Raw genomic sequence first — 72089 nt, 5'->3', positions numbered from 1 at the left:
CCACCCAGTTCTGAGTTGTAGGGTAATATAGATGCTGGCTGCCTTCGAGTCAACAATATCAGTCAACTGTGCTAGCTTTAACATCAGAAGCAAGAATACCATTAATGAAATACTGAAGCCATTACTGAAATAAAATTCAGCACAGTGTTACTGTAAAACATTCATGAGACTAAACTGGAATTTTGTGGTCTAAATAAAAAGTGTTACACCTGGCACAATCCCAATAGGGTCCATCACTCAGTCAGCAGCAGCCCTACTGCCAAGCATGGTGGAGCAGCTTCAGGTTATAGTTCTGCTTCTCCTCAGCAGGAACTGGGAGACTTCACTTGGAATGACAATGCCCAAGATCAAAGTGTAACTAACTATTGTGGAGCGAATATTTGGCTTAACCCGCTTGGCTGAGAGCCGACCTCCTGGCCATGGGACGAGGAGGCCAGGATCCCCAAGCAAGGTATCCAAGGAGTAGCTGCAGAGGTGGAGTTGGGATGGAGGTGGGATGCAAAAGTCGCACACTAGGAAGAGAGATATCGCATTTGGTATTTATAGCATTTGGTGGAGGAAGGATGAAGGGAGTGATTGCTAATTTCCAACGGCTGGGAATGATTGAGTGTGGTTGTTGTCATCCCTCCCAAACTTTCGTTAAATAAACTCCATTTGTCAAGAGTGAGGGGGCAATTAATGGAGCAAAGTAGCAAATGTCAGAGTAAAACCTGCTTTACTCTTCTAAAGTTCTCATTTCTGAGATGAAAATTCAACTTTGAACAGGACAATGACCCAAATCATAAGGCTAAATCAGTAGTGGAGTGACTCAAGAATAAGAAAGAAAATGTCACTGAGTGACCAAGACAGAGCACTAGAAATAAAATTGCTGTTGATCAGAGCTTGAGTATATTTGTAAAGAAGAACATATAAAGAAATTGCACCATCATGATGTGCACAGTTGGCAAAAACGTATCCAAAAAGAGTCAAAGATGTACAGAAATTCTTTTCATGTTGCTTCCACCAGATTTAGACTTTGTGGGAGAATACTTATGCACTGGGTGTATTTTAGTTTTTATTTTGTTTATTCTTGAAATTAAATTTATGTTTGTATTAACATTATTCACTTTAATAAAGTCAAATATAATAGTAATCTTTTAATAATACACATGAAGCTCATTGTGTCTCTTTGCAACTTAGGTCCTCTACAGGCTGTGTCCTGTGTCTTTGCCTTCACCCTCAGCACCTGCAGGAGGTCCCAGCTGCAGCAGTGCAGTTGCTGTGCAGTCCTGCTGAGGGAGGTTTTTGTACGGGTGTGTAACACTGTGTGTACAGGCCACTAGTAGAATGAGCCAGACAGTAATAATCTGCTGCATCTTCAGCCTGGACTCCGGTGATGGTCAGAGTGAAGTCAGTCCCAGATCCACTGCCACTGAAACGGTCTGGGATCCCAGTCTGACGGATAGTTGCTGCATAGATCAGGAATTTATGAGTTTCTCCAGCTTTCTTTTGGTACCAGGCTAGGAATCTGTTATTGTATAGTGCTGCACTGGCCTTACAGTTCACAGTGACTGTCTGTCCAGGGAGAACAGATTTCACTGCTGGAGTCTGAGTCACAGTTACCTGTCCACTGGATTCTGCAAATGACAAAGAGAACATAATTAAATTCTAATTATGATATTTATGAAATTATGATTAATAGTAAATATCATATTGTTTTTCATTGAGTTCCTGTTTTATACAAAACATTTCATTTTTACCTATAGTTGTAAACTACGTTCATCAAATATTTCAGACACATTCCTACCTTGAGCGGAGATGAGGATTGTCCAGATGAAGATGGTAATGAAAGTCATTGTTGCTGTGGGTTCTGTTTCCCTGAAGTGCAGCTCTCGGTCATGAAGTGTTAAACTCACAGGGCTATAAACACTCCCATAGCATGTACTGCCAATGCAAAGTGTCTTTTCTATGCAAATTATCTTCCTGGGTTCAGCAGCCCTTGCACCCAGTCACTGCTGGAATCATAGGCTTAGTATTGTGTGTTGTGACACATTACTGGTGGAGGTGATACCATGTTTAACAGAGACTGAAGCATGCAAATAGACAGTTTATATTTCATATTCTACAGCTATTGGAATATTCATAATCAGCTATTACTTAAAATCACATTTTACTTAATCTAAACACTTAAATACAGGCTTCTAGTTTAATTAGGGCTGCACAGTTTATGACTTAGACAGAGATTCGATCTGTCTTCCCTTGGCTGGCTAAGGGCTGAATTATCCAAAAGGTGAGATTGCACCATTGATTTTTAGTTCTTCCAACCCAGAAGTTGTCAACAATACTCATTTCCAAACTGACTCTGTTTTTCATGGTCATGAAAAAAGCATGTTTATAAAGAGATTCATCAGTCTTACTCTGCTGACCACACTCAGCTGAGAGAACCTCATCAGCCCCTGTCAACCCTTCACTTGCGACCCAAGTGGTTTAGTTCTGTAACTACAGCCTCTCCACCGTTTCCTACTGCCAGCTAGGGACTCTGTCACAAACCATCGTTCCACTTATACTATAGTTAACGAGCTATTGAACTTAATTGACGAGTTTTGAAAGTAGTGGGTACCACCATTAGCATTGTCAGCTCTAAGCTCTAAGATCATACACATGTTGATCTTTGGGTTTAGATTAGAAACATTTAGACACACGCTGCTCTCTGGGTTTACATTATGTACACTTAGGCACAGTCTGAGCTATATCACCCTGTAACTTCTGGGAGAGAAGAAGGTTACTGCTGGAAAGGTGTTAATTGGACCAGTAGGGGGAGCTAACTCTGTTTTCTGTGTGGGTCCTAATGCCCAAATATAGTGACAGTCAACATATACTGTACATATACAAAGGTGCCGTTCTTCGGATGAGACCTTAACAAGGTGCTGACTCTATATGGTCATTAAAAATCCCGGTGTGTTTAGTGAAAAGAGTAGGGGTGTTACCCCTGGCATCCTAGCTAAATTTCCCCTGTCCTTTACCCATCATGGCCTCCTCCTGGGACACTTTGGCTGCTGTTGCATCATCCAGGTGGGGCTACACTCCGTAGGAGTCCCCATTCCCTGTAAAGCGCTTTGAGTGTCCAGAGAAGAGCCATATAAATTAAATATTAATAATAAATGGAGGTGGACCTTGTCAGGCAGCTCCAATCCCCCTAGGGAAATCTGCAGCACAACATTGTGTCCTGATATTGTCCTGCCCTCTACAGCTGGAGGGCGCTCCTACTCTGTCCTATCCCTAGTTTCCTGTACTTTGTTTGTCCTTCCGGTGTGTTTTTGTCTGGGGCTATATATTTCTGGGTCACGCTTTCCTTCTCACACATATGGAATAATAGCTTATTTTAAAGGGAACTAGAGAAACTAGGAACTAGGCAGCAGAACTGAGCTCCGCGCCTCCTCCCTCTCTCTGTGCCGCGCCGGGTCTAAATATCTAAACATGTGTATCTACAGTATATAGCAAGTAGTGTCACTGTATTCCACTTTCTTTGTAAACGCAGAAAAACAGATTCACAACGCGACGCTGTGTCACTGTGTAAAAAAAAACGGTATGAACACCCTATATTATAATGAGCTGCTGAGCTACTGTAAGAATAGTTCCTTACAGTAGTTACAGTAGTAGTTCCTGCTGTCAGAGGGGCTGGAAAGTGCCCGGGGTCATTTAATTAGTATTACAATTCGCGCTGAATTGAATCCATTCAGAGCCTACATTACATTTTAGCATTTCATTCAGAGCAGAAACCCTCAAACCTGAAGAAGGTTTGAGTTTTCTCTCTTCTCTTTTAAAACGTGTGTACAATGCTGTAATACAATTTAAAATAAAAGTTTAAACAGTATCAACTAAACTCCATTAATATAAGTATCGAGTGGTATTAAATAAATACAGCTTTTTAGTATATATTACACTTTTCGAAAATGTATTTAAAAAATAAAACGATTACAATCTAATCTTTCCACGTTTGATCCCAAAATCCCAAGAAAAATAAATCTAAACGGGGAGAAAGCTATGTTGAAAGTTTATTAAGATACTTAGAAGACAAAGATAACAATTTATGTTGCATTTGTCTGTTAATCAAAAAATACATATAATTAAACACGCGTTTGCGATTTAAATCAAAACGTGATTTAAATAAATATACATGTTTACATTGTAACGCATACTGTACAGCCTCTATACAGCCTGTACAGCCTCATTTCTCTATAAAAATGTAAAAGATCATTTGCGCAGCCTAAGAGGGGGGGTCTACTCTCAGTGACAGATGACAATCCTCCATGCACTCAAGTGAAAAATTAATAACGCCAATGTAAATGTCGTATTTACAATTTGTTGATAATAGAAGTGTTAAGTTCTCTAAAGCTTTGTGATAGTTTACCCAGGCAGCAAAAGATCACCTACACTGGGAAGATGTGACACCGAAGATATGATTAATAACCTTTTAAATCTGAAGGGAGATCTAAAGGGATCCACACACACACACACACACACACACACACACACACACACACACACACACACACACACACACAGACAGACACACACACACACAACACAACACAACACACACACACACACACGATAGAAGCAGGGACAGTTGTCAGAAGGAAAGAAGGTGACTATTCATTGTTATTAAAAATAACTTAAATTCAATCATGTTGTGATATTTAGAAATATAAAAAGTTAATTAATTGTCCATAATATTGCTATTCTATTTTTTCAAAGAAATGTTTGTTGAAAGAGAAACCAAGGCACCAGCAGGATTTGAATACACAGCCTGTGAATTACTAGTCCAGCACATAGACCAGCAGACTACTGGGGAAGACACATGAGCAGGTGTGAAACAGCCCTACACAGCCCTGTCACAGTACCCAAATATAATTATATCGTTATTAAATTCTTTAGATATGCGATTCCATATTATATTAGCAGAAAAGCTTAAAACTACCACTTTTTTACACGCTTTTTCACATGTTAGTTATAGACTTTGAGGCTTAAAATGTTTAGGGAGAAATGGAATACTGGTGTGTATTTTTTCTTCAAAGTACCGATTCCTGGAATCTGACTGGCTGACACCCTACTGAAGTGGTTCCATAATATCTGGTATACGGAAAAGAAAGCATAGATAAAAAAGCTTGGATTCTCATGTATCTGATACAAGTATATTTTAATACAGTCTTTGCTGTGCTCTTGAGGATCCTTGTGATATTTTGAGCTCTGGTTGAATGATACAGATGGAGCTATTCAAAATGGGTGAGGTATTTCGCGGCATACCCCGGTGGGCGTGTCGCGGTATCACGCGGTATCACGCAGTTCACGTGTGTCACATGACTAACTATCCGGCGTCGCCTTGTAAAAACGCCAGGGGGAGCTTAACCTCTCATGTACAGCATTTGAGCCTTTAATTTTGAACTGTGTATTACAGCATGTTAATCATCAGTCATTAAAATGTTGGTATATTTTATGAAAGCAAGATTGCTCAGTTGGACAAAAGTACACAACCTACCTTTATCAGAAATATTTATGCATCAAAGCCTGAAGATATTACTAATAGTATTAATAATGGATGACTTTGGACAAGCTGTATACTCAAAGTATAATTTCTTTAGCACATTTGTACAAGCACTTGGAATCTGTCCAAGCCATACTTTGTCAGGCATTTTGTTTTACTTCAACGGGCATAAAAACTTCTTTGCTTTTAACAGGGCGTTTCATAATTTCTAACTACGAAAATTATTTAAAATGCGACACCTATCATTCAACTAGAGCTTAAAATATCACAAGGAAAAATACACACCGGTATTCCATTTCTCCCTAAACATTGTAAGCTTCGAAGTCTTTAACGTGATACCGGAGTCAACAAGCATACTTTTAGAATTTGATTAAAAGGGAATATAATATGGAATCGCGTATCTCAAGAATTTAATAACGGTATGATTATATCCGTGTACTGCGGCAGGGCTGTGTAGGGCTGTTTCGCCTGCCTGTTCATGTGAGCTGTCTTGTAGCCTACTGGTCTAGGTGCGTGACTACCAACTGGCAGGTTGTGTGTTCAAATCCAGCTGGTGCTGGACTTTTCATTTTTATTTATTTATTTTTTAATCGCGTAACATAAACATATTACCGTATGCAAACTGTACTGTATACAGTATGTATATGTATATTTAATGTCTTAACTGTGCCCGTTTAATTGAATTTTAAAAAAATATTTAAAACACGAACATTAAGCTGTTTACATCTTCCGCCTGAGAACAGTCACCCGTTGCTACCCAACGCAGAATGGTGATTGGCTGACACCATCTGACACCCCTCTGATTGGAGAAAAAAGACGTGCTGGTTTGCTATACATACTGTACCAGGAAGAGGATTTCTTTCTATTCAAAACGTGTATTTTAAAAGTTTAAGAAGTAAAAACCTTACAGCGTACACAGATTGCTAAACTGATCAGGATCGTTATCTTTGTCTTATGCATAATAATGTTCACCGCTCTGTCCAGCAAATTAATAATAAACTTTATTTTATATAGCGTTTTAAACGAATAAATAATTAGATTGCTCATAAACCTAATCACTTGCTTTTTCTTTTTATTTAGGCTCAGATTTCAACTATAGATCGTATTATTAATAACCATAATAACAACCAACCAACAAAAACAACCATATAAACATAATACCAACCAAAAACATAGATAACAACCACAATACAAAATCGAATAATCAAACCATTTTACTCTCGCAAAGTCCTCCAATTATCATAATACCGCCCCTTATGCAAAACCAAACCTTCCTCCCATCCCAGTTTATCCTGTTTATCATAAACAAAATCCACCTCAATTTTCAACATAAAGCATTACACAAAATCAATACCTCAACACTCCATACTCAACAACGATAATTCACAGCCAGAACATGTAACTACACATTCCCAAACAGACCTCATCATAGCCCCTCCCCTGCAAAACCAACACCCCTCCCCTGTTCTCTCTCTCCCCTGGCGTTTGTAATCGTTTTTATTTTCAAATAAATTTTAGCAAAGTCATGTATTTTAAAAATCTTAAGATTTTTATATTTATGTCTTTATTTAGTGGTTTCATTAGTGACAAAGGCTAAACTTTCTTGGAAAACTGTCTTTTATGTAAACCATGTTTGCTATTCATTCAGGGCTAAAATATGTTCATTGTCTTCAAATGAAAGAAGGGTTCCTTTCTCTGTGGTCGGGAGCCTAGCCTTTAACTAGTAAGTACTGTACTTACTGGATTTTTGAGGGGGGGGAGGTGTCTTTCGCTGGAAATCTCGCCTCCTACTTTGAAAATACCCGTGAAACCGGTTCAATTCGTCACCGCCAGCACTCCTGCAGAGAGGGGGGTTGTACTTGCAGTGTATACAGTACACGCGTTATGCTCTTAGTTAATGTCTGTGAAGTTTTATTTAATCTCTGAGCCATACTGATTCTTCTGGAAGCCAGTTTCCGCCAGGGAGTAAAAAAAAAACACACTATGGTATTCTCTCCAATGCAGTGCAGTTAAAAACATACCTCTGATGCTGCTCCTAAATGAATATCGTTTATGACCATCAGAAGCTTTATGCTCCTTTTCTTTTTTCCAGTGGATTGAACAGGGAGAGGCATTTCATGATGTACTTTTCACTGATGAAACAACAGTGGCTCTGGAACAGTTTTCAACCAAGTCGTTTTATAAAAAGGGGAGATATGTACACGTTACTGAAGCTAAAAGTTTAGCCTTTGTCACTAATGTAACCACTAAATAAAGACATATAGAAATCCCTACGTTACAGACTGTATATGGCTGGTATTGGTAGTTTAAAGAAAAAATACACACCAGTATTCCACTTTCTCCCTAAACATTTTAAGCATCAGAGTCTTACATGTGGTTATTTCGGAAACGTTTGTACGTGCTCCTTCTGACCATGTTACTGTTTACTGTTACTGACCATATTAAGTTTAAGTGCCTGTGGGCACTTTTCCTGTCCATGGGGGGTGGACCGTCTTTCATTAGAAGGTTAGTCTGTTCTACTCTGAGAATGTAGAGGGGGTGGAAAGTGCCCGCGGTCATTTAATTAGTATTAAATTTCACACTGATTCCCTTGCGAAGATACGGACATAGGAATATTCATGCGTGGTCAAAAAATGGCATAAAAACGACAAAGTGAAGGCTGTGAAAACATTCACAATGTACTTTATACACAAAGCAAATATACCCCCCCCCCTCTCAATTCAATTCAAGCTGCTTTATTAGCATGACAGATGGGTACAATCAGTGTTGGGTATTTACTTTGCTTTGAGATGCCACTTTTAAAGATGATATATAAAATCAAGGCTTTAACTTGCTTTAACTCCGCAAGACTGAGTTCTTGTGTCTGTCCTATCCGAACCAATATGTATCTTTATAGCAGGTGGTGTACAGCTTTTTAGTATAGATTACACTTTTCTAAAATGTATTTAAAAAATAAAAACGATTACAATCTAATCTTTCCACGTTTGATCCCAAAATAAATCTAAACGGGGAGAAAGCTATGCTGAAAGTTTATTAAGATACTTAGAAGACAAAGATATCAATTTATGTTGCATTTGTCTGATTGTGAATCAAAAAACACATATATTTAAACCCGCATTTGCGATTTAAATCAAAACATTATTTAAATCAATATAAATGTTTATATTGTAACGCCTAGGTGACTATTCATTGTTATTAAAATGACTTAAATTCGATCATGTTGTGATATTTAGAAATATAAATTTGTTTGGTGCGAGTGAGGTTTTATTTAATCTCTGACTCAGTGATGGCCTGGCATGGTGAGGTGCACTGGCAGCTATGTGGTGTTACGCAGTGGTGGCCTGACACGGTGAGGTGCCCTGGCAGCTGTATGATGCAGTGGTGGCCTGGCACGGTGAGGTGCGCTTGCAGCTATGTGACGCAGTGGTGGCCTGGCACGGTGAAGTGCGCTGACAGCTGTGTGGTGTGGCGCAGTTGTGCCCTGGCACGGTGAAGTGCACTGGCAGCTGTATGATGCAGTGGTGGCCTGGCACGGTGAGGTGCGCTGGCAGCTGTGTGATGCAGTGGTGGTCGGGTATGTAGAGGTGCACTGGCAGCTGTGTGTTGTGACGCAGTGGTGGCCTGGCACGGTGAGGTGCGCTGGCATATAATGAATATATTCATGTGCATCCAACACACAGTTCAACGCTAGCAACTACACAAAATCTAAAATATGAGCTCTACTTGCCACTTACAATACCAACAGTACCAGCTAACTTTAGTAGTGACATTTTCATGGATCTTTTTAACAATAAAATTTACAACATCAGACTTCAGACACAATTAAACAGACCTCAAAAAAGTCTGGTACAAACATTTTCAGCATGGTGAAACATGGTGAACATTTCCACCACTGCGTCACACCACACAGCTGCCAGGGCACCTCACCGTGCCAGGCCACCACTGCATCACCCAGCTGCCAGCGCACCTCACCGTGCCAGGCCACCACTGCATCACACAGCTGCCAGCGCACCTCACCGTGCCAGGCCACCACAGCGTCACACCACACAGCTGCCAGTGCACCTCTACATACCCGACCACCACTGCATCACACAGCTGCCAGCGCACCTCACCGTGCCAGGCCACCACTGCATCACACAGATGCCAGCGCACCTCACCGTGCCATGCCACCAGCTGCGTCAAACCACACAGCTGCCAGCGCAACTCACCGTGCCCGGCCACCACAGCGTCACACCACACAGCTGCCAGCGCACCTCACCGTACCAGACCACCACTGCGTCACACCACACAGCTGCCAGCGCACTTCACCGTGCCAGGCCACCACTGCGTCACACCACACAGCTGTCAGCGCACCTCACCGTGCCAGGCCACCACTGCATCACACAGCTGCCAGCGCACCTCACCGTGCCAGGCCACCACTACGTCACATAGCTGCAAGCGCACCTCACCGTGCCAGGCCACCACTGCATCATACAGCTGCCAGGGCACCTCACCGTGTCAGGCCACCACTGCGTCACACATATTTCAGCGCCATATATTTCATGGATATTATGGAATATAATGGATGGATATCTTAGTTATCTTTCTAGTTCACAGGTTTGCATGCATAATTTAATTTTGAAAGCCACTGAGACATCAGGTACTACTGTTGTATTTATGAAAAAGAAACAAAACAAAAAACATACTAACAACTTTGCCATCCTACTCCTTAGTTAATACATTTTATTATTCATAAACAGTTAACATTGTTAGCAAAATATTTTAAATTATATTTAACCCTATTTTTTCTTTAGTTTTATATTTAACTTATTATATGATAGTCAGACTTAATGTATATTTGAACAATGAAAATATATTTTTACAAGATTTTAGATTAAGCACTTAAAATTAATATGGTTAATAATAGTAAACTGTAACATGCTGTAACAAGATCGGTTAAACTGCGAAGAAAATGCTTTCAGAGAAAATGTTTCAGGTGTGAAGAACATAGATCTCCAATGCAATTTCAACCAAACCTGTTCCCACACACCCTGCCCCCACTACCATTAGAATATACCCAAACATTTTAGCGTTTCATTCTGAGCAGAAGACCCTCACACCTGAAGAGTGCTGGCTGTGACGAATTAAACCGGTTTTACAGGTTTCAATCGCAGACCATGTGACATGGGAGTCAGGAAACTACAGGTAACTACAGTACACACAGCGCCACCGGATTTGAGAACGCTATAAAAACGCTATAAAATAATGTGACTTGGCACAGAACACGTTTACAGCACAGTACAAAAATAAATGCTGACCATGACTTTAGAAGCATAAATTGCCTTACACTCAATTTAAACACAAGCTGTCTTTAGCCCTCTAAGCTGGTTCATACAGAAATGAAGAGATCCAGGCTCAGAACACACAGCTTCATTAGCGAATACATATGCAGGACAACTAGAGAAGACGTTTTACAGAGGATGGATTTTTAGAAACATCCCATCAGACATCCCATCATATTCACAACGTGAAATCTAGAAAATAATATTACGTAACCAAAATCCGCAATATGGAAACAGAACCTGTGTAATTGTTGATAGATGATGTACTTGTAACATTTTTTCAAGACGAACTACAACATTTAAAAAATGACTTCTATGTACTTGATATCTCTAATCAATCCACGGGTCCCAGCACAAAACGAAACTAAAACGCATACCGTTTCACGCTTCTTATTAGTTGCTCAAAAGTAATTCTAAAGGTATGCTTGTGGACTCCGGTATCACGTTAGTTAAAGACTTCGAAGCTTACAATGTTTAGGGAGAAATGGAATACTGGTGTGTATTTTTTTCTTTAAAGTACCGAGACCAGCCATATACTGTATGTTTATGTTCCAAAATTAATATCGTTTATGGCCTTCACACGCGTTACAGTATGCTCCTATTTTTTTTATGCTCAGCTACTAAGATTTCCCTTCAGTGGTAAAATTAGATATGAATATTCAATACTTAAACGGGCACAGTTAAGACATTAAATATACATATACATACTGTATACAGTACAGTTTGCATACGGTAATATGTTTATGTTACGCGATTAAAAAATAAATAAATAAAACCGAAAGGTCCAGCACCAATTGGATTTGAACACACAACTTACCAGTTGGTAGTCACGCACCTAGACCAGTAGGCTACAAGACAGCTCACATGAACAGGTAGGCGAAACAGCCCTACACAGCCCTGCCGCAGTACACAGATATAATCATACCGTTATTAAATTCTTGAGATACGCAATTCCATATTATATTCCCTTTTAATCAAATTCTAAAAGTATGCTTGTTGACTCCGGTATCACGTTAATTAAAGACTTCGAAGCTTACAATGTTTAGGGAGAAATGGAATACTGGTGTGTATTTTTTTCTTTAAAGTGACGATCCCTGGAACACCCCTCTGAAGTGGTTCCATAAAATCTGGTATACGGAAAAGAAAGCGTTGATAAATACAAGTGTCTTTTAATACACTCTTTGCTGTGCTCTTGAGGATCCTTGTGATATTTTAAGCTCTAGTTGAATGATAGGTGTCGCATTTTAAATCATTTTCGTAGTTAGAAATTATGAAACGCCCTGTTAAAAGCAAGGAAGTTTTTATGCCCGTTGAAGTAAAACAAAATGCCTGACAAAGTATGGCTTGGACAGATTCCAAGTGCTTGTACAAATGTGCTAAAGAAATTATACTTTGAGTATACAGCTTGTCCAAAGTCATCCATTATTAATACTATTAGTAATATCTTCAGGCTTTGATGCATAAATATTTCTGATAAAGGTAGGTTGTGTACTTTTGTCCAACTGAGCAATCTTGCTTTCATAAAATATACCAACATTTTAATGACTGATGATTAACATGCTGTAATACACAGTTCAAAATTAAAGGCTCAAATGCTGTACATGAGAGGTTAAGCTCCCCCTGGCGGTTTTACAAGGCGACGCCGGATAGTTAGTCATGTGACACACGTGAACTGCGTGATACCCCGGTGGGCGTGTCGCGGTATGCCGCGAAATACCTCACCCATTTTGAATGGCTGCATCTGTAGGTGCTGTGATTGACACAGTCAAAGCCTTGTACAGAGATACCATTGTAGCTGTTTGACTGTATTTTAGATGCCCTTAGTTAAAAGCATGGGAGGAAGTACTGCCAAGGGGAAGGGGGGAGCAAGGATTTTTTCTTTGAGTTTGTGAGGTTATTTTTTGATATATTGTGTTTCAGAAAGCAAGAAAATAACATTAACTGTATGATAAAAAGAGAAAGAGCTGGAGTAGATCCTCAGATCAGTTTGCTACCAGCAATCAAACAAAAAAAAATGGAAAGAATTGTCTCCTCCTGATTGGAACCTTTCTTACTGTCTTATAATTTATCAGGCTACCTTTTCATTTCCACTGAGAGAAGGAAGTCACTTGTCATGCAGCTATTTTATTCTTCATTGCACAATATGCTCTAAGTTAGCAAATGAAACATGAACACTTATTGAAATAAATCAAGAATACGATTAACATGAATGTATAAACATCCAAACTATGCTTTATCACATTTAATTATTGGGTTAGCTTTTTATTGAGCCAAAATGTTATAAATGTGTGAACGTCTGTAAAATGGAAATATTTATATTTTTCTCTTTTCTGTTACCTGCCTGGCAGCATTTTGTATCCCATTCTGTATATTACTGGAAAATATTAGACCCAACCTAAAGAATTCATGGGGGTAGTGGAACACAGTACTGCAAAGAGTCTCCTAAAGGGACAGAGCTATTAGTACTTATGTGTTTGAGTCTGGAGAATATAGTAAACTCTAAACATTAAGGGAATGCATGGAATCGGAAAATATAAATTGCATAGTACACAAGACTTAACTGGTTTTATTCTAGGAAAGCAGACAAGACTGAGTCATGGGACTCAGAGGATCCAAGGCTAGACTGAGTATAATAGGCTTCGGGCTTCTATTGTGACATCTACTGTAAATTACAGAAATGTTAAAAGTAAACAAAATAAAGTAACTAAAATGTGGTCTGAAATCACCCCTTTAGACACCCCTTTTACTTCACTGGTGTCAGATATGAAAGGCAATAGTCTCCCGTTCTGTCTGCTGTGTGTTGCAGCAGAGGGACTCCCTGCAGCTGAAAGGGGCAGAGTAACTTGCATGCCCTCTAGTACAGTTTACACATGCACGACTTTAAAAGCTAGCAAGACAGGTTTCGATTCACATTAGCTGGCGAGCCTTGTTAAAAATACGAATGATAATGTAACATGCCACTGTTCATGAACAAAGTTATACTGAGATTTCCTAAGATACGCGATTAAAAAATAAATAAATACAAATATGAATCTCCTGCGGAACACATTCCATAAGAATCAGCGGTTTTACAGTATATGTCGCCTTTAAAGGTGGCTTCTCAAAACGCTTTACGGGATAAAAACAACCAGAACAGCAGCAACAACAATATTGTATTTCGTTGCACTTTGAAAACCAAGTAATAACAATACAGTACGTGCAAACGTTTCGTATGTTGCTGTCGTGAATGCCTGCGTACCCATAAGTATCTTATTTGCCTTGAGTCTGTCTACAGTATCTCTGTCCCACTACCCCCCTCTCTCCCTCAATTCAATTCAATTCAAGGTGTTTTATTTGCATGACAGATGGGTACAATTCTTGTTGGGAATGTATACTTTGATATTTACACCCGGCGCGGCACCGAGGGAGCGTCTGCATTTATAACTTGGTTTTTAAAATTAGTCAAGCAATATGAAGCATCTCCTTTTACTTTTAAGTCCCTTAAATACATTGAGCACAGCTTTCTTACCATCCTTACACAAAGCAGAAACTGTCCGATGACTCACAGTACAAGTGGAAAGATTACAGATTTTAATCGTCTTTAATTTTGTCTTTAATTTTGCCTGTGGAATGTATCTTATTAAGCTCTAAATTGCATTTTGAGCGCGGTTTTTGACTTTTTTTTAATTGCATTTTGGGCGCGGACAGCACATACAAGGGTTAATGAACTGCGCCAAGAAATTTAAAATAGTATTCTTTAGGTGTGAGGGTAGGAGTGGACCGCAGCAGGCATAATCAGCAAACCAGGAAAACAAAGAACAGGACAGGTGAGATGTGTATCCAGAAAGCGAGTGATCAGAAAAAGGAAATGGAAAACGTAGAAAAAGGAAACGCTTTACAGGATAAAAACAATAACAACAGTAGTGGCTGGGCAAACAATTTTTTTTATCGAAATACAAATTGAGATACTGTACTGTATAATGATGTGCATGAACAAAGGTATACTGCAATTTTCCTTAGATACGCGATTAATGCTTCGTAGGAGGAGGCGGTCTTTTCCTCTTGTCTAACAGTCTGTCCACAAACAAAACATTCCTGTTAGACAAGAGGAATTGAAAAAAAAAACAATTTTGTCAATGAAAACCGATGTGTGTGTCTCTCCCTGCTGGATGTCCCTCTCACAAACTGCTGAATGAATAAAATAATTTTATTGAATACGCGTTTGCGATTGTGTGGTATTTAATTTGGTCCCTTTTAACTGTTTTTCGATCTACTGTATTGCTTTGAGATGCCACTTTTAAAGGCGATATGTAAAATAAAGTTTTTTATTATTGTTATAGAGAAACATGATCAGATTTTCCCTGGTTCAGAAAAAAGATCTAAAGTGCTACACATAACTTTCTTAATTCGATGTATTTAAAGCAGTGAACTACTGTAGGTGTCACATAACATTCAGAAATACAATCACGTATTTGACAAATAAAAACGATTATAATCTAATCCTTCCATGTTTGATCCCAAAATCCCAAGAAATATAAATCTTGACGGGTCGAAAGCTATGCTAAAAGTTTATTAAGATACTTAGAAGACAAAGATACTGTATCAATTTATGTTGCATTAGCCTGATTATGATTAAAAAACACATAATTAAACACGCGTTTGCGATTTAAATCAGAACACGATTTAAATCAATATAAATGTTTATATTGTAACGCATACTGTCCAGCCTCCATTTCTCTATAAAAATTTACTCTGTTGCACACACACACACACAATAGAAGCAGGAACCGCTGTCAGAAGGGAAGATATGTTCAAAATATCGCAAATATCGATCATGTTGCGATATTTTGAAATATAAAAGTCAATTGATTGTCCATAATATTGCTATTCTATTTTTTCAAAGAAATGTTTGTTAAAAGAGAAGTCCAGCACCAGCTGGATTCGAACACACAACCTGCCAGTTGGCAGTCACGCACCTAGACCAGTAGGCTACAAGACAGCTCGCATGAACAGGCAGCTGAAACAGCCCTACACAGCCCTATCGCAGCACACGAATACCGTTATTAAATTCTTTAGATACGCAATTCCATATTATATTAGCAGAAAAGCTTAAAACTACCACTTTTTCACACGCTATTTCACATGCTAGTTAAATACTTCAATGCTTAAAATCGTTAGGGAGAAATGGAATACCGGTGTGTATTTTTCCTTTAAAGTGCCGATTCCTGGAATCTGACTGGCTGACACCCCTCTGAAGTGATTCCATAAAATCTGGTATACGGAAAAGAAAGCATTGATAAATACAAGTGTCTTTTAATACACTCTTTGCTGTGCTCTTGAGGATCCTTGTGATATTTTAAGCTCTAGTTGAATGATAGGTGTCGCATTTTAAATCATTTTCGTAGTTAGAAATTATGAAACGCCCTGTTAAAAGCAAGGAAGTTTTTATGCCCGTTGAAGTAAAACAAAATGCCTGACAAAGTATGGCTTGGACAGATTCCAAGTGCTTGTACATATGTGCTAAAGAAATTATACTTTGAGTATACAGCTTGTCCAAAGTCATCCATTATTAATACTATTAGTAATATCTTCAGTAAAGGCTTTGATGCATAAATATTTCTGATAAAGGTAGGTTGTGTACTTTTGTCCAACTGAGCAATCTTGCTTTCATAAAATATACCAACATTTTAATGACTGATGATTAACATGCTGTAATACACAGTTCAAAATTAAAGGCTCAAATGCTGTACATGAGAGGTTAAGCTCCCCCTGGCGGTTTTACAAGGCGACGCCGGATAGTTAACCACATGACACCACGTTAACTGCGTGATACCGCGTGATACTGCGACACGCCCACCGGGGTATGCCGCGAAATACCTCACCCATTTTGAATGGCTGCATCTGTAGTATCTTTAAAGGTGCCTTCTCAAAGCGCTTTAAAGAAAAAAAACAGGAACAACAACAAATAAAAATAAACAATAAAAAAGCACCATTTCAGTGAGAGGGGTGAGCCTGTTTAGTCGAGCAAAGCAGATGAGAAGCCATTTTTAGAACCTTGATACAATTCACAACAGAGTCTAACAGATTTTAAAGCATCAGGTATTTTCTTGACAGCAAAGGTCTCGCGGTGGATGTTGCAATGCGTCCATTCAATTGTGGCGCAACCTCTCTAATTCGTGCAGCTACACTGCTGTTTTGGCTTGTCATTTCTCTAGCACTGTCTGTACAAACTCCAATGCATTTTATCCAGTCGATGCCATTCTCTTCGATAAATTCATTCAGAAGCTGAAATATGTACTCTCCCGTAGTTCTTGTTGGTAGCGGCTTACAGAACAGAAAGTCCTCATGGGACATGCCCTCAAACTCGTATCTAACGTAAACGAGCAAATTGGCCAAATTGACTACAGACTCATCTAATTGCATTGAAAAACATCTACTCATCTTAATGCGCTCTATCAGCGTACTTTTTATATCATCCACCATTTCAATAATTCTATGAGTGACTGTGTCTTTCAGAGGGGGCAGCAGGTCGAGCTGTTTAGCAGCTTTTTCTCCACACATAATATGTGTCAGCTCTTTTGCCAACGGTTAATAAAGTTCTTCAAAAATAGTGTGGGGCTTACCTGCTTAAGCAATCCGCAAGCTTGCATTTTTCCCCATTTCTGTTTCAGGAGTCTGTCTCAGAAGTTAAAATAAGTTTTTATTTCATGCGCATGGGAGCGAAACAGAGACGCTCTGTGTATTTTTCTCAAATTAACCTAGAACAGTTCTTAAATATTTTTTCTGTTACCTATCACGCTTTCCTGTGTTCACAAGATTACCAGCGTTTGTAGCACACATTTCTATGCTTTCCTGTGTTTACAACATTGGCATTGTTCTAAAATCATGCAAATTCTCCTACCTCCCTATTTGCTGGAGATAGCTTTTTTTAAATACAATTGGTCACTTACGTCCGTAGCATGCATTCTTATAGAATGGTATAGAATTACATTGTAGCTCTGTGTCCACTCAAGTATTAGCGCACGCTGTATCGTAGTGCAGTACGTGGGCTGCATATTCGACACGTATTAAAATAGAAAATATGAAAACCCGTCCCAATTTTTCAGCACAAAGAACAAAGTTCCAGGGTCATATGGCGTACCAGCTGGTGGCACTCCATGTACCACTCCTGGTACAGTGCCTTGCGAAAGTATTCGGCCCCCTTGAACTTTTCAACCTTTTGCCACATTTCAGGCTTCAAACATAAAGATATAAATTTTTTATTTTATGTGAAGAATCACCAACAAGTGGGACACAATTGTGAAGTGGAACGAAATCTATTGGATTTTTGAAACTTTTTTAACTAATAAAAAAAATGAAAAGTGGGGCGTGCAAAATTATTCAGCCCCCTTGCGTTAATACTTTGTAGAGCCACCTTTTGCTGCGATTACAGCTGCAAGTCGCTTGGGGTATGTCTCTATCAGTTTTGCACATCGAGAGACTGAAATTCTTGCCCATTCTTCCTTGCAAAACAGCTCGAGCTCAGTGAGGTTGGATGGAGAGCGTTTGTGAACAGCAGTTTTCAGCTCTTTCCACAGATTCTCGATTGGATTCAGGTCTGGACTTTGACTTGGCCATTCAAACACCTGGATACGTTTATTTGTGAACCATTCCTTTGTAGATTTTGCTGTATGTTTGGGATCATTCTCTTGTTGGAAGATAAATCTCCGTCCCAGTTTCAGGTCTTTTGCAGACTCCAACAGGTTTTCATCCAGAATGGTCCTGTATTTGGCTGCATCCATCTTCCCCTCAATTTTAACCATCTTCCCTGTCCCTGCTGAAGAAAAGCAGGCCCAAACCATGATGCTGCCACCACCATGTTTGACAGTGGGGATGGTGTGTTGAGGGTGATAAGCTGTGTTGCTTTTACGCCAAACATATCGTTTTGCATTGTGGCCAAAAAGTTCGATTTTGGTTTCATCTGACCAGAGCACCTTCTTCCACATGTTTGGGGTGTCTCCCAGGTGGCTTGTGGCAAACTTTAGACGAGACTTTTTATGGATATGTTTGAGAAATGGCTTTCTTCTTGCCACTCTTCCATAAAGGCCAGATTTGTGCAGTGTAAGACTGATTGTTGTCCTATGGACAGACTCTCCCACCTCAGCTGTAGTTCTCTGCAGTTCATCCAGAGTGATCATGGGCCTCTTGGCTGCATCTCTGATCAGTCTTCTCCTTGTCTGAGCTGAAAGTTTAGAGGGACGGCCAGGTCTTGGTAGATTTGCAGTGGTCTGATACTCCTTCCATTTCAAGATGATCGCTTGCACAGTGCTCCTTGGGATGTTTGAAGCTTGGGAAATCTTTTTGTATCCAAATCCGGCTTTAAACTTCTCCACAACAGTATTACGGACCTGCCTGGTGTGTTCCTTGGTCTTCATGATGCTCTCTGCGCTTTCAACAGAACCTTGAGACTATCACAGAGCAGGTGCATTTATACAGAGACTTGATTACACACAGGTGGATTCTATTTATCACCATCAGTCATTTAGGACAACATTGGATCATTCAGAGATCCTCGCTGAACTTCTGGAGTGAGTTTGCTGCACTGAAAGTAAAGGGGCCGAATAATTTTGCACGCCCCACTTTTCATTTTTTTATTAGTTAAAAAAGTTTCAAAAATCCAATAGATTTCGTTCCACTTCACAATTGTGTCCCACTTGTTGGTGATTCTTCACATAAAATAAAAAATTTATATCTTTATGTTTGAAGCCTGAAATGTGGCAAAAGGTTGAAAAGTTCAAGGGGGCCGAATACTTTCGCAAGGCACTGTACGTGAACCACAGTTTGAGAACCACTGAGTTACAAGCTTGGAGATGTCCAGTCTGGGTTCTGATTAACACACAGTACAGGAACAAATATGCTAAAGCGAGAAACATGAGCTCAGAATGGCTGTAAGATGGAGCAACTTCCCCATTTTTAAACTAGAAACAGAAAAAAACAAAATAGCTTTTCTCTCAGCAGTGTTCTCAATGAAAGATAGGCAACAGTCTTTCAGGGCCTGTTACAGGGGTAAAGGGGTCTGTACCCTTCAAGATGTCTGGTGGTGCAGTCAGTCAGATACAAAACTGCATTTAGGGCTCATCATCCTTGACATATTATGACATATATTAAAATTGTTTGTGTTCAAATAAATAAAATTAGCATTCTTGTTTTTTGTAAATATTGCTAGAGGCTGAGGTTTTCTACAGTAGAGGTATCTAAGAATCTAGATAAAGTGTGTAACACCTGGCAGTGTAAACATTTCCAGCTTCAAAGCAGGGGGGATGTTTGCTGAGAAGTAGAGAGTCCAGATCCTGTGATCAAAGCAGTGATAAAGTTTACCTCGGTTTACCTTAATTAAGTTCTGAGTAAATGAGTAAAGTGTCAATCGAAAGTCCAGAATGACACCATATGATCCGATCAAGAGAAGGACAGAAAAGATGAAAAGGTTAAAACAGGAAACCAGAAGAAAGAGAACAGGAACAGAAAGAACTTGAAACTTGTACCAGGAAAGACCCTTCTTCAAGATCATCTGAAAAGTCCCGATTCTAGCTCAGTATTTGAATCCTGCTAGGAGAGCTTGCTATTCTGTGGCTTTTAGGAAACTTGGAGTTCCTGAGCGAAACATCCCTCAGTTTAAAACTGCCTCTCCTGCTTATCTGGTGCATTTTAGAATTGAGAGATGGGCATTTATTCTGTGGCATCTGGGTGTGCAGGGAGAGATCTAAGTGCAAGCTGTATTCTATGTAGTTTAGAAGGCAGCTTATCTCTCCTTTGGCCTCTGTTGGCATTATTAAAGAGCCAGGTATTCAGTAGCAGTTTGGGGTTATCTGGATGGTCTGGATGTAGGCCTAGTCTGTATACTTGTAAATACAGTAACTTGTGTGTTGTGTGTTTATGATGTGTGTAGTGTACAGTTTGTATTGTCATTGTTAATATTTGTTTAACTCAGTGTGCCTGATTTGTTACTGTTCTCATCGAAACAGATAACAAAGAATAAATGTAAGTAATCCTACCAACCACTCTGGTTAATTCTTTAAGAAATGCTTACAAGCTGGGGGTTATGATTATTTATTTTACTTATTGCTTTATTCGTTAACTCAATTCCTTTTATTCACCATATTTCAAATCCCCACCACTTGTAACAATACTCTATTTTTATGTCAGGACACCACAGAGCATGTTGCTCTGCAGGATTTAAGATGCTTCAGGGGGGAATGCAGTTATAGGGAAAATAGAAGGGGGTGTTATTCAGGGTTTGCACAAGATCAATGAGTTCCAGAGGTGGAAACTTGTTTTGTTTACACCTCCAATATACTTGCTGTACATTTACTAAAACAAATAACGCACTTCAAAACAAGTTTTGCTTTCCCAAGCTCTTTCTGAAAGGGTTCTTCACCTGTTAGCTAGCCCTGTCATTCTTTAAGGACACCATCCCTTTGTCCAGTGTGTGACAGTAAAGTCTAACAGCTTCTGTTGAAATATTGTGTCTAAAACATGTTGAATGAAGCCTGATGGGCTGCAGACATTATTCACAGTGAAAACAGAGAACACAGGAAAGGAATCAGGACTGTTTGAAAATTCAATATCCCAAAAGGGTCTTAGATTATCAAATATTCAATGTCAAGATCTACAATTGGATGAAGGCTGGATATGCGGAAAGAAATGAGAGTGGAAAGAGCTTTAGTGAGGACAGGAGAAAACTCTTTACACACAGAAGTGTAGGTGTGTGGAACAAGCTGTCACAGCTGCAATGTTCAAGGCGATTCTATTCAAGAACATTCAAGATAAGCATCTTGGGTCATCAAAAATAAGTAATTTATTTAGCTTTCACTATTAAGACAGCCTATTGATCCTATCAAGCATTTTACTGCAGTAATCTAGATGAAGTGCAGGCTGAAAGAGCACAACAGCAGAAGTCTAGCTGAGATTTCAACCCTCAGCCTTCCAATTAGCTAAATGTAGCTATAACTGAGAAAGTACTTGCCTACTCATTAGTAATCTCTCTTGTGTCTCTGAGCAGCTTGGACCTTTGATCATTTTATCTAAGCAGTCAAAATGAGCATAAGCACCATTTTGAAACACAATGTATAGGAATAGTTTTTCAAGCTGCGTTTTTAGGTGAAAATATTTTTTTTAAAGAAAATTTGTAGAGAGGGTGTTCAGGTAAATGTATTTTCATAGAAAATGAAATCACTTTGGTGCCACCAGAGGGCACACTCCCTAAATGTCTTTACCTGAAATCAGCGATTTCCTGTTCAATCTCTGGCTCTCCAGCTCCACCCACAAAGTGCTGGACTTGAAGAGGGACTGTGTCACCTGTGTCACTCAACATTAAGAAGAAGTGAAGAAGTTGACTGATGTCTTATAATGGCAACTTACATTTTGACCTTTAATCCTTCAGTCCTACTGTGAGCACACAGAGCCAAGTGCTGCTGTAAAAAGACTCTCCACAGTCCACTCCATTCCAGCTGTGTTGAGTGGAATAAGGGCTCAGCTGGTAGTGTCTCATTCTCTGCTCCTTATAAAGCTGCTCTCTGTCTAGTCCTCCTGTCCTGGGGGTGTTCATGCTAAACTGCTCTTCTTGCTCTGTCACAGCACACAGCACCAAGCCTGTGTTTCCAGCACTGACTAGCTACAAGTACTGCTGAACCCAGGAAGACAATTTGCATAGAAGAGACACTTTGCATTGGCAGCACATGCTTCAGTGCTCTGGGAGTGTTTATTGCCCTGTGAGTTTCACACTTCATGACTGAGAGCTGCCCTTCATGGCAACAGAACCCACAGCAACAATGACCTTCATCACCATCTTCCTCTGGACACTCCTCATCACTGCTCAGGGTATAATTTAATACTTGTCTAGGTGCTGAATTAAACAGTTTTTAAATTTGTTTTGGAGTATAAATATTTTAGCATAATATTTAAACAAGTTTTATAGAACAGTGTAAAACAGCTAAAAGAAATTAAATCACTTGAGTTATTAAGTTCCTACTGTAGCGGTGAGGCTTAATAATAATGCAGAATTAAGTGTTTCTGAGCTTTCCCAAATTAGGCCTCATTTCTCTGTTCATCTCTGTGGTGCAGCCACAGAGAAACCATTCATGCAAGGTGATTTAAGGTCCAAGGACAGCTCCCAAAGGGGGATGCACTTAGCTAAGCCTGGCTATCATGATCAATGGTCATCCATTGGTGCCTATCTGTCTAGGGAGTGCGAGTTGGACATCTGGACTGCATTACTAAGTGTCAGGACTAAGTGACTCATATCTCACCTTGATCAACCAATCAGGGACTGGTAGGGCCGAGTAACCCACGTGGGACTCTGATGCCCATGGAACTTTCAGCCAATCAATGAGCTGAAGTTCCTCCATGTAAAAACAGGCAACACAGAGAGCCTGAGAGATTCAGATTCAGATTCAGATTCAACAATTCTAACGGGAATTCAAAGGAGAATCCCAAGGGCAGGACATTCTCGCAGCGCGCCTCCTGACCATCCTGAGACTCAGCCCGGACAACCACGGAACGGCCAGTGTGTCCGAGTGCCAGAACTTTCCTTTGTTCTAAGAGTCTAGAGTGGAGGTTGCCAGAGAGTAACCAGCAGCAGGCCTCGTGAACAGGTCGGAACTGTGGACAGCTGAATCACTATTCAGAACTAGCTCTTCATCAGGAACGAACCGGTCCTCTTCCTGACTTGCTGGGACCCACAGTCATCTTTTCTCCTGTGCACAAACTTTGCTAGTTAAAGCCAACAATGAGCATCAGCAGCGCACCGTCGCAAGCCGCACAGCACAGCCTGGCACCGAGCCAGAGAGCGCGGATTGGACAGCAACGGCCTGCAACTGTTTCTTTGTGCCCGCAGGAGATCTGAATCCCCAAAGATTGGATGAGTATTCAACTTCAATGCATTACAGCTCGAGAATTCAATTGTTATCCCAACCAGTTGATATCAATTTAATTCCTAAGAGTTATGTACTTGTTTGAGTATCTAATGTAGAAGTTGTAACCAAGTCCACTTTACGAAACGGTCTTAATGAATGATATACTGAACGTATGTCCTCTTGATGTGTAACACTTCGTAACTGATTGAATATATATCTTTTGTATTCTGATAACCCTCTCGATAAGATCTGTTAGGTTTATATGCATATTCTATGTATTAATAAATGTATCCTCGTGTATTAGTACCTGTGTGTGCGCGTTGTTTGAGTTATGTCGCATGGTTGGATTCTAAAGCCACCAAAAGAATCAACTTTGTGATTTACTGCTACAATTAAAAATTGTCTCAGTAAATGCCCAAACCCTACAGAACTGGTGCCTTCAGAGAGCCACTATGATTACATATTTGGCGTCCCTGAACCGGCATAATCTACACTACATTTACTGTGTTTTGTCTTGTTTTCAGAATCCAGTGGACAGGTTACAGTGACTCAAACTCCAGCAGTGAAATCTGTTGTCCCTGGACAGACAGTCACTGTGAACTGTAAGACCAGTCCTGCAGTGTATAATAACAATCAATTAGCCTGGTACCAACAGAAAGCTGGAGAAGCTCCTAAACTCCTTATCTATCTTGCAACTATCCGTCAGACTGGGATCCCAGAGCGTTTCAGTGGCAGTGGATCTAGGACTGATTTCACTCTGACCATCACAGGAGTCCAGGCTGAAGATGCAGCAGATTATTACTGTCAGAGTGCCCACAGTGGTGGTGTGTTCACACAGTGTTACAAAGCCATACAAAAACCTCCCTCAGCAGCCCTCTACAGTGACTGTACTGCTGCAGCTGGGACCTTTATTTTGCTAAAAAGTTTATTTTGCTGTTATAAGACATCATTTAACATAGTATAATATAGTAATATATAGTAACATTATTTCTCAATCATTTGAGGTGTGGGACTGGAGAGAGAGATACTGATCTCATATCTCTGATATTCAAGGGGTTTCACATTCTAAATTAAGCAAACTTTATTTGCCAAACCAAGGCTTTGATTTTTTAGGAGTTTTTTGTGGTGAACATGAAAGATACTGCATGATACTACATGATACATTTTTCTCCCCACTTTTTCATGTGACACTCTGCTGATGCTGAATTTTGTCTCCTTCATTTACAAATGAGCTCAATACAGACAGTTTTTATTTCTTAATCTTTAGAAGAAATCAAATAAATTCATCTGCAGTTTTATCAGCTCAGGAATACAGTGGTGTCTGGGTCTGGCTGTTAGTACAATGTACCAGTTGTCTCTTTCATCCTTGTGGGGGCGCTGTGGAGTTGGCTAGTTCTACATGTCAGCCAGTTGCTATGGAAATGCAGTCAGACAGGGAACTGGCTTCACCTGTGGATAACCACGTCTTGCTGTACTTCGGTCTTTAAAAACAGTCTGAGCACAGTTTGTTTTCCTGGATCTGGTTGCAAAGGTAGACAGGTGTGAGGACTAGGTTTGTCCTGGGTACAGCTTATTTCTGAATATATTTGGACATTCAACATGACGACAAAAAGAAACAGTACAACTGTCTTATTTTGAAATATAAGGCAAAGATAACACGAACACAAGATTTCCTCTGTTGCAGTAAGAATATCTTGGACAGAATTCTTTACATCACAGCTGGTGATTGGCTGAGATGCTGTCAGGTTAAGTTTTGGTACCACCCTACAGATCACCCATAGTGGATCTTCCTTTGGGTGATGAACAGTGACCTTTGACCTAATGACCATGTCCAGATGGCTCTCTGCTAGACATCCAGCCACCAGTGGCAAACATCCATCATGGAGAGTACTGGGTCATCACTGTCCTGCGAAAGACAAACTCATCTCCCTCACTTCACCACACACAAAGAGCACCAGGTCACTCTGTGGTTAAGATCACAGCATGAGAGCCGTATGGAGCTAAAGACAGGGGCATCTTCAGCTAAACTCATTCAAATCCAGACTCAAAACCTTCTTTAGAAAAGCCTTTACTTAACTGGTTCCAGTCTTCACCCCTCTGCTTTTCTTAGTACCACCATCCTAGGTCTCCTCTGTATATTGTAATTGTTTTATCTTGTGTATTCTTTTTATTTATTGTTGTTGTCTTTCTGTAAAGCGCGTTGAGAAGCCACCTTTAAAGGCACTATATAAAATAAAGTTTATTATTATTATTATTATTACATTTTTGTGCCCTTTCTGCTTGGTCAAGGCACACAAAGATGATTAGAAAAGTATTAGAATGCTTCTGATACTTCTCTTTCAATGTAGAAAGAACATGATCACCAGAAAACCTCACATACAAAAAATGGAATCAACAGGGTCCTTATTAAACAGGTATTACAACATAAAATAAAAAATAAAAAAAAATCATCGGACTGTGCTATCAGAAACATTGTATGGGGATTTTGCAATTCAGATGTACTTTAAAAAAAAAAATTCTATGACTTCAGATGGGAGTAACTGGTATTTATAGAATAACTGGTGCGTGGAAGGGGGTTCACAAACTTGCCTTCTGTACAAAAAACAAAATACAGAAATAAAAAGTTAATAAAAGTTTGGTAGTAAGGGATACTCCAATAAAATCTGCTAATTAAAATGGTATGATAATAATTTGAAAGCACATCATTGATATCATAATGAACAATTGGATTGCTCTGATTGAAAATATTAATAATTATCTTTATTAGCACAATTAGCACAACAGAAGCAATCTTCACATATAGAATCATACAGTGTCTAGATGTCTAGATGCTCATCAATTACCATACAGTCAGAATAGTCCACACCTGCCTGCAGCTGTATCACCCTGAAATTCTGTGGCAGCTCACTGATGCTCTGCAAGTGTGAGCCTGGCCAGTACCTAGATGGGAGACTCCTGGGAAAAACTAAGGCTGCTGCTGGAAGAGGTGTTAATGGGGCCAGTACGGGGCATTTACCCTGTGGTCTATGTGGGTCCTAATGCCCCAGTATTTTGGCAGATACTGTACACTATACTGCAAAAAGGCACCTTCCTTTGCATGAGATGCAAAACCTTTACCCATCATGGCCTCCTAATAACCCCCATCTCTGAACTGGCTCCATCACTCTGCTCTCCTCCCCACTGAGAGCTGGTGTGTGGGGAGCGGACTGGTCCATCATCCAGGTGGGGCTGCACACTGCTGGTGGTGGAGGGGATCCCCATGACCTGGAAAGAGTTCTGAGTGGAGTGTCCCAAAAAGCGCTATTTAAGTGTAAGTTATTACTATTTTTTGTGTTAATAGAGGGACAGACAGAACACTAAAGAGAAGGAACTAATGGAAAAAGACACAGCACTCCACAACACTTGCCAATCATTATATAGTAATAGTCCTATGAATTGCCACATTATTGACAGTCATATCCCTAAAGACCTATTAAAACCCACCTGAAATGTGGTCCCCAAGCTCCTGGTATGTATCTTTAATAACAAGTGGAACATCCTGGAAGATTCCCAACCACAGAATTACGTTTCCGAAATCCTACAAAATAGATCACCTTTCCATGGTAAGCACTTCTGTGTATGAAGTATTATGTATGACAGTTCATGATAGTGAAAGCATATTTACTTGTATGAGAGAATAAATGTGATTTAACTTTTTGATACTAATATAAACTAAAAGGTTGACAACAACCTTTATAGTCGATATATGTTATGAGATATAATATCATTAGTGTAAACGTATGTGATATAGATTAACTCTGATGTTATTAAAATGTTATGTTATTAGGAGGATTTGCTGGGCTACAGAGATCTGTATGGAGTACTGGCACACAGAAGGACACAATGGAAGACTTAATACTCCTCATATAGTACTTGTTTGAATTGTATAATGTTAGCATGCCCAGAGGGGTTGGGCATCCTGTTGACCTTGGAACCCTAGAGTTTTTTTTTTCTCCTTACGAAGGAGTTTTTGGTTCCTCTCCTCCGTTGTCTTCTAGCCTTTTTTTCTTGCTCTATATTGTAATGTTATGTACTGTCACACAGCTTTGTTAAGTGCTTTGGGGCAACCTTGTTGTGAAAGGCGCCATACAAAAAAATTGAAATGGAATTGAATTATTAACTTTTATGTTATTAAAAGCCCGTTTTTAAGCCCAGCAGTGAAATGACAGGTTGAGCCCCAAGCGCAGGACTGCAGGGATCTTTGGGAGATCAGAGAGATGAGATGGAGGTGAGGCAGCAATCAGGAAGCAGAGAGCGAGAGACTGGGACCTGTCTGTGGAGAAGGTAGGGAGACCAGTGCGAGAGGAGCTGTGTGGAAAGTAGACAACAGGTTCACTGGGGAGAGTTCACTAGGAATAAACAGACAGAGGAATAGCAGGTTCTGTAGAAAGGCCAGCGGAGGACTGGGATCCCCAAGTGCTGGAAAAAGGACCACCAGGGGAAGGTGAGTTTCTGCTGGATCAGTGCTTTCAGAATGTTTAGAGAAAAAAGCTATTGTTTTTAAAATGTGGTAGAGCTCTAACGTCAGAGTACTGATCTAGCGGTACATGCACTACATATTATATACACATACAGTAACAACAGACCCAACCCTTGCAGATTGTACCTGTTCTCCCAGCTCAGGCCTTTTCTAACTGTCTGTGACAGGATTTGTATACAGGAAGGAGCTTTGCATACCTGTGCCGCCTCACTGCTCCAAACACTTTAAGACTCACAGTGTGGATCAGTCACTGTTCAGCTCTTTCAGAGTCACTGACACACAGGACAATGATGCCACTGATACTACTGCTGGGTACACTGGGGCTCTTTGCTCAAGGTGAGGGTTAAAGAAAATACTTCTCTAATTCTATTTTTTTTATTTTGTTATCATTACTTTCACAATATTAACTTTTAAAAGTTAAAGTTTAAAGAACTGAATAAATTTAGAATGAATCTAAAATTTAAAGAGCTTCAGTAGGTGTTGATTTAAATATACTTTTTAATATCTGGAGTATATAGCAGTTAGCATATTATGTAAATAAGCTTTACAGAAAAGTGTAAAATAGATAAAATAAATTAAAATTGCTTTGTTTTGTCTTGTTTTCAGAATCCAGTGGACAGGTTACTGTGACTCAGACTCCAGCAGTGAAATCTATTCTTTCTGGACAGACAGTCTCTGTGAGCTGTAAGACCAGTCCTGCAGTGTATAATAACAACTACCTCCACTGGTACCAACAGAAAGCTGGAGAAGCTCCTAAACTCCTGATCTATGCAGCAACTAGCCGTCAGACTGGGATCCCAGAGCGTTTCAGTGGCAGTGGATCTGGGACTGACTTCACTCTGACAATCTCAGGAGTTCAGGCTGAAGATGCAGCAGATTATTACTGTCAGAGTTACCACAGTGGTGATGTGTTCACACAGTGTTACAGAGCCATACAAAAACCTCTCTCAGCAGGCCTGCACAGCAACTGCACTGCTGCAGCTGGGGCCTACTGCAGGTGCACTTACAAGTTTATTTCACTACTGTAAGATCATTTAACACAGTTACATTATTCAAGGAACTGTGATTATTCTATTTCTCATTTAAATCATTTTTAGAGTGAGGCTGTGGGGCAGACAGATACACAAACACAAACACTCACACACACTGAGGTCCATATTCCCAGCAGCGGGGGTGCTGTGGAGTTTGCTCCCATCCATCATGGAGAGTACTGAGTCATCACTATCCTGCGAAAGACAAACTCATCTCCCTCACTTCCCCACACACAAAGAGCACCAGGTCACTCTGTGGCTGAGATCACAGCATGAAAGCCATATGGAGCTAAAGACAGGGGCCTCTTCAGCTACATTCCTGTGCCCTTTCTGCTTGCTCAAGGCACACAAAGATGATTAGAAAAGTATTAGAATGCTTCTGGTACTCGTCTTTCAATGTAGAAAGAACATGATCATCCAAAAAGCTCACAGAAAATTGAATCAACAGGAGACAAATTAATCAGGTATTACGATAAAAATTAAAAAATTAAAATCATCAGACTGTGCTGTCAGAAACATTGTATGAGGAGATTACAAAGTAAGATGGATCTTTTATTAAAAATAATTACTATGACTTCAGATGCGAGACACTGGTTTTTATAGAATATCTGGTGAGTGGAAGGGTATTCAGAAACTAGTATTTTATAGCAAAAACAAAATACAAAAATAAAAAGTTAATAAAAGTTTGGTAATAAGGGATATTCCAATAGAATCTGCTAATTAACATAGTCTGATAATAATTTGAAAACACATCATTGATATCATAATGAACAATTGGATTGCTCTGATTGAGAATGATTAAAAAATTATCTCTATTAGCACAATTAGCACAGCATAAGCTTCTTTACATATAGAATCATACAGTGTGTCTAGATGCCTAGATGCTCATCAATTACCACACAGTCAGAATGGATGTGTGCAGTCTGGCCCACACCTGGAATAGAGGGACAGACAGAACACTAAAGAGAAGGAACTAAAGGAAAAAAGACACAGCACTCTTCAACACTTGCCAGTCATTGTAGAGTAATAGTCCTATGAATCACCACACAATGGGCAGTCATATCCCACCATTAAAACCCACCTGAAATGTGGTTCTCAAGCTTCTGGTCTTCATCTTAAACAAGAAACGGAACATCCTGGAAGATTCTCAACCACAATATTACATCAAGTCCTACAAAATAGATTACCTTTCCATGATAAGAACTTCGGAGAGTTCAGATGCAAACAAAAAACGTATGAATGCCAAAAATTATCTTGACACGTTTGATAGTTCATGATAGTGAAAACATATTTACTTGTAGGTCAGAAAAATGTCATTTAACTGCTTGAGACTGACATAACCTACAAGGCTCACAACAACACTTTATAGCTGACATGTATTATGAGATATGTTATAATTAGAGTAAATGTATGTGATATATGATGTTATTACATCTTATCTTGGTAATCCTGAGTGAATGATCAAACTTTCCTATCAGCAGATAATTTCAAAAATATATTCTATTAAGATTGATACTGTAGTTTATTATGCATGTTCTGGTGTTGTATCAATAAAGTTGTACACCATGTATGTTATGCTGCAGCTGCTATTAAGCCCTGCAGTGAAATGACAGGTTGAGCCCCAAGCGCAGGACTGCAGGGATCTTTGGGAGATCAGAGAGATGAGATGGAGGTGAGGCAGCAAGCAGGAAGCAGAGAGCGAGAGATGTGTGGGCTGACTGGGCTGGGAGTGAGTGAAGGCTGCAGTCTGCAGACTGGGACCTGTCTGTGGAGAAGTGGGGAGACCAGCGCGAGAGGAGCTGTGTGGAAAGTAGACAGCAGGGTCACTGGGGAGAGTTCACCGGGAATAAACAGACAGAGGATTAGAAGGTTCTGCAGAGGACTGGGATCCCCAAGTGCTGGCAAGAGGACCTCCAGGGGAAGGCGAGTCTCTGTTGGATCAGTGTTTTCAGACTGTGTAGAGAAAAAGCCATTGTTTTTAAGAAGCGTACAGTATATGCAGAGCCTAAATGTGGTAGAGCTCTAACGTCAGAGTATGGATCTAGTGGTACAGCACATGCACTACATATTATATACACATAACAGAACCAACCTTTGCAGATTGCACCTTTTGACCCAGCTCAGGCCTTTTCTAACTGTCTTTGTCTTAGACAATTTGAATGCGATACGGAAGACATTATTCATAAAAAATGATCTTGTACGGTTTGTAAATTGAAAATTTATAGAGGAGACACGTTGAGTATCGCCTCTTTTTACACTTGGAAGAACATTCTAATGTTAATACAACACTGAAGATATTATTAATAACCTTTTAAATCTGAAGGGAGATCTCTCCTCTGCCCGACGGCTGAGGTCCCTGCTAGCTATTCAGAGGAAAAGGTGGTGACGTCACTGCGCAGGCGAGCAGGCACAGCCTGTAATGTCGGGCATATGCTCTAAATATGTTATTTCTTTAAATTAATATCGTTATTGATTTCTTTAGCCTCACAACATTGTCTAATAATACTCTTCTTGTATCTAATTTTTAGTTAAGCAGGATTTGAGCTACAGACCATAAAAAAACAGGATTCACTTTTTTCACATATTAAGTATTCATATATTAAACTTAATGTGGTCAGAAGGAGCACGTAAAAACGTTTCCAAAATAAGACTTTGATTCTTAAAATGTTTAGGGAGAAAGTGGAATACTAGTGTGTATTTTTTCTTTAAAATACCAATACCTGTCATATAGTTTGTAACGTAGGGATTTCTACAGTATATGTCTTTATTTAGTGGTTACATTAGTGACAAAGGCTAAACTTTTAGCTTCAGTAACGCGTACTCCGTATGGCATACATGTTTGTAATGACAAAATAGTGTCGATAATATTTATTGTCAGTAATGATATCAGTAGCACTTTGAAATTAATCAATGTTATTAATTAATGACTTAGCTTAGAACATGTTGTGATATTTAGAAATATAAAAATGTCAATATAGTGTCCATAATATTTGCTATTTTAGTTTTTCAAAGAAATGTTTGTGTTAAAAGAAAACTCACAGCAGTAGCTGGGTTTGCACACTCAGCCTCAGGCTTATAAGTCACTCACTTAAGCCATCACACCACAGACACAATCACATAGAATGCTCTGAAACAGCCGTACACATATCAAAAGAAAGTCTTATACTTCTGTTTGTGCTACAGTACATGAATATAATTATATCATTATTAATTTCTTTAGATACGCGATTCCATATTATATTCCCTATTAATCAAATTCTAAAAGTATGCTTTTGTTTACTCCGATAACGAGCGTATTCGCAGAAAAGTTTAAAACATTATCATTTTTCACAAAGTATATAAACTTAATATGGTCAGAAATAGCACGTAAAAACATTTCCAAAATAACCACATGTAAGACTTTGATGCCTAAAATGTTTAGGGAGAAAGTGGAATACTGGTGTGTATGAATACTGGTACCAGCCATATACAGTTTACATAATGTGTTTATGTTCTTAAATTAATATAGTTTATGAGCATGTGAAAGGCATGGTGAATCGGAGATTCTCAAAACTTACTTTGTATGATTGGAAACGAATACGTGATCGGATCAATGAAATCCTGTCAATGAAATCCTGTCAATAATCTTTTCATTTACAAAGACGGTTACAAAGAAAGTGGACCAGGGTAATACTTTGAGTTTACAGCTTGTCCTAGGTCATTCATTATTAATACTATTAGTAATATCTTCGGTGAAGACATTGATGTATAAAATATTTATGCATAATTTAAATATCTATGATAAAGGTGGTAGGTTGTGTACTTTTGTCCAACTGAGCAATCTTGCTTTCATAAAATATACCAACTTTTTAATGTTTAATGATTAACATGCTGTAATACATAGTTTAAACTTAAAAGTCTAAAGAGTATACAACTTAATTCTTAATTGAATAAAGATTGTCCCTCAGCAGTGATCAGGATTTGAAACCAGGTGTTTCCTGGTGACAGCTCAAATGCTGTACATGAGAGGTTAAGCTTTATTAGCTCCACCTGGCAGTTTTACAAGGTGATTCTGGATACTATTAACATAATCTAATTTGCATGCGGTAAAATGCCATCATGACACGTTTTGATGCAACACGCCCACTGCTTTGTACCGCATTGTACCGCCTTGTACCCTGCTCGTTTTGAATGGCTGCTTCTGTACGTGTTCCAGGTGTGCTTTGTTGTGTCTCCCCCTATTTATTTCCGGTGCCTCCAGGGCTCAGGGCTCAGCAGTAGGATGTGGATGTTGTGAGGCCTGTCTAGTACCAGGTCGCCCCACATCCGTGGCCTGAGGCATAGGCCTCAACCCCAACATTTCATGCTTTGGAGCCCGGGGTCTGGTGGACCTCGCCCCGAAATCCCAGGATCTCCATGTTCATAGGTTCGTGTTTTCCCCCTCCTGGGGATTTTAACCTTGTCACGTCCCAGGATGGATCTTTCGGAAATAGACTCATGGACTGTGCCCTGACCCTGTTTTGGACCTACTCAGATTTGGATGCCGGTGTTTTTTTCCCTGTTCACTGTCTCACGAACTCTCACGGTTTACTTAACTGCACCATTAAATCCCTGTGTGTGTTTCACCACACTACACCTCCTGTCTCCTTCAGCCCTTACCGCTTCACATAGGGTCTACTACAACACCCAGCACAGACTGCAGAACCAGTTTGTGACAGTGTTACACAGCCGTACAAAAACCTCCCTCAACATGACTGCATTGCTGCATTTGGGACCTCCTGCAGGTGCTGAGAGTGAAGACAAAGACACAGGACCCAGCCTGTGGAGGACCTGACCTGAGACAAACACTGATCTTCGTTAACAATGTTACTGTAGCTGCACCAAGCTCAATAATGGTGCAGCAGTATGTGAATTGGATCTTATAAGGAACATTTTTCCTATGACTAAAGGTGATGGAAAAATAGTTAAATAATACACAAAAATAAATTGAACACCTAAATTACATTCTTTAAAAATATTTGTTCCACACAAATAGCAAATATCTGTTAATAAAGGAGGGTTACAGAATTAGCTAAATATAAGTGCATTAATCTTTAAATATATCAAAATGGCATTGAAATGTTATGTCTTACAGACTGAAGTTTCTTTATCACATGCATTACCTTAACAGTCTACTTAAACACACAGGAGAGGAGTGAAAGGTGTCAAGTCAGCCCTCAGTCACCCTCGGAGACACAGATCTCCTTCCACATCACAGCTTGTCCAGCAGACATCTCCTCCATGATGACTGACCACCATCTCCCACTCAGCTTCTCCAAGCCTGAGCTAATCTACATCCTCTCCAAGGCTTAACTTCACGAGTCGGGTTTCTATAACCCTGGGGACACCCACCACGTTCACCAGTGTAAATCCCAGCAAGGCAGACAAGAGCCCTGCTGTCTTCATTGGCAACAAAGTCACATTCCTCTTAAAAACATATAAAACTAAGTACATGAAGTGAGTATCCTGCTACTCTACATGACAGGAGCCATGAGAACAATTCTTTAGTCCTCCATTGCAGCACCTTTACAATGTTGGAGCTGCTCAGGAAATAAGTATTTAAATTTAAAAAACAAGTGAATTAGGGTGGCACAGTGGTGAAGTGTTTGGCCTTTGTGCCCAGTAGTGCTGAGGCCCAGGGTTCAATTCAGGAGCTGTGGTCCTGACAGCCTGGAGTTTGTATTGTAGTATTTGTGGGTTCGGTGAGGACAGACACAGTGATTCAGACACTTGTTGACTGAAAAACGTCGCTTTTATTTTTCACACAGCCGGCACAACACCCACACCCACACGCCAGCAGAGAGAGAGAGTGAGAGAGAACGAACGAGCAACAGAGAGAGCAAGAGAGAGAGAGCAACACGCTGGAGTCTATTCGAGTAGTTACACAGGGATAGGGTGGCAATTGGGTACAAGTATAACAGGGGTGCGAAACCAGGGAACTATTTACAAGAATCCGGGTGATCTCACCACTCCGTACACCCATTTTGCAATTGGTCAGCAGCACTGGTCTTTCCTAGTCCCTGTCCTGACCACTACTACTCCCGTCCTGCCCCTCACCACGTACCCCAGCCTGGCGCTCTTCAGTCGCAGCGCATGGCGAAAGCGCTACACTATGTTCTCTCTGTGTTTGCATAGGCTTCCTCCGGGATGTCTGCTTTTCTCCCACAGGTCAAAAACATACTGGTAAGTTAATTGGTTTCTGGGAAAATTGGCCACGATTTGAGTAGGTTAGTGTGTCTGTGTCTGTGTGAGTCCTGCAATGGACTGGTGTCCCGTCCAGGGTGTATCCTGTCTTGTGGCCATTTCCTGCTGGGAAAGGCTCCAACTGCCCGTAACCCTGTATTGGATAAAGCAGTTAGAAAATGGATGGATAGAACTCAATGAATATGTGACAGCATAAAGGCTGTCCCAGTATTTATACTAATTATCCTAATATATGCAAATCGCTAGATTTATAATTTATCATATCATATAATTAATATTTATCACATCATACAAATAATTCAGTTGTGATATTCCACAAAACTCAAGAGCTCCACAAGTGTTGAGCTTACTCTTTGAATGGGGTAGAACAGAGGTAATTCAAAGACAGACTCCTATAAAAACTCCATCTCTTTTCACAGCTCAGATCACATCTAACTGTCTGCAACAGGATTTGTATACAGGAAGGGGCTTTGCATACCTGTGCTGCCTCACTGCTCCAAACACTTTAAGAGTCACAGTGTGGATCAGTCACTGTTCAGCCCTTTCAGAGTCATTGACACACACAGGACAATGATGCCACTGAGTTTAGAGGGGACTGAGATCGGGACAAGAAACTCTGTATAGTAGCTCACATTGTAGAAATGCATATCTGTGCTCCAGAAATATCAAATTGAATTTTGTTACACATCTCATCTTAGAGAGAGGAGTTGGAGAAAATCTGTCAGTTGTTGTGTTGTTGGGAGGAATTCCTCAGATGAGAGAGTTGAAATGTATCAGACTGTGTCTCTGTGTTTCTCTGACAAACCAGGTACACTGCTCCCTGAACCCTGGTGGTGTCAGTTTAATCTCTTTGTGGCAGTTTGCTTGTTTAGTTCCTTCTGCAGTATTTAAACTTCTCATTCAGTATCTGAAATGTGTGACTGATACCACAGATGTAGTTTGACTACCTGAGTGTTTCCAGGATGCTTCACATGTCATAGATACAGTAGATGACTAGTTTAAGCTAGTCATCTACTAGTTTATGAGGTTTTAGATTTTAAATGTAAACTGTATCAGAAGTGTATACTGTATCTAAATACTGTAATCCTTTCAACCTACAAATAGCTTGCTTTCAGGTATTTGTGAGACAACGTGGCCTTCAAACATCTAACAGTTGTCAATCAGGGCAAACTGTATTCACATCTCCACTACACCATTAAAACTCTTACTATACAATTTCCTTTTTTGCAAATAAATTTAATCATTGACTACAATGCAATACACTACAGTATATCTATATCGAGTAAATATACATAAATAGATCAATATACAATACTAAATCTGATACTTATCAGTATATAACCCATAAAATCAGAAACGTGATCTGTGTGTGGATCTGAAGTCTATTTTTATCATTTTTTGTTGACTAAGATGAGCCACTCAAAGTGTGAGAGAAGGGGAGCCAAAGTATTGAAAGTCAGTGTATTTCTAGTTTGCAAAAGTGACCTCTACTGGAATTACTGGAAAACTGCATTGCATTTTATAATTTAACCTGGTGTTGCCTGATAGGCAGCACTAACCAAAACAACGAGCAACATATCTATGTAACTATCAAATGTCATTAGAATACAACAAGATCACAAACTGAATGCCATCAGGTAACATGAACTACATCTGCATGAAAACATAAGGTAAACTAAGCCCTCAGGTTCATTAACAAAAGGAACTCTTAGAATATTCCTGCTATGAAGTTGTTTATTGTGCATAATGAGGCAGAAGCAGGTTCCACCAGACATTTCTTCACAGACCTCAGTGCACAAATGTGTTTACAGCTCAGCTTGGTTAATTAATTAAGGAAGACACTTTGCATTGGCAGGACATGCTTCAGTGCTCTGGGAGTGTTAATAGCCCTGTGAGTTTAACACTTCATAACTGAGAGCTGACCTTCATGGCAACAGAACCCACAGCAACAATGACTTTTATCAGTGTCTTCATAGGGACACTTGTTGTCTGTACTTGTGGCAAGTAGCAAATTAATTAATACAAGATTTGTAATTAGCAGAAATGTCATTTTAAATGTTTCAAATGTGAAACTGCGTATAATAAGCCTCTCAGGTATATTTTATTATTTATATATAAATATATTATTTATAATACACAAACCCCTTGTTTTACTTGGTACCATCACAATCCTGGGGAAACTATGAAACTCCTGATATATAAGGTTACATATATCATATATATTTGAGCGTTTCAGTGGCAGGCAGGCATCTGAACTGACTTCACTATGACCATCACAGGAGTACAGGCTGAAGATGCTGGAGATTATTAGTGTTAGAGTGGTCCTGTGTTCACACAGTGATGCACACCCATAGAAAAACTGCTGCTCTGGCTCATCAACAGGAATTACAGAAAACTGAAGCAGAGAACAACTTCAGACCTACCACAGCTGGATGGGGTCAGTATGTCCCTCAGTGACACATGATTTAATCATCACCTGCCCCAATTTTTACTTTTGAAGACTTTGATTAGGAAGAGGAAACAGACTCACTGGAGAAAGATAAACACTTCTTAACTGACAAAATCACTGGCCACTATATACTGTGTACAAACTCAAATAATCTTCTGAGCCTTGACCTTTCTTCAACTGAATATTTTTCTAATTTTTAGTAGCCCTTGAGCTCAACCAATATAAAGTAACTGCATTGAGAGCAGCTCTTCTGCTGCCTAGGTGTAATCATTGTAGCAATGCCTTGGTCAGGACCCTATGCAGACGGTTGAATCTGGAAGTTAGTGGAAACAGACATGGGGAGGAGACGTCGAGGAACTGGGCATGTTGATAAACAGGGGGGCATGATGACTGTGCACTGGTGCTCGCGGTGGGGGGGACAAGTCCAAAGGAATCCAGGGCAAAGTCCAAGAGTCTAGTACCGTGTGATCCATCCAAGACAAAAACAAGATAAGGTTAAAAACCGGAACAGGATCTGGTGAAAAATTAGGCCAGGCTCTGGTAGGCGGGCTTCTGGGCGTCCATCTTCCAATCCTGAGCCCAGAATAGTGAGAGCGTCTGGCTTAAATAAGGAGGGGCAGGATAGGAGGCAGGTGAACAAAATCAACTAAAATGTGAAAAAGCCGGAGTGCCCTTAAGGGGAGGGATTATGATCGTGACAATCATGGCACTTGAGGGCTCAGAGCTTACTACCACTTCCCAGACAGCAGAGAGAACTGCTTCTCCAGATGACTGGGTCTCCTACAGCAGGAGACTTCTGCACTGTTTGGGGCTCAACAAGGGTGGACAAAATTGGGAGGTGGTTGGATAGGGTGGAGGAGGTGTGACAGGGCCCATCTACAGCCCATCCCACAGCCTGCATGCATTAGGCAGTGATCCTGACTCTGGAATCTGGTAACTTATTTTTGAGGTTTTATTTAATACTTTCTGTTCAAAAAAATATCGAAATAATCAATTCGTCACAAAGGTCATATTTAATGGGAAATCAATGTAATCAAAATGACACTTTTATTCTCAATCATGTTCCCTTTATTTAGAGAAACCCTGTACACTTGGTAGAGGGGCTGGTAGTTGGGCACTGAGCTGTTCAGTTACAAGCTTGGAGATGTTCGGTCTGGGTTCTGATCAACCCACAGTACAGGAATAAATATGCTAAAGTGAGAGACATGAGTTCAGAATGGCCGTAAGATGGAGTAATTTCCCCATTTTTGAACTAGAAACAGAAAGAAACAAAATAGCTTATCTCTCAGCCGTGTTCTCAGTGACAGATAGGCAACAGTCTTTCAGGGCCTGTTACAGGGGAAAAGGGGTCATTGCACCCTTCAAGGTGTCTGGTGGTGCAGTCAGTCAGCTACAAAACTGCATTTAGGGCTCATCATCCTTGACATATTATGACATATATTAAAATTGTTTGTGTTAAAATAAATATTTTTTTTGTAAATATTGCTAGAGGCTGAGGTTGTGGACAATGGAGGTATCTAAGAATCTAGATAAAGTGTCTAACGACTGGCAGTGTAAACATTTCCAGCTTCAAAGCAGGGGTGGTGTTTTTGGAGACATTGACAGTCCAGATCCTGTGATCAAAGTAGTCCTAAAGTTTATCTTGGTTTACATTAATTAAGTTCTGAGTAAATGAGTAAAATGTCAATCAAAACTCCAGAATGACACCATATAAGATCAGATCAAGAGGAGGACAGAAAAGATGAAAAGGGTAAAACAGGAAACCAGAAGAAAGAGAACAGGAATAGACAGAACTTAAAACTTGTGCCAGGAAAGAGTCCCTATTTCAAGATCATGTGATAAGTCCTGATTCGAGTTCAGTATCTGAATCTTGCTAAGAGAGCTTGCTATTCTGTGGCTTTTAGGAAACTTGGAGTTCCTGAGTGAAAAATCCCTCAGTTTAAAACTGCCTCTCCTGCTTATTGGGTGCATTTTAGAATGGAGAGATGGGCTCCCATTTATTCTGTGGCATCAGGGTGTGCAGGGAGAGATCTAAGTGCAAGCTGTATTCTATTTAGTTTAGAAGGCAGCTTATCTCTCCTTTGGCCTCTGTTTGCATTATTAAAGAGCCAGGTATTCAGTAGCAGTTTGGGGTTATCTGGGTGTTCTGGATGTACTGTAGGCCTAGTCTGTATACTTGTAAATACAGTAACTTGTGTGTTGTGTGTTTATGATGTGTGTAGTGTACAGTTTGTATTGTCATTGTTAATATTTGTTTAACTCAGTGTGCCTGAATTTTTACTGTTCTCATCGAAACAGAGAACAAAGAATGTATGTAACTAATCATACCAACCACTCTGGTTAATTCTTTAAGAAATCCTTACAAGCTGGGGGTTATGATTATTTATTTTACTTACTGCTTTATTCATTCACTCAATTCCTGTTATTCACCACTTTTCAAAACCCCACCACTTGTAACAATACTGTATGTTCATGTCAGGACACCCACGGAGCATGTTGCTTTACTGGATTTAAGATGCTTCAGGGGGAATGCAGTTTTAGGGAAAATAGAAGGTGATGTTTGGGTCTCAGGCATTTTTCAGGGTTTGCACAAGATCAGTGAGTTCTAGACGTGTAAACTTGTATTGTTTACACTTCCAATATACCTGCTGTACATTTACTAAAACAAATAAAGCACTTCAAAACAAGTTTTGCTTTTCCAAGCTCTTTCTGAAAGGGTTCTTCGCCTGTCAGTAGCCCTGTCATTCTTTAAGGACACTATCCCTTTGTCCAGTGTGTGACAGTAAAGTGTGACAGCTTCTGTTGAAATACAGTATTGTGTCTAAAACATGTTGAATGAAGCCGGATGGGCTGCAGACATTATTCACAGTGAAAACAGAGAACACAGGAGAGGAATCAGGACTGTTTGAAAATTCAATATCCCAAAAGGGTCTTAGATTATCAAATATTCAATGTCAAGATCTACAATTGGATGAAGGCTGGATATGGGGAAAGAAATGGGAATGGAAAGAGCTTTATTGAGAACAGGAGGCAACTCTCAACACACAGAAGTGTAGGTGTGTGGAACAAGCTGTCACAGCTGCAATGTTCAAGGCGATTCTATTCAAGAACATTCAAGATGAGCATTCAGTAATTTATTTAGCTGTCACTATTAAGACAGCCTATTGATCCTGTCAAGCATTTTACTGCAGCAATCTAGATGAACAGCAGAAGTCTAGCTGAGATTTCAACCCACAGCTTTCCAATTAGCTAACTTTAGCTGTAACTGAGAAATCAAGATGAACCTCTAGCCTACTTATTAGTTATCTCTCTTGTGTCTCTGAGCAGCTTGGACCTTCTTTTATCATTTTATCCAAGCAGTCAAGACGAGCATAAGCACCATTTTGAAACACAATGTATAGGAATAGTTTTTCAAGCTGCATTTTTAGGTGAAAATATATTTTTTAAGACAATTTGTAGAGAGGGGGTTCCAGGAAATGTGTTTTCATAGAAAATGAAATCACTTTGCTGCACCAGAGGGCACACTCCCTAAATGTCTCTAACTGAAATCAGCGATTTCCTGTTCAATCTCTGGCTCTCCAGCTCCACCCACAAAGTGCTGGACTTGAAGAGGGACTTAATCACCTGTGTCACTCAACATTAAGAAGAAGTGAAGAAGTTAACTGATGTCTTACAATGGCAACTTACATTTACTTACTTTAATCCTTCAGTCCTACTGTGAGCACACAGAGCCAAGTGCTGCTTTAACCAGACTCACCACACTCCACTCCATTCCAGCTGTGTTGAGTGGAATAAGGGCTCAGCTAGTTGTGTCTCATCCTCTGCTCCATATAAAGCTGTTCTCTGTCTAGTGCTGCTGTCCTGGGAGTGTTAATCCTAAACTGCTCATCTTGCTCTGTCACAACACACAGAACCAAGCCTGTGTTTCCAGCACTGACTGGCTACAAGTGCTGCTCAACCCAGGAGACAATTTGCATAGAAGAGACACTTTGCATTGGCAGCACATGCTTCAGTGCTCTGGGAGTGTTTATAGCCCTGTGAGTTTAACACTTCATGACTGAGAACTGTCCTTCATGGTAACAGAACCCACAGCAACAATGACTTTCATCACCATCTTCCTCTGGGCACTCTTCATCTCTGCTCAGGGTATAATTAAATACTTGGCTAGGTGTTGATGTAAACATTTTTTTAAATTTATGATGGAGTACAGTATATACAGTAGCTGTTAGCATATTATGTAAGCAAGCTTTACAGATAAGTGTAAAATAGGTTAAATAAATTAAAGCATTCCAGTTATTAAATTCCTGCACTTATTGTGTTCTGTCTTGTTTTCAGAATCCAGCGGACAGGTTACTGTGACTCCGACTCCAGCATATAAGTCTGTTCTCCCTGGACAGGGGATCACTGTGAGCTGCAAGATCAGTCCTGCAGTGTATAGTAACAACTACCTAGCCTGGTACCAACAGAAAGCTGGAGAAGCTCCTAAACTCCTGATCTATCTATTCGTCACGACCCCGAAAAAACAAGGCGCTATATCTCGGAAATGAAAGCAGCACAAACACTACTTTCAACGGCACAAACCAGCACAAACGTAGAACTAACGAACGAGGTGGGTTTCATCGTTTGTGCTGTGTTTTGGGGGGTTAACTTCACAGAGCTTAAGATTCTAAGCTGATCACAAGGAAGAAAAATCACCTGTTTTTCATGGATTTTAAAACCATGCAATGTCTATTTGAGGCACACACGTTATTGTTTCCTATTTTTGATTTTCTTTAAAATTAAAAGAATCGGTTGCCCATCATGCCACACAATATTATGTTACATTTTAATGTTTTTGAGAAACATCAGAAGGCTTCAACTGATGCTAAACAGTATACTGTAGCATAATGCCTTCTCGCATTATGAAGTCACTTGCACCTGGGATCCACTTTATTCAAACTAAGGTTTCCAAAACTGCAACCAGATACTAGATATTGTTTTAATAAAAGCTGTGAAATTTTTCACAAATCATGATCTTTAAATCTGTAGGTTGCAGGCTCTGTCATTCACGTTTTTATTTCATTAGTTATATCACTTAACATTGAATATGTTATAATATATAAAAAACACAAAAAAATGAAAATATAGTCTTTGTTAGAAGAAAAACGTGTGCCTGACCTGGGCATTGATCTTAGATCACATAGACAGAACCCCTATTGGCAAACCTGCTGTACCAACAGGCTGCTTGAAAACACAGCTGAGACAAACAGCTTAAAAATGTTTTGAAAGTAATCATGCTTGAATGAGTCAAATTAAAAATAAAACATGTTTACAACGAAAGTGGAATACAGTAATACTACCAGATATATAAATACATATATTTAGATACTTAAATTAGTATCATTATTTCATTAGATATGCGATTCCATTTTATATTCCCTATTAATCAAATTCTAAAAAGTATGCATTTTTTTTTAGATAACGAGCACAAGTATTCATAGAAAAGGTAAAACATTATAACTTTTTATGAGGTATATAAACTTAATATAGTCAGAAAACTTTTCCAAAATAACCACAGTACTGTATGTAACCGAATGAAAGACTTTGATGCTTAAAATGTTTATGAAGAAAGTGGAATACTGGTGTGTAATTTTTTCTTTAAACTACCAATACCAGCCGTACACAGTTTACATAATATGTTTATATTCCTAAATTAATATACTGTAGTTTATGACCTTCAGTCACTTAATGCTCCTCTTCTTTTTATGCTCAGCTACTAAAATTTCTCTTTCTTGTAAAATTCCATATTAATATTCAATATTAAGAGGATTTAAATATGCACAGTGAAGAGATTAAATGAAGCAATCATTTCACTAACAACCAATGCACCACGAGTGCCGCCTGTCGGTCATTTTGGCCAGTCAATCATATACTGCAGTATAACACGCTGAACTGAAGATAATTTTGCGTGGTAAAAATTATCTTCATTTTGAATGGCTGCATGTGTAAGTATTAAAGTGAAACGTTTTGAAAAGTTCTTAAATACTGGAGAAATGGGCACTTTGTTTTTGAAATCAATGTGGCTGATGGTTCAAATGCTGACCTCCTCCAACTCAGTATGTGAATAATCTAATTGCCTTTACAGTCCATAAAGTATTTTATCAGGGCAATGTATCTGATTTCTTTTTTCTGTGTTAATCATTACATTTGCATTACGAATTGCATGGGTGCCCTAGAGGGTGATTTCTTTAACAGAATAGTGCAACTTTGATTTGCAGTGTCCCTGTGAATATTTTTAGAGCTTTACAGGTACTATGAGATGCCGAGAGGTTCGGCCAGGACACCAGGGTTGACACCCCTACTCTTTTAGAAAATGTCACTATACTGGGGCATTAGGACAAGTAGGTGAGTGCTCCCTACTGGTCCCATCAACACTAACATCATGAGGTTCCAGCAGCACCCTTAGCTTTCGCAGGAGCTCTCCCATCCAGGTACTGACCAGGTTCATATTTTCTTTTTGTTTTGAGTTGCAGGTTTTAAAAACGTCTAATTTATACCTTGCAGGAAAGCAGAACCTAATAGATTTATATCATATTTATTTCTAAATAGCAACAGATGTTTTTCATTCTTATTTTCTTTATTTGTTGTTCTAATGCTGAGACATTTGTAGGTTACATTGTCAATTTACTGATCAACACATGAAAATATTAGAATAACAAGAAACTAAATTGAGTTAATTAAACACTTCAGATGTGTCTCAGACACTTCTTTTAGTTTTTACTTATTGTATTTAGTTATTGAATATAGTACTTTGCAGCTCTCAGTTATGTTGCTCTTGATCCAGGTTTAGTAAGTTGTCATTAGCAAATCTGAGTATCTGCAGCAGTGCTGTCAGGGATAGGACATCAATCTCATCATTCAGGCTGATTTCCTCACTGTAGCTCTTCATGGGAAAAATGCAGTATACAGGGATGCCCAATGTCTTACTGACCCTTTCTATCTGAAATACAAAGAAAGACAGGGCAAAATAAATAAATATCGTTCAAATCCAAGGATTTAAACTTCACTTCACAGTCATCAAAATAACAGAAAAGGTGAATGAAAATCCAAACATATCTATATATTTTTTCTCTTATTTCTTTCCTGTGTCTCAGTGAATACCTTTTTCCCTGCAGATCTTCATATGCAGGGTGACTAGCGATACAGTCTGTGCTGTCTAGACTCAGCTCTCCTGTCTGTTGTGAGAAGATACTCCTCTCCCTGTCCTGCCGCAGCAAGCCATTCCTCTGTGCCTTAATAACACATTTCTACACTACTGGGCCAAGCAAACAGGCGGCAACACACCTATTTTGAATTTATGATACATCTCAGTATGCATCTCCTGCATCTTTCAAGCCTACTGTGCCTCACTGAGAGTCTCAAAGACCTGTTAGCCAACTCAGACAGATGCTAACAAGAACCTTTAACTTCAGAGCTCTTACCATCTCCTTCCAGCTGGAGCCTAAATGCAGACTGATTATGAAACAAATCAGCAAAGTAAGTTAAACTGATTACAATATTTTAATAAGGTGTAAAACTTGTAGGAGTTTTTTTTAAATATCTAGGTCATGATTTGCCTTCTCTTGACTCTTTGCCTTTCTCTTGACTAAAGTATTGCTTGAGAAGTTAATACATTAATTTTAAAACCTACTGCAGCAAAGTTTAAACTCACCTGTGCTTTGATGTATTTGCTCCTGTACACTTTCTGGAGATCATTTCCTACCAGTGGACAGGCTTTATCGACCTTAGTTAACAGCACAACCTGGGGAATATCTGCAGAAACAAAATACATGACTTTTTATCAGACCTTCATTATCCAGAAGTTAAGATTTCAGAGGCAGTGAAATGGCAAAGACTGGAACTATTATTGATTATTATTTCTGTTTTTTTCCCATGTAATTTGATTGTACACATTGTATATTTGTACTTCTCTCATTCATCTTTGGAATATTTGCTGGATCAGTCAGTTGTCATGGATTATTTCTTGGGCTGTGTAAAGTAAGGCTACACTTGTCATGAATACACATTTATTTATTTTCATGGCTACTGCAGACCAGGATCTATGGACAGAGAAAACTGTCCATGTATCAGTAAGACTATATCAGTATTTTGTAATTCAGTTAAGGTTAATTACCACAACTAAGTAATTTTAAAATAGTACTTTCAGACAGATTTTTTTGGCTGTAACAGCTCTCATGGCTATAAACAAGGTGCTCAGCTCCATGAGTAAGTGAATTCAGAGGTCTGCTAACGTGGTGGTCTATGGGGATTTTGAAATGATGCTGTGCAGTGATTGCAGTCAGTCTAGCACCTGACTTTAATTCCTTTTATAAATCCAGTACAGTCAAAGAGCAGTCTTCTTTAGAAAATTTGTACAGATTGCATATATGAATCAGATTTAATGATATACAAAAATACTCTTAAATTCTTTATCATGCTTATAAATACAATGATCCTAGAGGTTTTCATGAAATCCACTGCAGTTTCAACCAATGCATGTCTTAATCAATTAACATTTACTCCTAATCATGCTTTAAAGATGTATATTTGTACTTAGGTATTAATCTTTTAAATAAGTATATTTTTTCAATTGAATAAACATTTTCTGTTTTATGCCCAGTCAGTTTAAATTGAACTGTCTGTTGTTAATCAGCTCAGTTTACACATACATGATACTGTACTCTCCATATACTCTAACACCTGTCAGATCTGTACATCATGTGTCCTGTATTGGAGTTGTATAAGTGATTCAATGCCAATTTGAAGGTGAGCTTGTCCCGCCTTGATGCTGCTGTGAGCTTCTAGCAGATGTCACTGTTGTACAATAAGACAAGGTAATTACAGTAAGACATTCTATGACAGAGTTAAGAGTTTGACAAATTGCAATTCTCTGCTTGTAGCATATTAATCACAGGCAGCCTATTACAAGTTTTTCTTTACTTGTACCTTTTTAGGTATTTGAGAGACATAACTATGTTTACAGTGAGTCTAATTAATTAGAAATACATACAAAGCACTTTCAGAATTTGAATGTTACACATAATTATGTAAAAGGATGTGTGTTCATTAATTCCTTTGAGTGTTTTTATTACAATGGAAATCCATAGCTGTAGTGAATTGAGAGTTTGGTGAGCTACAGCTGGGGTGGTGCTATATAGAGTAAATGGCCTGTCTGACTTCTCTGGAGAGAGTTCTGTGTCTCATAACATGGGGAATGAAGGAAAGGCACTTCCCCTTATACTGTATGCACTGCATGTCAGTGGAAAAGTCTCCCATACCTGCCATAAATGTACTGTATGTTCAGTATGTGTAATGCAGAACAATGGCTGAGAGTGACAGAGATGCCAGTAACTGCAGAGAATTTGTGTGTATGTCTGTGGGACAGCTGGTGCTGCTGGCTCTAACGTCACTGAGCTGGAAAGATGTATGTTTGTTTGCAGGTGCTGCTCCTAGTGTGTTGTGAGCATTATGCAGCAGAAGTGAAAAATATACAGCTGGATGGCTACACTGTCCTCTGGAGCTCCAAGGGAGAGCCTTAGCAACAGGCAACAGAGCTTGGTGTCTATACTTAATTAAAATAATAATAATTCCTTACATTTATAAAGCTCTTTTCTGGAGACACCACTCAAAGCACTTTACAGGAAATGGGGACTCCCGTCCAACACTACCAATGTGCAGCCATAGTGCGTCAGTACATAGTGCCCATACACCAGCTATCAGTGGGGAGGATAACAGAGTGATGAAGCCAGTTTATAGAAGGGTATTATTAGGAGGGGCATGATTAGTAAAGGCAAACAGGAAATCTGGTATATTTTCAAGAGGAAAAATTACTCTTTGGGGGACTGAGAGATTTGTTAGTGTGCAGAGTCAATGCAAGAAAAAAGAATCAGAGTAGTGAGTGGATAAAAGATCATGTACAGATGGTTCTACAACTAGTTCACCCAGTAGTGTGGGGTCTGTCATGTGTTCAATGGTACAGATGCAGCCATTCAAAATGCGCGGGCAATACCGCATTATTTTCTGGTGCGCTGTACGCAGTCTACAGCGAGTTACCGGTAAATACTGCTAGTTACCGTAAATTATCGTATTTGGGCTGTCGCCATCAAAGTCTTTAACGAAGATATTACTAATAGTATTAATAATGAATGACCTTGGACAAGCTGTAAGTGTAAACTCAAAGTATTGCCCTGGTCCACATTCTTTTTTTCATTGACCGTCTTTGTAAAACTAACACCACAGCATTTCGCAAACACGCATTTGTTTCCAATCATGCAAAGTACATGCAAAGTACATTTTTGAGAATCGATTCACCATGCCTTTCACATGCTCATAAAAGAGATTGATTTAGGAACATAAACATATTACTGTATGCAAACTGTACTGTATACAGTATGTATATGTATATTTAATGTCTTAACTGTGCCCATTTAAGTATTGAATATTTATATAGAATTTTACCACTGAAGGGAAATCTTAGTACCTGAGCAAAAAAAGAATAGGAGCATACTGCAACGCGTGTGAAGGCCATAAACGATATTAATTTTGGAACTTAAACATACAGTATATGGCTGGTCTCGGTACTTTAAAGAAAACATACACACCAGTATTCCATTTCTCCCTAAACATTTTAAGCATCGAAGTCTTTAACTAGCGTGATACCGGAGTCAACAAGCATACTTTTAGAATTTGAGTAAAAGGGAATATAATATGGAATCGCGTATCTAAAGAAATTAATAACGATATAATTATATTCATGTTGCAAAAAACTGCAACGGACATAAAAACTCCCTTGCTTTTAACAGAGCGTTCCATAATTTCTAACTACGAAAATTATTTAAACTGCAACACTTATCATTCAACCAGAGCTCAAAATATCACAAGGATCCTCTAGAGCACAGCAAAGACTGTATTAAAAGAATCGCGTATCTAAAGAAATTAATAAGATATAATTTTATTCTTGTACTGCGACAGGGCTGTGTAGGGCTGTTTCACCTCTATCTTCATGTGACTCTATTCAAAAGCCATTTAGCAAAGAGGGGATGAGAAGAGTGACAAACTAGTAAACAGTACAGTACTTTAGATCTTTTTTTCTGAACCGGGGAAAATCTGATCATGTTTCTCTATAACAATAATAAAAACATTATTTTACATATCACTTTTATGTGATATCACCTTAAGGACAGCACATACAAGGGTTAATTGCACAATGGACCGTGCAAAGAAATTTAAAATAGTCTTCTTTAGGTGTGTAGCGGTAATGCTTGTTAATAAGACAGAATTAAGTGTTTCTGTGCTTTCCCAAAGGAGGCCTCATCTCTCTGTTCATCTCTGTGGTGCAGCCACAGAGAAACTATTCATGCAGGCGGTTTAAAGATGTTTTCTTTTGATAAGGGACAGCTCCCAAATGGGGATGCACTTAGCTAAGCCTGGCTATCATGATCAATTGTCATCCATTGGCGCCTATCTGTCTAGGGAGTGCCAGATGGACATCTGGACTGCATTCCTAAGTGTCAGGAGTAAGTGACTCATATCTCACCTTGATCAACCAATCAGGGACTGGTAGGGCCGAGTAACCCACATTACTGATGCCCATTAAACTTTCAGCCAATGAACGAGCTGAAGTTCGTCCAGGTAAAACAGGCAACACAGAGCTCCGAGACTATTCTGGAGAATTCTAAGGAGAATTCTAAGGAGAATTTGCAGGGGTGCGAGACAATTCCAGGGCAGGACGGCCCAGGAGCAAAAAGGCTCCCAAGGGCAGGACATTCTTGCAGCGCACCTCCTGACCATCCTGAGACTCAGCCCGGACAACCACGGAACGGCCAGTGTGTCCGAGTGCCAGAACTTTTCTTTGTTCTAAGAGTCTAGAGCGGAGGTTGCCAGAGAGTAACCAGAGGATCCACCCGAGGTTAGCATCAGCAGCAAGCCTCATGAACAGGTCGGAACTGTGGACAGCTGAATCACTATTCAGAACTAGCGCTTCATCAGGAATGAACCGGTCCTCTTCCTGACTTGCTGGGACCCACAGTCATCTTTTCTCCTGTGCACAACCTTTCCTAATTAAAGCCAACACTAACTAGCCGGCCAGTGAGCATCAGCAGCGCACCGTCGCAAGCCGCACAGCATGGCCTAGCACGGAGCCAGAGAGCGCGGATTGGACAGCAACAGCCTGCAACTGTTTCTTTGTGCCCGCAGGAGATCTGAATCCCCAAAGATTGGATGAGTATTCAACTTCACTGCATTACTGCTCGAGAATTCAATTGTTATCCCAACCAGTTGATATCAATTTAATTCCTAAGAGTTATGTACTTGTTTTGAGTATCTAATGTAGAAGTTATAACCAAGTTAATTTACGAAACGGTCTAAATTAATGATATACTGAACGTATGTCCTCTTGATATGTGTAACACTTTGTAACTGAATGAATATATATCTTTTGTATACTGATAACCTTCTCGATAAGATCTGTTAGGTTTACATGCATATTCTATGTATTAATAAATGTATCCTCGTGTATTAGTACCAGTGTGTGTGCGTTGTTTGAGTTATATCGCATGGTTGGATTCTAAGGCCATCAAAAGAATCATTTTGTGATTTACTGCTACAATTAATAATTGTCCCAGTAAATGCCCAAACCCTACAGAACTGGTGCCTTCAGAGAGCACACTACAGGTGTGAGGGTAGGAGTGGATCGCAGCAGGCATAATCGGCAAATTAGGAAAACAAAGAACAGGACAGGCGAGACGTTTATCCAGAGAGTGAGTGATCAGAAAAAGGAACAGCTGTTACGCCCAGGTTTTACGCTCTCTCTCTGCTGAATGAATAAAAGCATTTTATTAGAAACGCGTTTGCGTTTGTTTGGGTATTTACTTTGTAATCTGTGGTTTACATCTACTGTATTGTTTTGAGATGCCACTTTTAAAGGTGATATGTAAAATAAAGTTTTTTATTATTGTTATAGAGAAACATGGTCAGATTTTCCCTGGTTCAGAAAAAAGACGATTAAAATCCTTAATCTTTCCACTTGTATGTCATCGGAAAGTACAAGAAGTTTCTGCTTTGTGCTAAGACATTAACGAGTACAACCCCCCTCTCTGCGGGAGTGCTGGCTGTGACGAATTAAACCGGTTTCACAGATATTTTCAAAGTAGGAAGTACAGTACTTACTAGTTAAGAAAGCTAGGCTCCTCAATGAAATCGCTTTAACATGCTAATGTGTTGGTGTAACAGTCCGGGCGTGGCAAGCTTCTAATGTCAACTCGACTCGATTGGAAGACAATTAACATATTCTAGCCCTAAATGAATTAATAGCAAACATGGTTTACATAAAATACATTTTTCCAAGAGAGTTTATAATAATACGATCTATAGTTGAAATCTGAGCCTAAATATAAAGAAAAAGCATTTTCAGAGAGCAATCACACTGTGTTTATGTAGAAAAAGCGATTAGGTTTATGAGCAATCTAATTACTTATTCGTTTAAAACGCTATATAAAATAAAGTTTATTTAAAGTTGAATGATAAGTGTCGTAGTTTAAATAAATTTTGTAGTTGGCAATTTTGAAACGCTCTGTTAAAAGCAAGGGAGTTTTTATGTCCGTTGCAGTTTTTTTAAAACTGAACTTGTTTGAATTGACTGAACTCCGTGCTGTACCACACAATGTCTGTTTTTTTTGTGCTGTCCTTTGACAAAACAAGGCTCACCAGATAATGTGAATCGAAACCTGTTTTTCTAGCTTTTAAAGTCATGCGATGTGTAAGCGGGAACACATCATTATATCTTACATATGAAAAATATATAATATAGATCCCAAACAAACGCAAACGTGTTTTTAATAAGATGCTTTTATTCGTTCATAATCCGATGATCTCAGGAAGACTAATAGGGGTCTGGCTTTTTTTCTGGAAAACCATAACTCTGGTCTTGTCCAGATTGACTGTCAGCGCTCAGGTCTGACAGTGCTGCCCCAGCAGCGCCAGGTTCTGCGGCAGCCTCTGTTCTGTGGGCGATAGCAGGACCAGGTCATCTGCAAAGAGCAGGAACTCAATTTCTGTAATTAATGCAGATCAGTAAATCAAGGGACAAAACAGTTATTGCGCCCAGCTCCTCAATGGGCTTTGACGTGCTAATGCGTTGGTTTAACAGTCCGGGTGTGGCAATGTTTTTTATTATTGTTATAGAGCAGTGGTTCTCAAACTGTGGTACGCGTACTGGCAGTGGTACGTGGCGTGCCGCCAGGTGGTACGCCAAATGACCCTGGAACTGTGTTGTGTGCGCTGAAAAAATCGGGACGGGTTTTCATATTTTGTATTTTTATACAGTGCGCGCTAAAACTTCAGTGGACACAAGAGATACTCTGTAATTCTATACCACTCTATAGGAATGCGTGCTACGGACGCAAGTGACCAATTGTATTTAAAAAAAGCTACTGTATCTCCAGCAAATAGGGAGAAAGGAGAATGTGCGTGATTTTGGAACAATGCCAACGTTGTAAACACAGGAATGCATAGAAATGCTGGTAATCTTGTGAGCACAGGAAAGCGTGAAAAATAACAGAAAAATATTTAAGAACTGTTCTAAGTTAATTTGAGAAAAATACACCGAGCGTCTCTGTGTTCTCTCCCATGCGCATGAAATAAATACTTATAATAAACACTGAAATAAAAACGGAAACGTGGAAAAATGCAAGCTTGCAGATTGCTAAAGCAGGTAAGCCCCACACTATTATGTGTGGAGAAAAAGCTGCTGAACAGCTCGACCTGCTGCCCCCCCCCCCCCGAAAGACACAGTCATTCATAGAATTATTGAAATGAAGGATTATATCAAAAGTACGCTGACAGAGCGCGTTAAGATGAGCATATGTTTTTCACTGCAATTAGATGAGTCTATAGTCAATTTGGCCAATTTGCTCGTTTACGTTAGATACGAGTTTGAGGGTACGTCCCGTGAGGACTTTCTGGTCTGTAAGCCGCTACCAACAGGAACTACAGGAGAGCACGTATTTCAGCTTCTGAATGAATTTATCGAAGAGAATGGCATCGACTGGATAAAATGTGTCGGAGTTTGTACAGGCGGTGCTAGAGCAATGACAAGCCGACACAGCGGTGTAGTTGCACGAATTAGAGAGGTTGCTCCAGAAATTAATGGTTTCATTGCAACATCCACCGCGAGACCTTTGCCGTCAAGAAAATGCCTGACGATTTAAAATCTGTTAGACTGTTGTGAATTGTATCAAGGCTCAAAAAATTAATTCACATCTGCTTTGCTCGACTAAACAGGCTCAGTTTTTTTGCAACATGAATATAATTATATCGTTATTAATTTCTTTAGATACGCGATTTCATATTATATTCCCTTTTAATCAAATTCTAAAAGTATGCTTGTTGACTCCGGTATCACGTTAGTTAAAGACTTCGATGCTTAAAATGTTTAGGGAGAAATGGAATACTGGTGTGTATGTTTTCTTTAAAGTACAGAGACCAGCCATATACGGTATGTTTAAGTTCCAAAATTAATATCGTTTATGGCCTTCACACGCTTTGCAGTATGCTCCTATTCTTTTTATGCTCAGGTACTAAGATTTCCCTTCAGTGGTAAAATTCCATATAAATATTCAATACTACAATGGGCACAGTAAAGACGTTTACTGTAAATCTTTCTACGACAGACCAAAGGACCACGAGTGCCCCTGTCGGTCAACCAACCACGTACCGCGGTACCGCGCTTCATCGTGCGTCACAGTGCGCGACGCCGTAGCCAATTACCTCCGGTACGTGTGTGTACCACGCACTTTGAATGGCTGCATCTGTATATAGCATAGAGTTCAAATATTTATATAGACATCTTGAATATTAGCAGATTTGTAGCAATGAAACTTTTGGTATGCAAACTATATCAAATTTTGAAAACATTTTAACTGAATAATTTGTCATGTCCCAACCATACATTGTTACTGTATTGCGTGAAATCAATTTGAAACATGATTTTATTTATTAATTTAAAAAATATTACATATAATTTTTTAAACATTACATTTCATAGCTTCTTATATGATAATTTTCTTACCACTGTCAGAGATTCTTTTTCTGATTTCTTTCATGAGCTTCTCAACATGTTCATTCATAATGCTCTGCTGATCTGCTGCCATAACGTAGACAAGACAGTGGGCCCTGTCATTCACAGTGGGATTCATTTTGTAATATTTTGAGTCATCAGTGATAGGATGCTTTGGTTTGAACTGGATGAGAGAAAGAGAATAGAAATGAAATGAGCAAGGTACAATAGCTCTTTTTTAATTACTCTTTTTGGATTCCATTCCTACTGTTCTATTTCAATCCTGTTTTTCTGTCCTCTGCCCTGCGGACCACAACATAATAAATGAGTTTTTGTGCACTGGAGGGTACCAATGGCCCTGTACCTGAAACAACAAATATAGTACTGGACAACCTAAGCCTTTTTCACCCTATATCTGACCTAGCTTTTAATGCAAAAATGTCATTGAATTGGTCCATATCGAATTGTACCACACCTTTGCTTTGCCACAAAGATAATCTAAACCCACCTTCCAGCCCTAGCAACTGAAGCAAGGAGCACATCAACACACATGGTTCAAAATCCTGGCTGTCAACAGTGGATGAGCAGAAAAGCTGTGTGTTAAGAACCTGATGGCCAGCAGGAGTTTACCATCTACCCTCGAGAAGATGACCTTGCTCGCCTTTCGCCTGGATACTTGTCTCCAGGAGCTCTGAGAGGAATGACACAAGATTGATCTGCCATCCTCTTCTACCAACCCATTGGCACAAGCTTCTCCACATCTACAGCTCATGCTGAATCCAGAGCTCTTCAAACTACAACCAAGGAACCCATGCAGCTGGGGACAGAGTCTTCTTGATGTTTGATGGTTCTGGTCACTTTTGTAGCAATAAAGTCCAAATTGCAAGAATAAGTTTTTATAGACTTTGGATTGCCAGGAAACTCCATCGACATTGCCACTGCTAGGAGTCTACAAGTTTCTTTGGTACAGTGCTCACCCCCCTGCCTATCCATAGTCTTGATGGCAGTCTCTTAGGGTAACACTAGATTATGCAGCACACTGCGCTGCACAAAGCTCAACATATTGAAGCATACTGCCTTTTTTAAAAAAAAAATCTGTTGTGGGACTGCACTACTTTGTAAAACCACCATGTTGAAGCATTGAATGTGGCATGTGGAAGGATTTGGGCTGTTGCCAGAAAACTGCTTTTAAATCCCAGTCAATGCTGAGCTCCTCCAGAGAATCTTTTTCCAATTATAGAATTTAAATACAAGCATAGCCAAAAGTGTCTTGCGATTTATGAAGAGTGTCCTGTTACTGGTGATGTGTTAGCATCTTTTTTAAATGGAAAGTATATATATATATATGTTTTTTAAAACAATCTTTAATCCATTAACTTACAAAACATTTCACAACCAGCAACAACAAAACTCGCCTACCCTCCCGTCCCCCATACAAAAATATGCAAGATCAAAAGGACATACTGATTGAAATAATTATGCTGAAAAACACTCAGTTATCAACATGATAACAAAGCCGCTCTTCCCTGAGGTGATACTTCTTCTTTTCCTGAACCTAAGGCAAACGCTGTAGAATCCACTGTGCTTCCTAGGACCCGTTCACAGGCCCTGCTGTGTACAAGTCAGCATAGAGAGCCTCAGCATGCCTACAAATTGACCCAGGCCCCTACCTGGAGTTAAATTAGCTTACATTACCCCAGTTCCTATTCCATTTGAGTCTTTAAACAAAGGGTCATCTTTCCTTGAGCTGCTTTCTTCTCCAATCAAATGAAAGAGTTTCTGAAACCTCAAGCACACCAGTGCCCCTTGTACTCATGCATCTGCTAGGTCTGCCAATTTCTTCTTCTTAGATTGAAGAACCTCAAATTATCTATCATCCAAAACAGCCTGCCAAGCTGCATGGAGCTCAGAATATACTTGTTCTAGCTGCCTCATGACGATAGATGTACTGTGAGAAACATGATCAGTGTACTGCTGACAGAAGCATCTAATCTCCACTTTAGCCGTGCCCCACCACAGTCGCAGTGAAAGAAAAGACTGCTTCTGCCTTGTCCACTTTTCCCAGAAAAATTCAAGCCATTTCATAAAATGCGCACCTTTTACCAGTCTAGTTTTGAAATGCCAGTAAAATTTAAATGTTTTAGTTGAAAAAGCAATGAAATGAAAGAACACCATACTTTGGTCTGAAAAGCTAAATGGGTGACTAAATTGAACTCATTGTAAAAGCTGTGCGACAGCTCTGATATTCAAGGATATTCAAGGAATGGGCCCTATGCGGGTTCCAAAAGTCAAAGAAATTCAAAGAAGAACAATAAAGCACAATTTACACCCAAATTATAGAAACAAGCAAAAGTCCAGGACCAGGAAGACAACCATAAAACACAATCCAATAACAAAGTCTAGAAACAAGCCAAAGTCCAAAACCAGGTAAGTAATCCAGGGAAAAACAAAACTCCAGGAGCATGCAACAAACTGGGGGAACATCAAGATGCAAAAAGTAAACAAATCCCAGGAACAAAACAAGAAGTAGGCAAACTAGGGAAGGAAACAGGACCATACAGGAGCACAATACTAAAACAAAGGAAAAACTCTCATGATCTGGAGCTCAACATAGAGTAAAGAAACCTGATCTCAGCATGGTCAGAGAGCAGGTTTCAAATAGGAGGGGAGGTGTGGAGAGCAGGGAAGACTATTCAACCAGGGATGGGCTACTGACATCTGTTTGGTCTGTGCCTCTGCTGCTCAGTTGGAAAAGCTGCTAGAATGGGGGGGGGTGCTCTCTGTTGGCAAGATGGGGGAACCGTAACACTGATGGGAATACCAATAAAAAATAATCTAGCCTGGACAACGAAACCAGACCAGGAGTAATTTTGACCCAAGTGTCAAATTGTCGAGCAGACGAGGGATAATCTGCCACATACAGATGCAGCCATTCAAAATGCACGGGCAATACCGCATTATTTTCCGGTACGCTGTACGCAGTCTACCGCGAGTTACCGGTAAATACCGCTAGTTACCCTAAATTATCCTATAATACCGCAAGCAAAGTAATAGTATCCAGAATTTCTGCAAGGTGGAGCTAATAAAGCTCAACCTCTCATGTTTGAGCTGTCGCCATCAAAGTCTTTAACGAAGATATTACTAATAGTATTAATAATGAATGACCTTGGACAAGCTGTAAACTCAAATTATTGCCCTGGTCCACATTCTTTTTTTCATTGACCGTCTTTGTAAAAGTAACACCACAGTATTTCGCAAACACGCATTTGTTTCCAATCATGCAAAGTACAGTAATTTTTGAGAATCGATTCCCCATGCCTTTCACATGCTCATAAAAGAGATTGATTTAGGAACATAAACATATTACCGTATGAAAACTGTACTGTATACAGTATGTATATGTATATTTAATGTCTTTACTGTGCCCGTTTAAGTATTGAATATTATATGGAATTTTACCACTGAAAGGAAATCTTAGTGTCTGAGCATAAAAAGAATAGGAGCATACTGCAACGCGTGTGAAGGCCATAAACTATATTAATTTTGGAACTTAAACATACAGTATATGGCTGGTCTCGGTACTTTAAAGAAAACATACACACCAGTATTCCATTTCTCCCTAAACATTTTAAGCATCAAAGTCTTTAACTAACGTGATACCGGAGTCAACAAGCATACTTTTAGAATTTGAGTAAAAGGGAATATAATATGGAATCGCGTATCTAAAGAAATTAATAACGATATAATTATATTCATGTACCGCAACACAAGAATAGTACACGCTGTACATTGTCTGTCGATAATGTTTCTGTAGTGTTTTTTTAGCACTCTCCATGTGACCTTGCTGGTGGCACTGTGGGTTAGGTTCCTGACTCCCATGTCACATGGTCTGTGATTGAATCCCACTGGAACTTTTTTTTTTAACAAACATTTCTTTGAAAAAATGAAATGTTTCCCTTGGTCAGAGATTAATTAAAACCTCACTCGCACCAAACACATTTATATTTCTAAATATCACAACATGATCGAATTTAAGTCTTTTTAATAACAATGAATAGTCACCTATGCGTTACAAAATAAACATTTATATTGATTTGAATCGCGTTTTGATTTAAATCGTAAACGCGTGTTTAAATATATGTGTTATAAGGCGATATATAAAAGCGCTAATTCTTATGGAATGTGTTCCGCCGGGGATTCAATATTTTTTTTTTTTAATCGCGTATCTAAGGAAAATAGCAGTATAACTTTGTTCATGCACAAACAGTGGCATGTTACATTATTAATTTGGGTGTCTCCTCTTGCCAGAAAGCTCTAAATTGCATTTTGAGTGCGGTTTTTGACTTTTTCTAAATTGCAACCCATAAATAAAGCTGATACAGTTTAGACTTACTGTATTTTAAACTGTATTACAGCAGCACATTGGACAATGCAACGTAAATTGCAAAAATGCATTTGGAATCTGTCCAAGCCCTACTTTGTCAGGCATCTTCTTTTACTGCAACAGACATAAAAACTCTCTTGCTTTTAACAGAGCGTTTCATAATTTCTAACTATGAAAATTATTTAAACTGCGACACTTATCATTCATCTTTAAATAAACTTTATTTTATATAGCGTTTTAAGCGAATAGGTAATTAGATTGCTCATAAACCTAATCACTTTTTCTACATAAACACAGCGTGATTGCTCTCTAAAAATGCTTTTTCTTTATATTTAGGCTCAGATTTCAACTATAGATCGTATTATTATAAACTTTCTTGGAAAAATGTCTTTTATGTAAACCATGTTTGCTATTAATTCATTTAGGGCTAGAATACGTTCATTGTCTTCCAATCAAGTTGAGTTGGCATTGGAAGCTTGCCACGCCCGGAATGTTACACCAGCGCATTAGCATGTTAAAGTGATTTCATTGAGGAGCCTAGCTTTCTTAACTAGTAAGTACTGTACTTCCTACTTTGAAAATATCTGTGAAACCGGTTTAATTCGTCACAGCCAGCACTCCTGCAGAGAGGGGGGTTGTATTCGTTAATGTCTTAGCACAAAGCAGAAACTTCTTGTATTTTCCGATGACATACAAGTGGAAAGATTACAGTTTTTAATCGTCTTTTTTTTGAACCAGGGAAAATCTGATAATGTTTCTCTATAACAATAATAAAAAACTGTATTATACATTATTTTACATATCCTGCTTACACATCGCACGACTTTAATAAATCTATTCTTTATTAATACTAAATAAATAATACTAAAAATACTACAGCAAAGAGGTCACTTGATTTTTGGAATAATTCCAAATAGCACAATGATCCACTGGCATCCCTGAAGTCTGTTTAGTCCATAATCTTCCAAATACAATCACTAAGCAATTATAAGAATTATACCATCCTATTTCTTTGTGATGTCCTGTAAAAACTAAATCTATTTTTATAAGGCTTTTACTCAAAAGATTTCCAAACACACAAAGCATTTGTGAAGTACTATAGTATTTCTAAAGGTTACTGGTACAACATCAATCATTAAAGCTTAACAATAAAGTTTAGATTGCTGACTATGGACTAACTACATTAACTAACTGCAATGCAACATTATACATTTTACAAGTAAGAATATCTGGTTGAATTCTTGCATTTGTAGCCAATTTAATGCGAGGGATTTTAAGTTTTAACAGAAGAAAACTACGAATATGAAAACAGCAATAACAACAAAAATTACTGTGCAAATATCAAAAGGCTACTTCAGTAATGAAATAATAATCACAGTAGAAACCAGACACTGTTTGCACCATATTGTTAAGAAAGACTCAAGACAGAAATGTTCACGTACAGCTGGAAAAAACAACTTCTAAAACAACAGTGAAGGCTGCAACATTACGCCCATGCTTTTCCACACTTGTAAGGATAACCTTAAAACTTAGGCTGTTAAGTCCAATCAATTAAAGCTGGAGTTCTGCAGGTTGTACAGGCTTAAAAGGTAGATCGGTAGTTTATCTGCAATATAGTCCAGTACTTTAGGTGTTTATTGGTTTAATTTTCCTGCTTATTAATGCTTACTTTCCTACATTTCCAATGCAGTTCACTATCATTATACACAAAAGCCAAACCATAAACTTTGAAGCTAGCAGACTTCAAGAAAACACCTGTTGGTGTTAAATGGTGAGGTTTTATTATAATCTAAGGTATGAAAACAAACTAGCTACATTTTTAACACACTTTATAATACACCACTTTTTTGTTGTATCCCAAGTGATTTGAAGCATTTCTGTTTTAATTGAACTTCTAGAGTTATTTCTCCAATGTTTAGGAGGATATCACCATAATAAGGGCATGCTTGTCATATGCTAAAAGAATAGCTTATAACAGGAAAGGCAAAGTCTGTTTTTTGGAAAAAGCTCCTTTAAAGCCTGTGCCCCAGAAGGTCCATTTATGTTGAGCTGTGAAAGTGCTTTACAGTAAAAACCTTGTGTAAATGGTTAAAAGCAATGATCCAGGGACCAAAGGTGATTCAGGAGCCTAGAACCAATATTTGTGTGCTCGGTGCAGTCAGATGTTGAAATTTGTTCCCCGTTTTTGAAAAAGTCCCACTGTATGCTGTTCCTTTTATTTACAATAAGAATCTAGGAATATCTAGGAGACATCAACTGCAAAGTGACATGACTGAGAGCCTCTTGAGTCCTGCAGATACAGGGTACCTCATAATTTTAATGAAATCAAATGTGTACTGTACGTGTTAAACTGAAGCTGACCTAACAACCATCCCCTTTTCTGCAGAGCGTGTTTAATTGTACTGTTTCAGCACATCAGTTTTTTTTCCCCCAACAACTTTCCAGAGGAGCTATAAATATTTTAAATAAATACACAAATGCTATTTGAGGTACAGTTATTTAGATGCATACATCTTATTTTATCTCAGCTTTTTAGCTGAGATACACAGATCATACATAAACAATGCAGTAAAAAATGTCTCACCCTGCAGTGGTGGAAGGGATCCAGATGGCAGGAGATCAGGTTGGTGATGTAGCCCTCGCCCTTAGCCCTGAGAGGTCCTCTATTAGTGAGGATCTGCTTGAGCAGCTGTCACGGGGCCACCACCAGGTGCCCCTGGTGCAACATTCACAGGTTAGACAGGAGGTCCAGCTGGACGCTGAGACTACTGCGCTGTGGACACACCTGATCCCAGATGCCGATTCCCTCTGCTGCGACCCAGGGAACCTGCAGTCAGGTAACATTATTTCTCACAACTACCAGGTAGTGAGTGAGACTGACCTGATTGTTTCTGCCTCAACGGCAGGGTTGCCAACACACCCAGTCCCCCAGAAGGAACAGGGAATGAGAGCCGAGACGGTTTTCTTACAGCCACCAGCTCAGTCTGTCAGTCTGAGTCTGACCAACAGTGGTTCAGCCAGACTGGAGCTGGATGGTCAAGCCACCCGCCTGCTAGTGCAGGACATCGCAAAGAGGGATGTCAGAATCCCCGCCTGCACTGACATGGGCCTGGTGGGTGATAGTAAGTTCAAAGACATTGAACTAGCTATCCCACTGCTGGGGCAGCTCCCTGAACCCCTAGCGAGGGAAGGGGGGAGCGAGCAGGTGTCCTACACCCACGCCCAGCGAACGATTGTAAACATGCCGATAGAGGGATTCCTCAATCAGGAGGTGTGCAGGGTGGACCTGAACAGTGAGAATGGGATAACAATCCCAGATCACTCAGGTGCTCCAGATGACCACTCAGCCGAGGGTCAGGCATGCTCCACAGCTGCACCGCCCCCTGCAGGGTTCCTAGAGCACAGGCATGAACAAATCGAAAAAGCAGATGCCCTGGAAAAGGAGGTGGTGCCCAAGATGCCACAGGGCATACTGAGAAAGACACCATGTACACGCTGCGCCAGCTTAGAAAGGCAACAGTCACTCAGAAGGAGATGACTGGGATCAGCCACCCAAAAAGACTTTTGGGCGGACTGATTGCTGCCGCCACTGTTGTGCGTTTGCTATTTCTGGTAGGTTTGTGTGCTACTGGCACTCTCCCCCTGACTGCCCCAAGAAGGCAGGTGTCAGAGATGCCAGAGGGTAGTGACAGACTGTATCAACAGCAGCAAAAGTTGGAAAGCTTAGGGAAAACCCTACAGGCAACTTCCTATGCAACAGGGTTAAACCTTATTCCCCAACCAGTGGACATGATTGTTGGTGTTATACAGTGGGTTTATGCTTGTGTGCAACAGGCCAGAATGTTGACACAAGACCTGTTAAGGGAGTTTAGTGCCACTGTAGCCAGTCTAACCACGGCACAAATCCCAACCCACTTGATTCCACTCTTCTCAGTAGAGGAGTATGTGACATTAACCCCATCGCTCATAGCTCACCCAGAAGGCAATCCAAGATTGAATTCGGTTCCAAATCTTGAGATGGGTATGGCTACCAAAGCTATCCATTGGCTGTGTCTAAACGATTCACCAATGAAGGGTGTAAAGCTACTAACGAGCAGAGGGAGGTTAATGAACCCCATGAAGAGCAGGTGGGACATAAATGGCTGGTCAGCACACCACATTTAACTGACACTATGACTTGTGACAGGCATGATATAGCTACCACAATGCAGCTACCTAACCAATAGTTTTCCTGTAAGTTCCCGAGGAGGCCATAGTACAGCTTGGTGACTTAATACTGTAGGGTCTGGAACCAGACAATATAAGACCAAACTTGAGGTCTTGGATGCCTTCAGGTGCAACACTATTGAATAGGATAGAAATCCAAGAAACAGTAAGCCCTGAAGAGGTACAGGTAGTTTAGTTTGCTTTAATGGAACAAACCTCCAAACCACCCTAGCAGATACCCAAAACAGGTGTTGTGGTTTATTGGGGGGCTGGGAACAGGAACAGTTGTTATTGTAACACTACTGCCAGGTAGCTGGATCATGACTGGATGTACTCTGAATGCTGTACTCTCACATCAAGATGTACTCCGGGTAGCACGAATGAGTCAAAGGTAGCATGTCAAAAGAAAGGAAGTGACTTCTCCCCAAATATCTACTACAGAGGTATCAGATATTGACAGTGAGCTTCCTGATCTGTAATTCCTAGACTTAGATAATGTCTCCTACCGTGTTTATACATACTCCAGATGTTATTCATCCTGTTTGTTCCCAATGCTGGTTCCGGTATGAATTCTCGAGGAGTAATGTAGACATTTAAGATTAATGTTCTAATGGCAAGGGACATCACTTAACTCTGTTTTGTTTTGAAGGCAACAACGCCTCAGGACCTCGTGACCTTCAAAAAGGGGGGATATGTAGCGGTGAGGCTTAATAATAATGCAGAATTAAGTGTTTCTGAGCTTTCCCAAATTAGGCCTCATTTCTCTGTTCATCTCTGTGGTGCAGCCACAGAGAAACCATTCATGCAAGGTGATTTAAGGTCCAAGGACAGCTCCCAAAGGGGGATGCACTTAGCTAAGCCTGGCTATCATGATCAATGGTCATCCATTGGTGCCTATCTGTCTAGGGAGTGCGAGTTGGACATCTGGACTGCATTACTAAGTGTCAGGACTAAGTGACTCATATCTCACCTTGATCAACCAATCAGGGACTGGTAGGGCCGAGTAACCCACGTGGGACTCTGATGCCCATGGAACTTTCAGCCAATCAATGAGCTGAAGTTCCTCCATGTAAAAACAGGCAACACAGAGAGCCTGAGAGATTCAGATTCAGATTCAGATTCAACAATTCTAACGGGAATTCAAAGGAGAATCCCAAGGGCAGGACATTCTCGCAGCGCGCCTCCTGACCATCCTGAGACTCAGCCCGGACAACCACGGAACGGCCAGTGTGTCCGGGTGCCAGAACTTTCCTTTGTTCTAAGAGTCTAGAGCGGAGGTTGCCAGAGAATAACCAGAGGATCCACCCGAGGTTAGCACCAGCAGCAGGCCTTGTGAACAGGTCGGAACTGTGGACAGCTGAATCACTATTCAGAACTAGCTTTTCATCAGGAACGAACCGGTCTTCTTCCTGACTTGCTGGGACCCACAGTCATCTTTTCTCCTGTGCACAAACTTTGCAAGTTAAAGCCAACACTAACTAGCCGGTCAGTGAGCATCTGCAGCGCACTGTCGCAAGCCGCACAGCACAGCCTGGCACAGAGCCAGAGAGCGCGGATTGGACAGCAACAAGCCTGCAACTGTTTCTTTGTGCCCGCAGGAGATCTGAATCCCCAGAGATTGGAAGAGTATTCAACTTCAATGCATTACAGCTCGAGAATTTAATTGTTATCCAAACCAGTTGATATCAATTTAATTCCTAAGAGTTATGTACTTGTTTTGAGTATCTAATGTAGAAGTTGTAACCAAGTTCACTTTACGAAACGGTCTTAATGAATGATATACTGAACGTATGTCCTCTTGATGTGTAACTCTTTGTAACTGACTGAATATATACCTTTTGTATTCTGATAACCCTCTCGATAAGATCTGTTAGGTTTACATGCATATTTTATGTATTAATAAATGTATCCTCGTGTATTAGTACCTGTGTGTGTGCGTTGTTTGAGTTATATCGCATGGTTGGATTCTAAAGCCATCAAAAGAATCAACTTTGTGATTTATTGCTACAATTAATAATTGTCTCAGTAAATGCCCAAACCCTACAGAACTCGTGCCTTTAGAGAGCCACTATGATTACATATTTGGCATCCCTGAGCCGGTTTTCTTACAAAAGCAAGAGAGTTTTTATGTCCGTTGCAGTAAAAGAAGATGCCTGATAAAGTAGGGGTTGGACAGATTCCAGGTGCATTTTTGCAATTTACGTTGCATTGTCCAATGTGCTGCTGTAATACAGTTTAAAATACAGTCTAAACTGTATCAGCTTTATTTATGGGTTGCAATTTAGAAAAAGTCAAAAACCGCACTCAAAATGCAATTTAGAGCTTTCTGGCAAGAGGAGACACCCAAATTAATAATGTAACATGCCACTGTTTGTGCATGAACAAAGTTATACTGCTATTTTCCTTAGATACGCGATTAAAAAAAATTTATTGAATCCCCGGCGTAACACATTCCATAAGAATTTGCGCTTTTATATATCGCCTTTAAACACATATATTTAAACACGCGTTTACGATTTAAATAAAAATGCGATTCAAATCAATATAAATGTTTATTTTGTAACGCATAGGTGACTATTCATTGTTATTAAAAAGACTTAAATTCGATCATGTTGTGATATTTAGAAATATAAATGTGTTTGGTGCGAGTGAGGTTTTATTTAATCTCTGACCAAGGGAAATGTTTCATTTTTTCAAAGAAATGTTTGTTAAAAAAATGTTCCAGTGGGATTCAATCACAGACCATGTGACATGGGAGTCAGGAACCTAACCCACAGTGCCACCAGCAAGGTCATATAGAAGGTGTTGAAAAAGCACTACAGAAACATTATCGACAGACAATGTACAGCGTGTACTATTCTTGTGTTGCGGTACATGAATATAATTATATCGTTATTAATTTCTTTAGATACGCGATTCCATATTACATTCCCTTTTAATCAAATTCTAAAAGTATGCTTGTTGGCTCCGGTATCTCTTTAGTTAAAGACTTCGATGCTTAAAATGTTTAGGGAGAAATGGAATACTGGTGTGTATTTTTTCTTTAAAGTACCAAGACCAGCCATATACTGTATGTTTATGTTCCAAAATTAATATCGTTTATGGCCTTCACACGTGTTACAGTATGCTCCTATTCTTTTTATGCTCAGCTACTAAGATTTCCCTTCAGTGGTTAAATTCCATATGAATATTCAATACTACAACGGGCAGAGTAAAGACATTTACTGTAAATCTTTCTACGACAGACCAACGGACTACGAGTGCCCCTGTCGGTCAACCAATCCCGTACCGCGGTACCGTGCGTCATCTTGCATCAAAATGTGCGACGCCGTAGCCAATTACCTCCGGTACGTGTCTGTACCGCGCACTTTGAATGGCTGCATCTGTATCAATCAGTTCATGTGCAAATAGCAATGTGCTTAACTCCCTGGCTGATGTGGGGTGAGGTTTTGAGCTACTTCTGTTTTTGTTACTGTTTTCAGTATAGCTAAAATCCTCCGCTAAAGTCACAATATCCTCACACTTACACTGTATTTGAAGACTGTTTAGCTTTTGGGAAAAAAAGCAATTCTATCCCTTCCATCATTTGGAGCATAAACATTTATAAAAACTAGATACTCACACCCCACCCACACCTGAACCTTTAACAGCTGACTTTTAATTGCCTCCACCACTTAAAAATAGTTTGGAATAAAATTCTTGGCAAATAAAAGTGCTACACCTTCACTAAAATTCAAGCCATGGCTGAGGATCATTGTGCCATCACACTCATTTAATCAGCCAAATGCTTCCACTGTCATATTCTGAACATATTGAAGATTGCTCAGTGTGGATTAAATTTCCCCAGTGAACAGGATGTGCATTTAATAATTCTAGAAAAAAAAGCCTTTCTTGATTTCTCTAGTTCCTAGTTTCTCTAGTTCCCTTTAAAATAAACTATTATTCCACAATGCAGAGTATTACATGGCAAGTATTTACATATGATATTTGTGATTTAAAGAAATGAACACAAGCAGCTTTTGGGGATTTAAGTGTTGGCTGAGTTATTGCAGGATAAAAGACTAGAGATGTTGGTAAGAAAAATATAATTTTGGGAAAGTTGAGGAATACACTGATAACAAGAACATTTCCTAATGGGGTTAGGCATACTTTTGATGAAGATGATGAAGTTAACAGACTGTATGTTTACATAGATACTGAAATGAGGATTGTATTTTAGATTTTGTGTAGTTGCTGGCATTGAACTGTGTGTTGGATGCACATGAATTGAAGGAATGGGCAAACATAGCTGATGCTGATCCACAGAGCCAGCATATTAAAATGTTTATAATTAGAGGCAATTTGTTTAAATAACTAGGTAATGATACTGATGTGCAAGAGAGATGGAAAGGCTGTTTCTTTAAGCCAGCACTATAAAATATTTTATTCTTAGTGAGATGCTGCCATTTCATAGTGGGTTTCTAACACTGTGTATAGTTCCATCCACACAGTGCCTTTACTTCCATCCATTTTCTAATCTCTCTTTCCAGTACAGAGGATTTGGAGCCTATCCCAGTAAGCAATGGACACAAGGCAGAATACATCCTGAACATAGCGCCAGTCCATCACAGGACAGACAGACACAAACACACACGAATCAGGGCCAGTTTTCCCGTAAGCCAATTAACTTACCAGTATGTTTTGGAGTGCGAGAGGGAGTCATATCACACATATGGAGAAAAACCATGAACCCAGAGAGAACATGCAAACCCCACACACACAAGACAGCAGGAATTGAACCTAGGACCCAGTGCTGCAAGATAGCAATGCTAACCACTTCGCCACCATTAGAAATTGATGGATATTTTAGTTATCTTTCTAGTTCACAGGTTTGCATGCATAATTTAATTTTGAAAGCCACTGAGACATCAGGTACTACTGTTGTATTTTTGAAAAAGAAACAAAACAAAAAGCATACTAACAACTGTGCCATCCTACTCCTTAGTTAATACATTTTATTATTTATAAACAGTTAACATAGTTAGCAAAATATTTTGAATGATATTTTAGCCTATTTTTTCTTTAGTTTTGTATTTAACTTATTATATGATAGTCAGATTTAATGTATATTTGAACAATGAAAATATATTTTTACAAGATGCGGGGGAAAGTGCAACAACTTATTACAGTGCTAAATTTAATATTATTGATTACTAATAGTTTATGCTAACACCTAACTTTCTTAATTAGATGTATTTAAAACAGTGAACTAAGTGTAATATATCATTCAGAAATATAATCGAGAATAGTTTTGTGGTGTTTGTATAGATGAAATGTTTCTAAAATGTATAATGTAACAAAATTAAAGATGATTAAAATCTGTAATCTTTCCACTTGTAATGTCATTAGAAAGTACAAGAAGTTTCTGCTTTGTCTAATGATGGTATCAAAAAGTAGTCTAAGTGGTGAGAAAGCTGTGCTTAATGATAATTAAGTGACTTAAAAGTAAAAAGAGATGCTTCATATTGCTTGATTAATTTTAAAAACTAAGTTATAAATGCAGACGCGATTGGTGCCATTAAGCGTCTGGGCAGAGGCAAGATTGACAGTGACCTGTTTCTGGACTGAACGCATCTACACATCTAATGCTACATCTGTTCTCTTTCTTTTCTTTTCCCGTTTACAACCGTTTTTTGTGCAATATATGCCAGGGACCCGTGCAATACATTTATATTTATATCTATATCTATATTTACATCTATATTTATATTCATATGTGTGATACGATTTTTCTGCGTACTGTTCTGTTCTAGTTTGTTCTGTGTGTCCGGACTGTGAGTAACTCTTTTAGTGCACCCCTCACTGTACTGATTGTATTCATTCGTTACACTGTGGCTGTGTTGTCTGTGTAAAGCTGCTGTTGCACTGCAACAATAAAGTATCTATCTATCTCATCTATCTATCTAAGCGCTCCAGACAGCAGAACTGAGCTCCACGCCTCCTCCCTCTCTTGGTGCCGTGCCAGGTCTAATTTTCTAAACATATGTATCTATATAGCAGGTAGTATCACTGTATTCCACTTTCTTTGTAAACACGGAAAAACAGATTCACTGTCACTGTGTAAAAAAACGGTTTGAACACCCTACATTGTAATGAGCTGCTGAGCTAAGAATAGGAGTTCCTGCTGTCAGAGGGGGTGGAAAGTGCCCGCGCTCATTTCATTAGTATTACAATACTACAATACTGTACAATATTATTAGTTTTCTCTCTTTTCTTTTAAGCATGTGTACAATGCTGTTATATGATTTAAAATAAAAGTTTAAACAGTATCAACTAAACTCCATTAATATAAGTACCGAGTGGTATTAAATAAATACAGCTTTTTAGTATAGATTACACTTTTCTAAAATGTATTTAAAAAATAAAAATTACAATTTTTATTTAAGATTACAATCTAATCTTTCCACGTTTGATCCCAAAACCCAAAGAAAAATATATCTAAATGGGGAGAAAGCTATGCTGAAAGTTTATTAAGATACTTAGAAGACAAAGATAACAATTTATGCTGCATTTGTTGCATATATTGCATTTGTCAGATTGTGAGTCAAAAAATACATATAATTAAACACGTGTTTGCGATTTAAATCAATATAAATGTTTACATTGTAACGCATACTGTACAGCCTCCATTTCTCTATAAAAATTGAAAAGATCCTTTGCGCAGCCTAAGAGGGGGTGTCTGCTCCAAGTGACAGCCGACAATCCTACATACACTGAAGTGAAAAATTAATACTGCCAATGTAAATGTCGTATTTACAATTTGTTGATAATAGAAATGTTAAGTTCTCTAAAGCTTTGTGTCGGTTTACCCAGGCAGCAAAAGATCAGCTACACTGGGAAGATGCGACACCGAAGATATGATTAATAACATTTTAAATCTGAAGGGAGATCTAAAAGGATCCCCCCCGACACACGCACGCACGCACGCACGCACGCACACACGATAGAAGCAGGAAGCAGAAGCAGGGACAGTTGTCAGAAGGAAAGAAGGTGACTATTCATTGTTATTAAAAATGACTTAAATTCGAACATGTTGTGATATTTAGAAATATAAAAAGTCAATTAATTGTCCATAATATTGCTATTCTATTTTTTCAAAGAAATGTTTGTTAAAAGAAAAGTCACGGCACCAGCTGGATTTGAACAAACAACTTGGAGGTCAGAAGTCAGGAACGTAGATCACAGTACCACCAGCAAGGTTACATAAAGAGCAGTGAAACAGCCCTCCACATACAGAATCAACAGACATTGTACAGCGTGTACTACTGTGTTGCAGTATATCAATATAATTATATCATTATTAATTTCTTTAGATATGCGATTCCATATTATATTAGCAGAAAAGCTTAAAACTACCACTTTTTATACACGTTATTTCACATGTTAGTTAAAGATTTAGGTGCTTAAAATGTTTAGGGAGAAATGGAATACTGGTGTGTATTTTTTTCTTTAAAGTACCGAGACCAGCCATATACAGTATGTTTATGTTCCAAAATTAATATCGTTTATGGCCTTCACATGCATTACAGTATGCTCCTATTCTTTTTATGCTCAGCCACTAAGATTTCCCTTCAGTGGTAAAATTCCATATAAATATTCAATACTTAAACGGGCACAGTAAAGACATTTAAATCTTTCTACGCCCAACCAACGCACCACGAGTGCCCCTGTCGGTCAACCAATCATGTACTGCATGGTCATCCATTGGCGCCTATCTGTCTAGGGAGTGCCAGATGGACATCTGGACTGCATTCCTAAGTGTCAGGAGTAAGTGACTCATATCTCACCTTGATCAACCAATCAGGGACTGGTAGGGCCAAGTAACCCACGTGGGACTCTGATGCCCATGGAACTTTCAGCCAATGAACGAGCTGAAGTTACTCCAGGTAAAAACAGGCAACACAGAGGGCCTGTAGTGGACTTTTCTAAAGGGAATTCAAAGGAGAATTCCAGGGCAGGACAGCCTAGGAGCAGAAGGCTCCCAAGGGCAGGACATTCTCGCAGCGCGCCTCCTGACCATCCTGAGACTCAGCCTGGACAACCACGGAACGGCCAGTGTGTCCGAGTGTCAGAACTTTACTTTGTTCTAAGAGTCTAGAGCCGAGGTTGCCACGAGTAACCAGAGGATCCACCCAAGGTTAACATCAGCAGCAAGCCTCGTGAACAGGTCGGAACTGTGGACAGCTGAATCACTATTCAGAACTAGCGCTTCATCAGGAACGAACTGGTCCTCTTCCTGACCTGCTGGGACCCACAGTCATCTATTCTCCTGTGCACAAACTTTGCTAGTTAAAGCCAACACTAACTAGTCGGTCAGTAAGCATCAGCAGCGCACCGTCGCAAGCCGCACAGCACAGCCTGGCACGGAGCCAGAGAGCCCGCAGGAGATCTGAATCCCCAGAGATTGGATGAGTATTCAACTTCAATGCATTACAGCTCGAGAATTCAATTGTTATCCCAACCAGTTGATATCAATTTAATTCCTAAGAGTTATGTACTAGTTTTGAGTATCCAATGTAGAAGTTGTAACCAAGTTCATTTACGAAACGGTCTAAATGAATGATATACTGAACGCATGTCCTCTTGATATATGTAACTCTTTGTAACTGAATGAATATATATCTTTTGTATTCTGATAACCCTCTCGATAAGATCTGTAAGAATGTTTACATGCACATTCTATGTATTAATAAATGTATCCTCGTGTATTAGTACCTGTGTGTGTACGTTGTTTGAGTTATATCGCATGGTTGGATTCTAAAGCATCAAAATAATCAATTTTGTGATTTACTGCTACAATTAATAATTGTCCCAGTAAATGCCCAAGCCCTACAGAACTGGTGCCTTCAGAGAGCACACTGCAGCTGCATTGGATTGCATCTGGATCCAGCTACTTCTCCTATATCATTGAGAGCAACCTAACAGTCCTAGACACCTGTTCAGCCAAACCTACCTGCTACATTACCTGCTTCATCCCAGCTCTGTAACACTGTCTTAGAGTTTTTTGCTTGTCCACCAGAGTTATACTGTTCCACTTCCTTCCTGGATGATTGTTGTTGCTGTTCTCCCCTTTCTAGTTTTCACCCTATATCTAAATTCTTTTTCTGGCTAAAACTTTAGAATGTGCTGTTAGAATTTAGTTATGCAACTATCTCATTGCAAATAAGCTTTTCAAAACCTTCCAGTTTGGTTTCAGACAATAACAGCACAGGAACTACCCCTGTAAACCCTTGTTCCTGAATGGGTCTGTACTGCTCCCCCTACAATTCTGCATGTTCCCAATTGTTCAGTTATTAACATCACAGGATTGGAATTATAATTTCTATTTAGATGATACTCAAATCTCAAGTCCATACTTAACCTCACACTGAAGTAGCTGTGTCATTCCTATCATTACTAAAGTCTATTGGCAATGGGGGTCCTGGTTACAGGGGCAGGGTTGGATGACCTGGA

At 39.4% G+C, this 72089-nt stretch overlaps 1 gene segment (V, D, J or C); it reads right to left on the bottom strand.

Annotated features, from left to right (window-relative positions):
• The window catches only part of LOC138224055 (Ig kappa chain V-III region MOPC 321-like), a 12007-nt gene extending 10133 nt beyond the window's left edge, over positions 1-1874 (bottom strand). Inside the window, 2 exon segments of the V gene segment in view lie at positions 1313-1616; positions 1787-1874. Coding sequence covers positions 1313-1616; positions 1787-1835 — 353 coding nt within the window.
• Between the last annotated feature and the right edge of the window lie 70215 nt (positions 1875-72089).

The sequence above is a fragment of the Lepisosteus oculatus genome, chromosome 18, assembly GCF_040954835.1.
Source record: "Lepisosteus oculatus isolate fLepOcu1 chromosome 18, fLepOcu1.hap2, whole genome shotgun sequence".
NCBI classification, from domain to species: domain Eukaryota; kingdom Metazoa; phylum Chordata; class Actinopteri; order Semionotiformes; family Lepisosteidae; genus Lepisosteus; species Lepisosteus oculatus.
Note: the sequence above shows the minus strand (reverse complement) of the source record. Positions and strands in the feature narration are given on the sequence as shown.